General features: G+C 43.1%; 3 protein-coding genes and 1 pseudogene across 4 annotated transcripts; 1 reads left to right on the forward strand and 3 right to left on the reverse strand.

Annotated features, from left to right (window-relative positions):
* Nucleotides 1-1958: 1958 nt before the first annotated feature.
* Nucleotides 1959-20419, forward strand: LOC106572596 (nck-associated protein 5-like). 2 transcript variants are annotated; one of them, XM_014146921.3, is made up of 13 exons: nt 1959-2286; nt 4983-5106; nt 10786-10915; nt 11081-11188; nt 11322-11441; nt 11652-11750; nt 12065-14734; nt 14896-15308; nt 15682-15796; nt 15927-16002; nt 16173-16466; nt 19251-19399; nt 19554-20419. In XM_014146921.3, exons 3-13 carry the CDS (start codon nt 10790-10792, stop codon nt 19815-19817), a joined length of 4434 nt encoding a protein of 1477 aa, XP_014002396.3. In that variant the 5' UTR covers nt 1959-2286; nt 4983-5106; nt 10786-10789; the 3' UTR covers nt 19818-20419. The 2 variants fall into 2 exon arrangements, with proteins under 2 accessions (XP_014002396.3, XP_045552249.2); XM_045696293.2 differs by lacking the exons at nt 1959-2286; nt 4983-5106 and having other exon boundaries at nt 8823-10915.
* A 1541-nt stretch (nt 20420-21960) lies between these two features.
* On the reverse strand, nt 21961-26858 carry bi1 (Probable Bax inhibitor 1). The gene is given in 10 exon segments (NM_001140663.1): nt 21961-22243; nt 22353-22428; nt 22547-22647; nt 22793-22872; nt 23088-23185; nt 23314-23362; nt 23642-23762; nt 25762-25870; nt 26471-26557; nt 26731-26858. Coding segments are annotated over 9 exon segments (714 nt in total). The 5' UTR covers nt 26527-26557; nt 26731-26858; the 3' UTR covers nt 21961-22219.
* A 1097-nt stretch (nt 26859-27955) lies between these two features.
* Nucleotides 27956-43890, reverse strand: LOC106572594 (carboxy-terminal domain RNA polymerase II polypeptide A small phosphatase 2). The gene is made up of 7 exons (XM_014146916.3): nt 43496-43890; nt 32834-32988; nt 30923-31027; nt 30603-30659; nt 29849-29941; nt 29295-29480; nt 27956-29061 (listed from the first exon to the last, which is right to left on the reverse strand). The coding sequence occupies exons 1-7, from the start codon at nt 43554-43556 to the stop codon at nt 28936-28938; spliced, it is 783 nt and encodes a 260-aa protein (XP_014002391.1). The 5' UTR covers nt 43557-43890; the 3' UTR covers nt 27956-28935.
* Nucleotides 43891-52092: 8202 nt separating this feature from the next.
* LOC106572643 (natural resistance-associated macrophage protein 2-like) lies at nt 52093-67187 on the reverse strand (annotated as a pseudogene).
* Nucleotides 67188-72089: the final 4902 nt, after the last annotated feature.

Genomic DNA, 72089 nt, shown 5'->3' on the forward strand with positions numbered 1-72089 from the left:
CAGGCCATTAAACTGTCTGCCTCTCAATAGGGTTTTTTACCTCAGGAGTCTAATTTAAAACGCTAATCCCCTTTGACAGCGATGAGGCTCGCTTTGCAAACCAACCAACTGCTCAACGAGGAAGAATGTGTCAGTCAGATGGACCATCTGTCAATGTATAGCTGTATTTCTTTATTGTGTTAGGGATATATTGATTTGAACGTTGGATGCAGTGTATTTTTGGGGCTTTTTAGTCATACAGGTGCAGGGCAGATAGAACCTTGAGGATTTAGTATTTTTATGGAGAAAGACAGTCTTATAGAATGGACTTGGTTTTCATACTGTTTGTATTGTGCTTAATAAGTCAAATGTCTTGCTATGTCTTCGCACATCTGTAAGCTGCCATGTTGAACAGTGCTCTGTGGTGGTCGGGTCTGTCAGCATGTCACTAGTGACTCAATCTGAACGTCACAATGTACTGTTACTGCAGTTTACGAGTAAGCACTGATAAATAAAACTATGTTTGAAATGTGAGATTTTTAGGTACTCTGATTTTACTCTACCTCGATCATAAATCCATTACCTATAGCTTACAGTCGCTAACTCCTATCAGTAACATAACATTAGTATTGTGGGTCATGATCCTTGAAAAAGGGGATATTTTAAGGGTGACTATGGGCCTTTTTATGTGGAAGATGTTGTCATTCCCTCCCAGGGTACCATGTGACCTGCTCTCAGTCATTCAGGCCATGGCAGCCTATCTGACCTTCTTTGAGGGGACTGGTTCTGTGAATGTTCCATTCATTACATCCATCCCATAGAGATAGATGCCCATGTGGATTAATGACTGACAGAGCAGAGGCATTGACTGAGTCCCAAATGGCATCCTATTCCCTATATAAGGAACTAAAGTAGTTCACAATATAGGGAATAGGGTGCCATTTGGGATGCATAAATGGTCTCCAGCCAGATTCATCCACAATTTAAATGACTTTGGATGGAGATGGAAACAGTTTATTCTCACTTCCAACCACTAGGTGGACAGACAGCAGTGTCTCTATTGTTGCCCTGCATTGATTCTGTCTCTTTGATAGCAGGAAGGATGATACACCTCAACCTAGTGCCATTTCAGATGTAGGTATGGCTGAATTGTTCTCAATACAATATGTGGCAATACAATGATTTTTATCCAATGCCACGGTTGAATCGGCATAGGTTTAAAAGCTTTTGTCGGAATGTGGCACCACTGGCAAGCTGCTTAGGTTAAATCTAAATTCCAAGAGTGAGAGAGCCTACAAACACTGACATTCAGGAAAGAACCAAAAGGCTTTTTATTTTGCGTTCTGGAAGTCTGAAGTACAGTACATTCAGCTCAGGCCTCTATGTCAAGTCAATTAGGGTCAATGAAGAAAGGATACACCCAACTTTCTATTAGTAATAATATGGGATATTTACTAGAAATACTAAACAATTAGGCCTACTGGTGTAAGGCATTTATTAAAGCTGTTATTCGAAAGAATCATTAGCTGCTTAATCAATTCACAAATGAATAATGCTATTACAAATCAAACAGAATATTCTAGCTATTAGCTTATGTATTGGTTGTTCATGTATGGTTATTAATTCACTCTTTGTCTTTCCCTCTGTTGCATATTAATAATAGTCATTAATGGTCTGATTCAGGATAAAGTCCTCTTAGCACAGAACTCATGTTCTTTATACAAGCAGTTGAATAGCCCTGGCTGGATAACTCCATTACTAAACAAACCAACTAGCCAGACTGTTGGATATCCTCTCTGGGTCCACGCTTTTGTCTGTTACATAGTGGGGTTTCTTTGGAAACATAACACCCTTTCTTTTCCTTCTTTCTCGCTCCTTTATGGCCTTGCCTGACCAGCAGCTGCAGGGTTAATGTTCAGCAGAAGCAGTAGTTGGAGGAGGGGAGAGGAGGAGGAGAGAAGTGGGGGCAAGTCTACAGTTATTGTAGTAGGCAGGGTCTATTGGGGCAGGAAGCCTGCCTCCTCACTCGCCCTGGAACAATGGGAGATATGGCAGCCACTGCAGGCAGACGGCACAGCACAGGGCAGCCAGAGAGAGATGCACACAATTCACATGCTCGAGGACGGGCCTTTTTCTATCAGTAGTTTAGAGGAAACAGTTGCTTATTAGAGGAGAGGGCATCACCTTGTGGATAAATCCTTTCGTCAACTGGAAAAGATTTACATTGTGGGGCTTTTTTAACGACTGATTTTCTTTAGACTGGGGCTCTCTTGGATGCTTTGAGCGGATGCTAGGATATGAAGCAAGGTGAGACTGGGTGTGCATTTTAGGACAAGCAGATCTGAACATATAGTGAACCGTTTTTATTGTTAGGACTGACAATGTAGTCTAGACTATTTGTCCCTTTTGTGCCGTTATGGCTGTGTTTAGATTTCATTGATTGTGTAGATATGAGATGTAGAGTTGATGTGACAGGTGAGGTGACAGAACCACACCATATGACGTATTAGCTGTGGAGACTGAGAGGACAGATGAACCTGGGAAGCAGAGATCAGATGCCCACAGGCATATGTAACCTCTATGTTATTATGAAACACATTTGACACTGTTGTTGTAGCATCAGTGGACAATTTTTGGAGCAACGCTAAGCACTCAGAACCATGTTTAGTAATTTCATTGTTCAACCCAACATGGATGCATTTGATTGGGGTTGATTTAGTTTGTTTTATAGATCATAGGAGAGGGGCATGTGTGCACATGTGGTTTGCTGTTTAATGTGCCCAATTATGACAAAGCCTCCCCAGTCTCGCTGTATCGGGACTGGCAGTCTGATAATGCAGTTCCTGTAGGGAGGACGGAGGGTGGGGTTGCCTGGCAAATATTTGGAAATATCCCCGCGAGGCCTGCACCACTCAGGTTGATTAGTCTCAGACATGGCATTGATCCAACCTCTGGGTTCTTTTGGGAATCGACCCTCCGCCCCTCCCCCGATCAGTTATTCCCTCTCTCTCCCCTGTACTTTCGGTCAAAATCTTGTTATTGGATGATTAGTCTCACTGTTATTTTGTCTGAACATCAGAAGCCACAGTAACAAATGAATCCAATAGTCTGAATATGTGACATACTGTAGTTTAGGCTACTGACGGTGTTGATAGTCATGTTTATTCTGATTTATTCCTACTGGTCGTGATTTCTCTTTTTAAGATCCTGTTCAATTTGTCTGTCTGAGTCTTCAATGTTGTTTACATCACCTGTTGACACACTTTGATTGTTCACACCGAGAGAACTTCAATCTGTGCCATCCCAGATTGGCAGATGGGGAAGGGTACTGTTTGATATAACCTGAGACAGCCTCCGCCCGGCAGCAGCCAAATCCCCAAGTGTGTGACTGACTGACAAGATTTAAGGAGCTTGAAGGATTTGGCTCTGCTGAGTTGTCTTTGATTTATACTGTAGCCTTGCCCTCATTCCATAAATATAGAGTGTAGTCTGCAAGTCAGCTCATTCCTTGTGGCATCACACCAGATCGAGCCACTTTGAACTCTGAGCTCCATTCAGATTACCTCACACACACAGCATGATATAAATATCAATGTTACCAACCTCCACAGGGAAAACACATTCTCAAGAAAATCATTGCTCAAGAAGTGCCATTTTTCACAGTTTCTTGGATGTGATCAGGTGTGTGTGCACCCAATAACACTATTTGTCTACGGCATGTGGATCGTAAGAATAATCTCTAACACCAGTTGTTGTTTTTGTCGCACAACAACAGATCACAGGTCAGGAGTTTCACAAATGGAGCAGGTGTGTTCTGACTGAGACAGGTATGCAGAATGCTCTGCTCTGTTTGATCTGCAGCTGGAAACCCAAAGTGAGAAAGGCTGATGCTAATCACATTGGAAGTTGACAAGATCTAAAGGATCAGCTCTGGTTTCCCTGTGGGCTGCTTGAGAGTGAAGAGCTAATACTGTAGCTCTTTATCTAAACTCATCTTGTCTGAAGGAACACAGCCAGACTAGACTGACACTGAATCTGAAGCCTATGGCAGTGACTAAGCATGCTCCTATTTAGCTAGCTACAGTATGAGGACAAGGTAACCTCCCAAATGACACCCTCTTCCCTATATAATGCCTATGGGCCCTGGTCAAAAGTAGTGCACTACATAGGGTGCCACATGGGACTCAACCTATGAATAGGGAATAGGATGCCACATGGGACTCAACCTATGACAGAGAGCATCGGAGTGTGTTCCCATTTAGCTATGAGGGTAAGTCTTGTGGAAACGGAACATAACTACCGATGACAGTACAGTGATGGGGAATCCCAGATTGCAGACTGGTTACATGGAGGTTCAATACAGTGATTTTAATACTGCATGTCTGCAGCCTGCATGACATGGCATTATCACTGGAACATGAAAGGGGATTTCTTAAAGGCTACTGGGTCTCTCTGCTAAATTACTCATCCATCTTTTTTTCATCACACTTTACAATGACTCAGATGAAAAGAAGGAAAAATGAGAGCGAGAGGCAGATTGTGGTCTTGGACTGTCTGGGAGGACAGGAAGTCCATACCAGGCCCAGTCCTGATGGTGACATGACATTGCTCTGGGTCCGTATTCACAAAGCGCCTTGAAGTGCTGATCTAGGATCTCGCTGACCATATAATCTTATTTTAATCCAAAAGGCTAAACTGATCCTAGATCAACAGTCTGAGACACTTTATGAATAATGACAGACATGCTATTTCTCTAAGGTCCACACATGCTAAAACCACTTTGAAGCCCCTCTCTGGAGATGTTTTTTCTGAGTGTGCATCTGGGAAATCAAGATGGAGCAAGATGGCCTTGATGTCATAGACTATATAAAAATAATGTTTGATGTCAGCAAATCTGACTGAATACTGTGAGTGGTGGAAAAGGAGGGATGAGAGAACAGTTGAGAGGATGACAGAAAGGAAGAATAGAGAGGATGATAACATGTAATTTTGTTTTTCCTCAGCTTTTTGGCTCTGACATTGGGAGAAGACTAGAGCGAGCGAGCGAGCGAGCGAGAGAGAGAGAGGTGGTTTACACACCAAGGAGTAGGACTGAGTGCTCTGCTCTAAGGAGAGCTGACATCACAGGTGACTGTCTGTTCCAGAAGACTCTATTCTAGTCGACAGTTCTTTTCTATGTTCTTTGTCTTGTATGTTTCACCCATGAAAACTGACCCCCCTTGCAATAGCTTCTGGCTGGATAATACCTTTGGGGAGACCCCCTGCTTGGCTATTTATTTCTGGTACATGACTTATTTGTTTTCTTATGGTGTAATGTTACAGATTTTTGTCTCCTTATAAAAGCACATCACATGTCCTCAAGCATACTTTTTTTTTATAGCAGGTATCCATTTTACAACCGTTTTAGAGAAAACAGGTGTTGTGTTCCAGCCCAGAGATTACGTGATATATCTTGTTCTCTACATTTAAACTGGGAAACTGTGTGTCATTGCACTTCATGACCTCTTTGTTTTCTGTGGAAGTATTATGGGGAAAGCGCAGTGGAGGTGGGAACATCATTGAAAACGAGCAGTGCTGCTGAAATAGCAATGTCTACCTTATGGTGTTCAGGGTTACCCTTTTGTTATCTGTGTATTTCACTCTCTGCTTTCTCTTCATGTCCTTTTAGCCATTGTCAGATTCTCAGCATCCTCGCTTTAGTTTTGTGCCATTTGAATAGGAAACAGAGGGAGATACTGTGTTTAGATATTTTATTGATGGTGGTGTAAAATACAATTTGCTATTTAGAAGTTTTCTCTTTATAGATCCTCCTGTATGTCAGTCAAATATCAGGGTTAATAGTGATCAGGCACTAAAGGGATGAGGGGTGACTGTTCCGTTCTATGCATCTCACAGGCAGACACCTATTATCTACAGTAGCTAGTAAACATTGGAATCACAGTCAGGGTTCTCTTTATCTCACAATGCAGAGAGAAGTGGGAGATGAAGGAAGTATATATGATTCATAAATATCACAGACTGCAGATGGTAATAAAGCATGTATTTTTATCCGGGGATATCGTAAACTGTTTGGGTGACGTACATTTCCCCTGAGTATCATTCTAGAATGAGGAAAATAGGGAAGCGGCAATATGGCCGTCCTCCTTGTACACAAACTCCCTTTTTGTATGCAGTGCTTCTCTATGGCTCTCTCATATCAGCCCATTTCTGTAGCAGGGAATCTCTCTCCTCCATATCACTCACTCGCTGGCTCCCTCGCCCCCCCTTCCCACCCCCTGCTAGGATGGGGGGGATGGGGATGAGGGTGGGGGGAAAGGGGATGAGGGTGGGGGGGAAGGGGAGGGTGGGGTGATGGGTGGGGTGGGGTGGGGGTGGGGGGGAAGGATGGGGGGAAGGGGATGAGGGTGGGGGGAATGTGGATGAGGGTGGGGGGTGGATGAGGATGGAGGGTGGAGGAAAGAGGAGGGTGGGGTGATGGGTGGGGGAAAGAGGAGGGTGGGGGGAGGGGATAAGGGTGGAGGTTGGGGAAAGAGGGAGGTGGGAACGGATGAGGGTGGGGGTGGGGTGGAGGGTGGGGGTAGAGGATGAGGATGAGGGTGGGGTTGGAGGATGAGGGTGAGGGGAGAAGATGAGGGTGGGGAAAGAGGGTGTGGGTGGAGGATAGAGGGTGGGGGAATGAGGATGAGGGTGGGGGAATGAGGATGAGGGTGGAGGAATGAGGATGAGGGTGGAGGAGAGGATGGGGGAAAGAGGAGGGTGGGGAAAGAGGATGAGGGTGGAGGAGAGAGTGGGGGAAAGAGGATGAGGGTGGGGGAAAAAGGATGAGGGTGGGGGGACAGGATGAGGGTGGGTGAAAGAGGAGGTGGGGGGAGTGGATGAGTGTGGGGGGATAGAGGATGAGGGTGGGGGATGCGGATGAGGATGGGGGAGAGGATGAGGGTGGGGGAGTGGTGGGGAAGGGAGGTTGAGAGGTGGGGGAGGGAGGATAAGGGTGGGGTGGGAGGTGTAAGGGAGGATGAGGTGAGAGGTGGGGTGAGAGGTGGGGAAGGGAGGATGAGAGAAGATGAGGGTGGAGAAGTGAGGTTGAGGGTGAGAGGATGAGGGTAGGGAGGGGAGGATGAGGGTGGAGGAGAGAGGTGGGGGAGGGGGAGGGTGGGGTGAGAGGATGAGGGTGGGGGAGGGTGGGGTGAGAGGATGCAGGTGGGGAAGGGGAAGGGAGGATGAGAGAGGATGAGGGTGGAGGAAAGAGGTGGGGGAGGGGTGAGAGGATGAGGGTGGGGAAGGGAAGGGAGGATGAGGGTGGAGGAGAAAGGATGAGGGTGGAGGATAGAGGATGAGGGTGGAAGAGAGAGGTGGGGAAGGGAGGATCAGGGTGAGGTGGAGGAGAGAGAATGAGGGTGGGGAGAGAGGGTGGAGGAAGGGAGGGAGGATGGAGGGTGGTGGGGTGAGAGGTGGGGTGGGGAAGGGAAGGGAAGGGAGGATGAGGGTGGAAGAGAGAGGTGAGGGAGGGAGGGAGGGTGGGGTGAGAGGTGGGGGTGAGAGGATGAGGGTGGGGAAGGGAGGATGAGGATGGAGGAGAGGGGTTGGGGGAGGGTGGGGTGAGAGGTTGAGGGTGGGGATGGGAGAATGATACAGGATCAGGGTGGAGGAGAGAGGTGGGGTGAAAGGATGAGGGTGGAGAAGGGAGAATGAGGGTGGAGGAGAGAGGTGGGGGAGGGAGGGAGGATGGGGTGAGAGCATGAGGGTGGGGAAAGAAGAATGAGAGAGGTTGAGGGTGGAGGACAGAGGTGGAGGAGGGAGGGAGGGTGGGGTGAGAGGATGAGGTTGGGGAAGGGAGAATGAGAGAGGATGAGGGTGGAGGAGAGAGGTGGGTGGGGGAGGGTGGGGTGAGAGTTGGGGGAAGGGAGGGGGATGGTGGGGTGAGAGGTGGGGGAAGGGAGGGTGAGAGGTGGGGGAAGGGAGGATGAGGGTGGGGTGAGAGGATGAGTGTGGGGAAGGGAGAATGAGGGTGGAGGAGAGAGGTGGGTGGGGAGGGAAAGTGGGGTGAGAGGATGAGGTTGGGGAAGGGAGAATGAGAGAGGATGAGGGTGGAGGAAAGAGGTTGTGGGTGGATGAGAGAGGTGGGGGAGGGAGGGCGGGGTGAGAGGTGGGGGAAGGGAGGGTGAGAGGTGGCGGAAGGGAGGATGAGGGTGGGGTGAGAGGTGGGGGAAGGGTGAGAGGTGGGGGAAGGGAGGATGAGGGTTGGGGAGGGCGGGTGAGAGGTGGGGAGGTAGGGTGAGAGGTGCGGGGGAGGATGAGGAAGGGAGGTTGAGAGGGGATGAGGGTGAGGAAGGGAGGATGAGAGAAGATGAGGGTGGAGAAGTGAGGTTGAGGGTGAGAGGATGATGGTGGGGAAGGGAGGATGAGGGTGGAGGAAAGAGGTGGGGGAGGGAGGGGGAGGGTGGGGTGAGGATGAGGGTGGGGGAGGGTGGGGTGAGAGGATGCGGGTGGGGGAGGGAGGATAAGAGAGGATGAGGGTGAAGGAAAGAGGTGGGGGAGGGGTGAGAGGATGAGGGTGGGGAAGGGAGGATGAGGGTGGAGGAGAAAGGATGAGGGTGGAGGATAGAGGATGAGGGTGGAGGGAAGAGGTGGGGAAGGGAGGATCAGGGTGAGGTGGAGGAGAGAGGATGAGGGTGGGGCGAGAGGTGGGGGAGGGAGGGAGGGAGGGGGAAGGGAGGATGAGGATGGGGTGAGAGGTGGGGGAGGGTGGGGTGAGAGGTGGGGGAAGGGAGGATGAGGGTTGGGGAGGTGGGGTGAGAGGTGGGGGAGGATGAGGGTGAGAGGATGAGGAAGGGAGGATGAGGGTGGAGGAGAGAGGTGGGGAAGGGAGGATCAGGGTGAAGTGGAGGAGAGAGGATGAGGGTGAGGTGAGAGGTGGGGAAGGGAGGATGAGAGAAAGAATCTAGAATAGACTCATCCCGACAGCAGGTTCTAGAATGGACTCTTCCTGTGACAGCATGTTTGTTGTAGAATGGACTCATCCTGACAGTATGTTTGTAGTACAATGGACTCATCCCGACAGTATGTTCTAGAATGGAATAATTCCGACAGTATGTTTGTGTTTGTTACCTACTGTATGGTTTACTTTACGTGACCTGTCTAGCAGGTCTGTTTAGGTCTCGTTGGAGGGGGTGATTTCAGTACCTTCCCTCTACTTACAGCTGTCCCTGAACCCTAACACTAGCAGTGGCCATATGTTCTGCTCCTATAGGCTTTGACAAAAGAATCGCAGTGTGCTATAGATTACTATAGATTCCTCAGTTATCTAGCTAAAGCCAGCAAACAGATGGATACACCAGTTAAACATTTATCTGATCCAACACATCCAGTCTAACATGGCAGAATAGTGTTACATCTATATGCCTTTTTAAAGCTTGGTCGCAAATGGGTCTTCCAAATGGACAAGCATACTTCCAAAGTTGTGGCAAAATGGCTTAAGGACAACAAAGTCAAGGTATTGGAGTGGCCATCACAAAGCCCTGACCTCAATCCTATAGAATATTTGTGGGCAGAACTGAAAAAGCGTTGTCCATTTGGAAGACCCATTTGCGACCAAGCTTTAACTTCCTGACTGATGCATTGTCCATTTGGAAGACCCATTTGCGACCAAGCTTTAACTTCCTGACTGATGTCTTGAGATGTTGCTTCAATATATCCACATAATTTTCCTTCTCATGATGCCATCTATTTTGTGAAGTGCACCAGTCCCTGCTGCAGCAAACCACCCCCACAACATGATGCTGCCACCCCCGTGCTTCACGTGTGGGATGGTGTTCTTCGGCTTGCAAGCCTCCCCCTTTTTCCTCCAAACATAACGATGGTCATTATGGCCAAAGAGTTCTATTTTTGTTTCATCAGACCAGAGGACATTTCTCCAAAATGTACAATCTTTGTCCCCATGTGCAGTTGCAAACCGTAGTCTGGCTTTTTTTATGGCGGTTTTGGAGCAGTGGCTTCTTCCTTGCTGAGCGGCCTTTCAGGTTATGTCGATATAAGACTCATTTTACTGTGGATATAGATACTTTTATACCCATTTACTCCAGCATTTTCACAAGGTCCTTTGCTGCTGTTCTGGGATTGATTTGCACTTCTAGACCATTTCAACTGGGGGGCCAAGCTGGGGCCAGTTGTACTGTTAGAGGGGCCAGTTACATTAGACGTTATTGTTGTCATATAGTTTCCTTCACTGCATTGCAGGCATTAGCAGGCAAAAGACCATGTTCATAATCATCATCGTTGCGACTGTCTAATAACGGATGTAAAAAAAGAACGATAGCAAAAATTAGTTATGTAAAAATTATTTCATCCACATTTAGGGGGGCCACAAGGCCCCCCCCCACCCCCACCCCACAGTCAACTTAGTGTATGTAAACTTCTGACCCACTGGAATTGTTATACAGTGAATTATAAGTGAAATTAACTGTCTTTAAACAATTGTTGGAAAAATTACTTGTGTCATGCACAAAGTAGATATCCTAACCGACTTGCCAAAACTATAGTTACAAGAAATTTGTGGAGTGGTTGAAAAACAAGTTTTAATGACTCCAACCTAAGTGTATGTAAACTTCCGACTTCAACTGTAGATTATTGCCCTGAGAGGAGGCTGTTATGTCTCCTATGGTCTAGCTGTTAGATGCCATTGGAGTCTACAGCCATGTCTCAAGGCAAGGGTAGACTTATGCTTGTGGTTACGTAGTGCATTGTGGTTTTGTGAGTAAAGTGAGACGATTGTAACATTAGGAACCGCCTTCTTGTGTTCATGATGAGAACCATGTCTGATGAGACAGAACCGAGGATGTGTGATGAAAACCTGGAGTCAGACGAGGGAGACGTTGAGGACTACCTGGAGGAAGAGGAGAACAGCGGAGAACTGATGGACCGACTCAGAGAGCTAGAGGTGAGCCAACCACCATCACAATTAAATTAATACAAGACATCTCAAATTATATCATGTTTTAAATATTATATAATAATTTTACCACATTCAGCACTTTTATTTCTGTTTTAACATATAAAAAATATCTTAACATTTATGAATAATCTATTGTCTTCCTGTTGCCAGGCAGAAAACTCAGCTCTTTTGTTGGCCAATGAGAGTCAAAGAGAAGCATATGAGAGATGTCTGGATGAGGTGGCCAACCATGTGGTCCAAGCCCTCCTCAACCAAAAGGTAATTTGCAACAAACAACCCACCATTGACAAAACACAATTTTGAACCACAAGCAGTAAGGCATGGGTTGTCATCGTGGTTAACTTATAGTTGTGCTATACATTGTGTGTGTGTGTTCTGTGTGTCTTTGCAGGATTTGCGAGAGGAGTGCATCAAGCTGAAGATGCATGTGTTTGACCTGGAGAGACAGAACAGAGTGTTGTGTGAGCTCTTCCAACAGAAGCTACCCAACCAGTCAAGCTCTCACGACCAGGTATAAAGCAACGTCACAATTTGCCCTGAGACATGGCTGCAGACTCCTATGGCATTGGAGGCTCTACATCTACACCAATGTCTGCTGAGTATTTGAAATGAATCTCTCAGCTGTTATACCTCTTGCTTCATGTTGTTGTAATGTATAGATTCCCATAACAATGCTGTGCTTAAAGTGGTGTACATGATTGCATTGAATCTCATGTTACAGGTGCAGCCAGGACCCCTCCCAGTATACAATACACAGCTGCTGCACAATGTCTCTGACAAGCAGGTGGGGTCACAGACACAGAGCAACGCACAAGCCAAGGTGAGGACAGAGCACTGTTAGCACTTAATCCTAAAACATGGCTGTAGTCTCCAGCATTCCTCCAACATTAGCTGTCATGACATACTCTGTGGGTTCCAAGGTTTCTCAGATGAAATGGCATTTTCTTTCTATTTCACTATTGTATTCAAGAGACCTTGACTTTGTAATCTCTGTTAAACATTGAGGCTGCAGTCTGGGAAGTGTTATTGAAATCACTTAATTCAATCTTGTTTATTACCTTGTATTTTACCAGTAAGGTTATTGAGAACACACTCACTTCTATAATAACAACCTGACAATCTTTCTCTCCACAGGGAAATGGGTTTCACCACACACTGCCACAGGCCCCAGCAACTCCCCCCAGAGGCCCAGCCGCATCCATGGATGCCCTGTCCCCATTCTTCAAGAAGAAAGCACACATTCTGGAGGTCCTTCGAAAGATGGAGGAGACAGACCCCCTCAAGTTCCACCCCTCTGCAGGCAGCATCACCTTCTGTGACTACAGCCAGGTCCTGATGTCCACAGAGGCTGTCCTGGCTGCTGGAGACCTATGTAAGAAGCACCAGACACTCTGCTCCTGCTCAGACTCCGACATGCAACAACAGCAGCACATGAATGGTGAAGGGCAGTTATGTCCTACGCACCTCAAAAAGAGCACAGACAGTCCAGTCAAATGTAACTATGTTTGTGGTAGTACTGCAAAGCTCAACTCGACCCCGAACCATGTCAAAGGCACATCCACCACAGCTGCTATCAGTGAATGCCACATCAAGAGCACATCAGTGGAGAAACAACAGACAATGAATGACCACCAGCAACCAGCAGGTCCTAACTCTTACTTGTCAATCACAGTTGTAGATCAGACTAGTCCAGCCAATCAGGGCCCAGAGGCTGGATTAAAGACTGGGCAGGTCCAGGACACAGAGAAGGAGAGCTGTCTTAAAGGGAAGTCTGATGAGGATGGTAGTTTGTTTACCTCCCAGCTGCCTGTCCCTGGAGTGAAGAACAACCCTCAGCTAGCATACTGTGAGCTGGAAACCAATGGGTTTCTCTTCTCTTCCAATGACAGTGATAACGTGTTGAGTGATGTAGTTATTCCAGAGAAAGACGGTGGCCCAATAGAAGAGGGGGATTTCTCTGGGAGAGCCAACGTGGCCCTCAGCCCCATCCCTTCATCATGTCTCAGCGACGTCAAAGCCGCTGCCATCAATTCCCCGTCCAGGGTCCTCAAGTTCCTAAAGATCCCTACAATGGCAGAGAGGACCCAGGCAGGGGCCAGCCCTGTCCGTCTGAGCCCCCAGCTCACCCGCACGTCGAAGATCCCCTGTCGCACTAACAACTATGAGGTGTACCACTCCCCTGTCCCCTCACGCAGAGCCACCACCACAGAAAGGACCAGGCAGCCTCCTCCTCCACCCGCCAGGTCCGAGTCCTACCCAGCCACTACGCACTCAGCCTCAGCCCCCACCTCCCCGCCTCAGCCTGAGGACGCCTGCTCCCCTCCAGCCAAGGAGCTTTGCTACAGCAGCCTCTTGGCCCCCAAGACCAGCAATGGTGTCCCCGATCCACTGGCCCCTGGCACTTCGCACACACCCAGGGCCTCTTCGCAGAAGGTCCCGTACTACGAGAACATGTTGGAACTTTCCACCTCGGCTCAGGTAGAAGAATCCAAGGTCCCAGAGAACATAAACATATCATCTTTCTCTCATACCATAACAGAAAGTGACAGGAAGCCAATTAATTCACTACTACAGAAAGACAATGTCCTGAGTCTCCAGCAGCAGCATTTGTCCCCTGCTTCGGACTCCTCATCCTCTTCCTCATCCTCCTCATCTTCGTCCGATCAGGATGGCAACATAGAGAGCCCAGTCTGGCACGGCCACCACAGTCTGCCCAACCCCTCTGCCCTCAGAGCAGCTCAGTATCAGAGCAGCCCAGCTCACTACGCCAGCATGAAAGACAGAGGATCACAGGACCAGGATACTAGAGAGGCCACAATACAGAACTCTGATCTCTCCCAGTCCCAGCCTCCAGTTCTCCCAGCCAAGAGACATGATCCCTCGTCCATTCCCAAGAGGCCTTCTGGGGTAGCAGGGCCAGGGAGGCAGCCAGCCGAGTCTAGTCACACATTCAAAGACAGGCTGGCTGCACTTGGCAAGCTGAGGAGCTCAGAGGATTTACAAGTCAATGTGCTCCTGCCAGTAGACAAGCCAGAGCCTCAGAGTGAGGAGAGTATAGTCTATTTTAACGATGACAGGAATAAGACAGAGGAGAGCCCTGTGGATGGTAATTTAGAGGAGCAAAGACACTCGAAATATACAGACTCTCTGGATGGTAAGCTTAAAGGTATTCCTGGTAGTGTTGCTTTGAAGTTCCCAGGTGGCTGTCAGTCTTACGATCCAGCAGCTAAGTCTCTCTTTGGCTCTTCAGTCGCCAAGGCAGAGCTGGAGACGCTCTCATCCAGAGTGGGTGTGGCTAAGACGGACAGCCCCAAAGGTAAACTGGGCCTCCCGTCGCCAAACACTGACACTCCCATAGTTTTACGCAACAACATGAAATGCCCGGCTTCTCTGAACCTGTCTTACCATGGTAAACAACCTGCACCCAGCATCCCTTACAGCACCAGCAGCCCCAGCAAGGCCCCTCCTAAGTCCCCGTCTAAAACGTGCCAGGGCCTGGCTCCCTCAGCTGGAACTGGGAAGCCCACCCTGGAGGCCCCAGCCCTGGTCCCCCGGTACTCCTCCAAGTCAGAGGACAGGAGCAAACTCAACGCAAACAAGAGAAACACCACAGTGTACGGTGACAGCCTTCCTCCCCCGCTCCCAATGCCAATGTCAGAACCGCAGCAGCAGGAGGAGGAGAAGAGACACCTTGTCCCTATTGTCTCCAGCCCCACACTTGGCCCCACGTCAGCCATTGAGGAGAAGGTGATGAAGGGTATCGAGGAGAACATGCTGAAGCTGGCAGAACAGGACAGAGGACAGGTATAAATGTTTGTTTTTTCTGTGATATATTGTTTTATGCGTTACTTATTAGTGACATGTCAAAATTTTTCTGGAGCTGGAATTTGTTTGTGTTAATATCAAGTATAAAGTATTTCACAGTGTTTGCTGTCAGCAATTTGATAAATAAAGACTTTTAACAGGTTACTGAGGTCAAACTGAAGGCCTCTAACGGGATCGCCAGCTGGTTTGGCCTGAAGAAGAGCAAACTCCCAGCTCTCAGCCGCAAACCAGACATACCACCTAAGGTCAAAGACGAGAAGAAAGGTGGAGAGTGGAGGCTGAATATCCCTTCCAAAATGGCGGGGTCTAAGTCTAAAGGAGAGGGGGTGGGGGTGGAGAGCCTAAATATCTCGATGCTGATGGAGAAGGCGGAGGGTCTGAGGAGAGCTCTGGAGGAGGAGAGGGCCTACGTGAACGGGGTTGGGGGGGTCGCGATGGACCGCTCTGGGAGGGGCCACTCCTGTGAGGTGGTGATGGACCAGTCACAGGGCCAGCTGGCTGTGATGTATAGGGGAGCGCGCTCAGACAACTTCATGCAGCAGCTACTGAACAGGTGAGGAATATATATAAGCTATGGGATTCTATGTTTAGTCAGTTAGGATTGTTTTCTATTGCTTTTGTTTGAAGTAAAACAACTTTTAAGTTGATATCTTTTTAATTAACTATCGCCAAGCACTATCTGAAGGGGGGGCTGTTCCTCTTTTGTTCTCTATTGTGCCTCAAGCAAGGGGGAGGCCGATGACATCAGAGGGCATCATCAGACTAACTCCTTGAATGGCTTACTCTGTGAAGTTTGCAGTTTTTGTATCGCTGGAGTATGTCTTTAATCAAGCTTAATCTAAAATGTGAATTTTGTGCAAAGATAAAGTCAAATGTTTGTTGCCTTTTCCTCTTTTGAACAACATCTTACCGCTGTGTGACTAAAGGGTGGATGGGAAGGACTTCAGTGGCATCAGTGTGGCTCAGAGACGCCTCTCCTTTGACTGTAAGACCTCCAGACCATTCAGCAGACACACCACCAGCGGGGAGGACATGCAGAAGGTAAACTACAGATTAATTGCGATTTAATCTTTTTCTTTATTCTGTGTGTGAATGGAGAAGGTGAGTATTTCCACTTTATTCTGTGTATGTGTAAATGTGTGTTTTGAGAAATGTTTTTTTATTTACTCAGGGTTCAGAACATCTGATCAGCAACGTCCCCTCAGATGAGAATTTAGCTGACCCAGTTCACTCTCATCACTTCGCAGGTAAGAAAACTGAGCAGATTAATCATTTTTCATGGAGGCGTTGAGTATCTCAGATTGTGTTAATCCTTACCAAATCTAATCAATAATCAAATTAGAGAAGGTTTTGAATTGAATCAGTCTGTGAGGCATGAAGGGACATACACTGATTGTCCCTGTTCTCTCTCTCCTAGCTTCTGGTGCCTCCACCTACACCCTGGACAGTGGCATTGGCACCTTCCCTCTGCCTAACTACTGTAGTGGTACACCTGGGAGAAGCCTGTCTAAGGTGAGGGGGGCTGGAGCTGAGCATGGCTCCTCTGGTTCTCCTGGCCGAGCAGGGAGGAGAGCTAGGACCCTGGACAGAGAGCCCTCATCCATGGAGCAGTGCTATCAATCTCACAGAGAGATGACGGCCCCGGTAATGTACGGGTCTGTACTGGAGGGGAAAGGCATGCCCAGGCAAACAGCTGGGGTCATTCATGAAGGTACAATACTGAGAAATACTGTATACATAAGTTCATAACATCAAATACTGTACATCACAATTCTCTAAATCAAACATATACCCGTAATACGTATAGCAATCCGATGATTTGGTATAATGAAGATAAACTGGAGCTTTTATACAACCAAATCTCTATTTTTGATGTAAATGGCATGTTTTAGAAGGGCCCAAAACCTTTTTTTTTATATGACTTCACTTGTTTTTGAGAAACACACTCCAAACAGCGATTCGCTTTCCTCATCCTCGTTGTGCAGTACGGGAGCTCTGAAAAAACATGAACGTAGGCTCCAAAAATACCCAAATACATCCTTTAAGAAACTGAAGAGCTCTCATTATAGTGATGCAGGTCTTTAGATGTTGTACACATCAAATTGTGTTATTCTGAATTTTATCCTCAACGTTATATTCAATTTTGTTGTGACTCGAGCAATACATCTCTGTCCATTCTAGCAGCAGGCTACACAAAGAATTAAAAATAAAAAGGAAAACGCTGCACACTGCTGTTCGTGCTCCCAGGTGATATTGTTCTGTTTCGACCCTTAGGTCTTCATCAGGCATCCATATCCCATGTGGAAGGTCCTATATATAGGGGCAGTGCTGAGTGACATCACTTCCTGAAACAGGAGGTAAAAATATATAATATCAGTTCAAACTATCAACATTCAATATATAAAAAAATGTACAGTACTAGTCAAAATTTGGACACACCTACTCATTCCAAGGTTTTTCTTTATTTTTACTATTTTCTACATTGTAGAATAATAGTGAAGACATCAACTATGAAATAACCCATATGGAATCATAGTAACCAAAAAAAGTGTTAAATCAAAAATATATTATATTTGAGATACTTCAAAGTAGCCACCCTTTGCCTTGATGACAGCTTTGCACACTTGGCATTCAGAGAACCTTCTAGAAGGACAACCATCTCTGCAGCACTCCACCAATCAGGCCTTTATGGTAGAATGGCCAGACGGAAGCCACTCTTCAGTAAAAGGCACCTACAGGACTCTCAGACCATGAGAAACAAGTCTCTGGTCTGATGAAGCCAAGATTGAACTCTTTGGCCTGAATGCCAAGAATCAAGTCTGGAGGAAACCCGGCACCATCCCTACGGTGAAGCATGGTGGTGGCAGAATCATGCTGTGGGGATGATTTTCAGCAGCAGGGACTGGGAGACTAGTCAGGATTGAGGGAAAGATGAATGTAGCAAAGTACAGAGAGATCCTTGATGAAAACCTGCTCCAGAGCACTCAGGACCTCAGACTGGGGCGAAGGTTCACCTTCTAACAGGACAACGACCCTTAGCACACAGCCAAGACAACGCAGGAGTGGCTTCGGGACAAGTTTCTGAATGTCCTTGAGACCTGAAAATAGCTGTGCAGTGACGCTCCCCATCCAACCTGACAGAGCTTGAGAGGATCTGCAGAGAATGGGGAAAACTATCCAAATACAGGTGTGCCAAGCTTGTAGCGTCATACCCAAGAAGACTCGAGGCTGTAATCGCTGCCAAAGGTGATTCAACAAAGTAGAGTAAAGGGTCTGAATACTTACATAAATGTGATATTTGTAAAATAATAATAATAATCTAAAAACCTGTTTTTGCTTTGTCATTATGGTTTATTGTGTGTAAATTGATGAGGGGAAAAAACTATTTAATTCGAATAAGGCTGTAACGTAACAAAATGTGGAAAAAGTCAAGGGGTCTGAATACTTTCGGAATGCATTGTAGGTTAGTATAATTAGGAGCCACAGTGCTCCCTATCGCTGTTACTTTGGTCTGTAAGAAAAAGTATCTTCTGAAGAGAAAATAGTTGGAGGTTAGTACCAGTTCAGCTAAGTCCACAATACAGTTGGTGCTGGGGAAGTTCACTGAGGTAGAACTTGAGGGCCTCTAGGCCGCCCTGGTGGGGGATGTTAGTATATAGACTGGTAACATCAAAAGTACACAGAATATAATTTTCTGGTATGTGGTCCAGAGATGTATAAAATCAATAGTCTCTGGTGTAGGTGGGGAGAGAGGTCACCCAGGGTTTCATGAAATGTTCTCTGTCAGAGATCTGTTACTACTCACAATGGACCAGCCTGGTATAGGTGGCGTCATGCTCTTGTGAATTTTGGGGAGAGTGTAGATGACAGGTGTGGTTTGGCAGTCAACTTGCATGTACTCATTCTGTCTTTGTAATTTCCCCTTCATTCAAAAACTTTGACAGTTTATCATGGATCAGAGACTTTAATTGATTAGTAGGATCCCTGGGGAGTCTTGTAAAATTCATAATCACGGAGTTCTTCGAATTTCATTTTCATAGTCTGCATCACTATTGCACCTCCCTTGTAGGCATGTTTTATAATAATAGTGGAGTCATTTTTGAGGTGGAACAGCTGGATAGGGGAAATGGCTTGAGTCGCACAAAATGGAATTTAATGTTGCGGATAAAGTTCGGAATGACACAATTTAATGTGTACAACATCTAAAGATCGGCATCACTATACTGAGAGCATTTCTGTTTCTAAAAGGACATATTTGGGTGATTTTGCAGCATTTGTTAATGGTTTTTTTCAGAGACCCATACTGCACAACGAGGATGAGGAAGTTAATCGCTGGTTGGGCTAAGTTTCTCAAAACATTTTTACATCAAAAATAGATTTGGTTTAAAAAAGCAAATTTCTCCTTGAAATTACTTTTATACATGAACAATGTATTTTATGTATGGACTTTCATTGAGAATAATCCTGAATAAAATATATTTTGTAACCTTTGCAGACACAGAAGCCTATGGAGCTCACATGCTGTCCCCCCGCTCCAAGACCTGGACCTTCCCCAACCTGAAGACCCCTGCAGGGCCCACTGAGATGTACCTGGCCGTGGAAGAAGAGGTGGAGACGGCCCCCTATGGATCCCCATTCAGAGGGGTGGGTTGAAAGCATGATCATTTCAGACTAACCATTTTGCATTTGTAATATGTAATTAATTTATAATAGGATTATAAAAATTGTATTGTGGATTTGTGACGTTTTACTATTGAGTCTCTCTTCTCCCTCCTCCTTCCCTCTCTCTACCTTATAGAAGGCCTGTGGTTCCTCTGGATCTCGTAACATAGACCCCAGCAGTCTGCCGGTGCCGGCCCAGACAGGGCTGAGCCGACGGGGGAAGATCCGCAGTACGCCCAGTGCCCCAGAGATGGGCCTTGGCCGGGAGGCGGGCCTGGAGCTGGTGAGGGAGAGGCCTGAGGAGACCCTCTCCCCCAGCCGCCCCCAGGTCCTAGTGACCCCCGAGTCACTCAGTGACTCTCTCTACGACAGCCTCTCTTCCTGTGGCAGCCAGGGATGACTTGCAGATCTTACTATGGTGCCGACTGACCCACCTTAGTGGAATATGGACTGTGCTAAGATATACCCATTTCACACTATCGTACCAACCTGAACCATATTGGGCTGGCTCCAATTCCAAAATGTTCTTTTAACATTGTTCTTTCCAGAATGGTTCTAGCTACTATGGCGGATGCGTAACCAGGCCAGCCGGATATAGCTTGGTCCGACCAAGCTTAGTTTGTCTCAGTAGTGTAAAAAGGGTACAAGTGATGCTGACCATCCTTAGAGGAATATGGACTGTGATAAGATGGTGTCCCCTTAAAACTTTCATGTTTGCTTTCTCACCAGCTACTGTATGTTTCAAGGTTAACTGGAAAGACAAACCTCTCCTCAGGATAACTGCAACCCAAAGGATAGACTATTCACATTAACACTGTTTTATGACAGGAGAGAATTGGACAAACTGAACACACTGCTAACCAAAATAGCTATTTATATAATTGTAGGATTATGGAAATAGTGTGCTGAGCGATTAGGGCTTTGAGGTCTTTTCGGTTCAATTTTGATTATTTATTTTGCTAATTAAATGCTGTAACACAGAATAAAACAATTAAAGTCCAATGATGTCAGTGACTGCCCATTACTGCACCATTTATTCACATTAATTTGATAAAATATTTCAGTTGTGTATATTACGTTTGATTACTTTATTATTCCATTCCAAGTCATCCCATCTCTATTGAGCTGCTGCCTATGCTCTGACAAAATCCCTATTTTAGAAGTTCTTCAAAATAAATAAGGCATATTTTTATGATAGCTGAATACCAACTATCAATCACTTAATGTATTGTTGTATTGATAATGTATTGTTGGGTACAGACACCTCACGAAGCAAGTGCTCTCTATCCCTATCGCGCATTCTTCTGTCTGCCTCACACTAACCTAAGGTAGCATGCCTAAAATAAGCCGACCGGACAAGTAGCTGCGCAATGGATTATGGTCATTACCACGGGTTCTCCGCGAAATGATGTCGTTTCCAACAGGTCAATATTCTACAACATCGCAGTTCGGGCTTGATCTGATGTATCGCATAGTACTAGGTAATACACATGATGACAATATCGAACATTCCCACCAAAAAATATATTTTATGTTGAAATTGAATATGTCTTGTTAAGTCTTACTCCAACCTTCACCTACAGAGCGCTGGAACACTGAACATGCAAAGACTCATTACCAATAATACAAATAAATCCTTCTCTTTATCAGTACGCCCAATGTACCGAATCCTTCATCTTGAGCTTAATTTTCCACTATTGAATACATGTAATTTTATGTAAAATTATTTGTTGATGGTGTTAAGATTTTCTCTAACTGCCAAGAAAGCATTTAGTTCATCTTGAACAGCTAAGATGTCAACATTCTTTTAAAAAGGTTTTTGATTATTTCTTGTTCATGTGTTCACACTGAAGCACAAATAAAATAAAATGACACCTTATACCTTGATCTTGAAATGTATATCTGCAATGAAAACTGCATTTAGTTAACCTAATTTGATAAATGTATTCAAAGTTATCACTGGTAAAGTATGTTTTTCACAGTAGGCCTTTACAGATAACAAAAATCTAACAAGAACGCATCGGTCCATCTATTCTACAGCCTTGACCAGTCCTTTTTGTGGCGCACAAGCTGACCATAAAGTGCAATTGTACATCTTCATCAAAGGTCAGCCGAATTACCAATACTATTTCACTACGTTGAAGAAGAACGTAAGTGAAATAGTAAATAAGAGGAAAATTATAAGTTGTGACTCGGGACCGGTACCCCCCTGTATATAGCCTCGTTATTGTTATTTTCTTGTTACTTTTTATTTTATTTAGTAAATATTTTCTTAACTATTTATTGAACTGCATTGTTGGTTAAGGGCTTGTAAGTAAGCATTTCACGGTAAGGTCTACACCTGTTGTATTCGGCGCATGTGACAAATAAAATGTCATTTGATAAAGACATAACAGGCCAGGATGTCTGTCACATCCCTTCCATAAACGAAACTAAAGATGTTGGAGGAATAGCATTAACAAATCAAAAAATTAGAACATAAAACTATGATTAATCTCCAAAAGCTCAAACAGCCTTCTGAAAATCTTTTTTTTTTTTTTAATGGCACAAAGAGTTCAGTTCTGTTATGTACACCTTCATAGAACAACCACTCCCCCTACAGGACAAGCATTCTCACTGCAGCAGTAGCCTAAAATACAACCGTATCATAACCACTTGCAAGCTCAAATCAAAGGACAAAAAGTAACCAAGAACGACAAATAGTAAAAGCACCAACAGCACTGCAGACAGAGGCTTTGTTGCTGGTTCTGTTCCTTGTCACAGATCGTTTTTCATTTGAAACTTCAACTGGATTTATTTAATCTACTTCTTTTCTTTCTTCTTGTCCTGAAAATATAAAATATTACCATTTGCATAGTGACATTTTCTAGTATGAGAAAAAGTAAACATTACATGAGATTAATATTCTGTCTTGGGGGAAAATAAAACAAATTACCTTCTCATTCATGGCAAGGAGAATCATGAGTTTTCTGAAAATGGTCACAAAGTCGAGGAACAGGTCCACGCAATGCCTTTCAAGAGAAAAACAATGACTTAATTGAATTGACTTTATATTATATTTCATTCTAATACATTAGCAAGTAAAACGTTTTACAACTGCTTATTTGGTGAAATGTTATAAAGTTTTACCAGATGTAGTCCTTGTCTCCGTTCTCTGCTTTCTCAATGATGAGCTGAGTGTCGAACAGAACAAAGCCACACATAATGACCAGCCCCAGGTACATGTGAGCCTGTTAGTGAAGAGAAGAGCCATGTTAAGTCTGAGTCACCTTGCTGAGACCTCCTCACACAATTATATTACACACTTCCAAATTTATGAGTGGAATCACTTCACCTCCAAGTCGTAAGAGATGGCTCTATAAATATTTAGGCTACCTTGAAGAGTATCGCTGATCCTAAGAACATGTTCACCACAGACACCAGGAACAAGACAGACAAGCCAGACATCAGAGTACCTGAGAAGACAACAAACATGTCAAAGAGGACAAATCACACATTGTTTCAAGATTTTGGGGGGGTTATATCTTGACTAAATTAACACAAATTCTGTGAAATGTGTGAATGACTTGTGCTTCTCAATGAGCAAAAGGGTTTTTTCAAGTAAGTTAAGATATTATGACCAGAACAGATAAATAACTATGCTACTGAATAGCGCATTACATCTTTGTACCTCCTAGGAAGAGGAAGCTCCTGCGCTTGGCATACAGGGCACTGAGAGTGAAGCAGACAAAGATGATTGAGGTTCCAAGGAAGGCTGTCACAATGATGCTAGAGAGAGACCAGATAGATAGACACACAATTTAAGGACACAGTCTTCTTGACTCAATTGAATAACAAATATTCCTAAGAAATTATTTCCAACAATATTTAATAGCACATACGCTTAAATGTTCTACCTTGGGTTAATGATGATGACAAAGTCCATTGCTGGTCCAAGACCAACACCTGGTGAGAAAGAAAAAGTCAATTTGACTGCAGGGAAGACAAAGTTTATGAATTGCCTGGCTGTGCCATGGGACAGTGGATGCGCATTGATCATTTCAAATTGAACTGTTAACAGGCATTACCTGGGGATTGTGGTGAATAACTAACTCCCTGCTATCAACCAATCAGCATCCAGGATTCAAACAACCTGTTTTATAATGAGTTTTTTTTTTTCTCCAATGACTGACAAATGAACAGTCAATAAGAGCCAAAATTGGCTGTCTAAAGCCCTGAGTTTACCTGTGAAGAAAGCAAACCCTGCAAGGATAGCCAGTCTCTTCTTCTCGGTCTCTGGGCTGTGTGGTGTCATGGACAACCAAACCACCATGCCCAGGGAACCCAGAAGAGTCAGCAAACCACCCTAGAGGAATAGGATAAAGCCAGTAGTATTTTTAGTAGTTATAGCTTCACCATTGCCTAAAATCTATCTGAACGTTACTGTATTTACTAGGGGTGAAACGGTTCACAAAACTCACGGTTCGGTACGATACGGTACAGTGGTGTCACGGTTCGATACGGTTTTGATACATCGCCAAAATAAATGCCTGAGAAATATGTAATTTTATTTAGATTTTCCATTTATTATAATAGTAAACAGGGTAGCTTGAATTCCCAGGAGCATATGGAAACAAAGGGACAATAAAAAACAGCAGTGCCTGCCTTATAACATGAAATAATACAGTCATTTAAAATAGAACTTCAACAAGAGTGCATAGCCCAGCAGCATATATCAGCATTAAGTCACATAGCTGTGCCTTAAACAAAATAGGACCACTTGAGACATTACTTGAGAAAAAAAAACATTTTTATCAGATTTTCAAGTTTTTCTTTAAGATTAGTCTATCCACATTATCTGCAGTGAGCACAGATCGACTTACTGTGAAAATGTCAGCCACTGTGGAGAATACACTCTCGCTAGGGACAGAGGTCCAGGCACAGCCAGGTAGCGCCTTGCTAACATGGCAACATGAGGGTATATTAACTCATTGGTCTTCCACCATGTAAGTGGATCAGCATCCAGGGGAATACAGTCCACTTCCCTGTATGAGGTCACCTCCTCCTCTATGACCTTGACCTTTGACTTGGTTCCCTGCTCCTGGGTCGTGAACAACTCCCCAAAAAGCTCAGCCACGGCAGACTTCTTTTCTGGAGGAGAACCCCTGTCGTCTGACATCTCTGGAGAGGGGTTGGCTCCTGTGGTATCTGTGGCTTAGCCCTGCAGAATTAAATTAGATTAAAATTACTCTCTTTGAAGTGGCTTTAAAAATATGATTTGTTGTTCGAAATATATATATATATCAGACACTATGACAATTACAATTATTACTTTATAATTAATTGATATATCACTAATTAATAAAATAATAAATGTCACATTAACAAAATAAATACAATACCTGTTGTATATTGGTCACAATCTCTGCTGTGAGTTCATTGTAGACTCTCAGACGAGCAGCAGCATCCAGATGCAGCAGGGACTTGAACCAGGCTCCAAAGCGGTGCTCTTGTGTAAGAAGTCTTGGACATCAGGGTCAGCATATCTAGGCTCCAGGTTAACTCTGATAGAAGTCTTGACATCCCTTACTGCGGGTTCATCTTCATCAGATGCCACCATTGATTTCAGGATCATTGTTTTCATAGACCGGAAACTGATGGAATGCTCTCAGTGCATATAAGTGTTGTGACTGTTTTGAGAGGTTTGCACACTTTGATAACTTCCTCTGCTAGTCTTAGGTAATTTTCAGACAAAGTCACAATATCTTTGACATTCTTCCTCACAGCTTGATCAGTCAGTGTAGAATACACTGTGACTTTCTGCTCAAGGTATCTCTCAACCATGTCATGGCTTGAATTCCGTCAAGTAGTGACATCTTGGATTAGTTTGTAGTTTGGCAGCTCCAGCATCTCCTGTTTTGTCTTGAAAACAGGAGGTGACATTGCTTTTTGAGATGCTAGATTAATAATGTGAGGAAAGCATCCTATCTGTGGCCCCAATCCAGCTAGTGCAACTGCATTTACAATATTTCTAGCCTTGTCAGTGGTCACAGGAATCGTTACATTATCCCTCTCCAACGTCAACTTCAATAACTAATGAGCTGAGCTGCAGACAACTACAACTTTATTACTATGTGGATATTTTTCCCACATTAATTTATACACCATTGGTTTATGCAATAATATATTTTTTACAATTATATATATTTTCCTAGCTATAATATATGATTCATGTATTGTTCGGTTCGCAGTGCGTACCGAACCGTGCACTCTGTACCGAACGGTTCAATACGAATACACATACCGTTTCACCTCTAGTATTTACCTATGTGTGTCTATTATCGGGTAGTGTGCTTACTGTTTACCTGAAAGAGCCGTGTGACAACATGGACGTAGGAGCCTGCTGCAGCCACGAACATGCAAACTGCCAAACTGGAGTAGACATTCTTCAGGTGTAACTGGGTAGATTGGGAACTGGGAAAAACATTGTGTTAACCATGTCATGTTAGTCATTTAGCTAGCGACCATAAGTATGGACAGATAGAACAAAGTGTCAGATGTTTCACCAGATGTATAAATCTGAAGCATCCAGTTGGAATTTCCATTTCCCACCAAATTTGGTGAGGAGAGGAAGCCCAGTCAGTGTCTGGCAGTTTGAGAGTATGGAGCGAGATGGAACTGGGCCGGCATTCAGCTGATTTTCTCATGAAAGTAAAGCCAGACCTCAATATAGTTATTTTGCCAAAACTAAAAAGTGCCCTAAGTTTTGTAGACGTGACCCTTTGTCAAAGTTTCAAAAAATGTGCGTTCTTTAGGAGTGTATGGGCGAATTGAGTTATTACACACGCACTTCACAGAATGATTTTTTGCTAAAGGAAATATGAAAATACATGCTAGAACGCGCCAATACGACATCGCTAGCTCGTGCTTGGCTCTGCCCAGCTCCTTACTTGTTCTATCCACTATGTTTCATTTATTCCCATTGAAAACGACAGATTAATTTATTGGTATGGCTCTGCATTATACAGAGCATTATTATCTGCATTAGAAATTTGACAGAAGAGTTCTGCTTACATTTGGGAGAACTTGAGGAGAACATCCAATTTGATGCTGCGGTCAAACACGTTCATATTAAAACAGGTTTCTGAGATCTTGGCAGATCTAAAAACAAGGAAATTACAAAGATTAATTTTAACGTAACCAACGATTATTGACTGTCCGTTAGTTAACTAGCTACACTAGCTAACTAACGTTACTTAGCCAGAATTGTAACTCAAAGAGTTACGTTAGCTAAAACAGCATAAAACGTTAACAAAGAAAATAGTAATACATACCATAAACGTACTTGGCACAGTAGTTAGCCAGCTAGCTTTATCCCTTGTCTTTTATTTCCTTCGACAACAACTTTCTATCTATCCTTGTTTACTAACTGTACGTGTCATTCGATCGAGCGTCGCAACGTAGTGACATCATCACATTGCAAAAAAATGTGGAAATCTCATTTACATTTATTCATTCTATTGTCGGTGCCATCCGGAATCCTTGGGACGTCCATACCCACATCGAAGTTGACATTTAAAATGGTTAAAGTTAGGGTTTAGGGTATGGACGTCCTAAGGATGCCAGATAGCCCAAATTATGAAAATATTACAGGATCATTGTAATGGACGAATACAAAACAATTGACTATTCCACAAAAACACACACCGACAAGGAAATATAATCAAACTTTTATTTGGCAACGTTTGAATTTAAAAACATAGGATCATTGTATTGGACGAATACAAAACAATTGACTATTCCACAAAAACACACACCGACAAGGAAATATAATCAAACTTTTATTTGGCAACGTTTGGCTCCAAAATACATGTATTTCTTTAAAAATTGTCCAATATTATTGAAAGTAGCAACATTGTATCTCAAACTCGGTCCTGGGGACCCCAAGGGGTGCACGTTTTGGTTTTTACCCTAGCACTAAAAACAATGTATTGGCCTAATATGTGTTACTGATTTAAAACGTACATTTTGTACACTTTATTTTGTTTGATTATAACAATATCAACGAAGACAACTTAATCTACACAATATCAACAACTAGATAGCTTTGGCTATTCATTAGGATTGGACATTTCTTTAGTGGTCAACATGTAGCTACACATTAAAAACGAATATTTAACATTATAAAAACAAACTTGATTGTACCTACATAAAATAATCCAGATTTTGCTAGTTATTTGTCATTGATCTACACCCTGAACTTGGTTATTGCTTTTTGGATAAGCCAATGTCGTTGGTATCACCTATGATGATATGAGGAGGCATTGGAAGGTTAAGAGTTATGTTTGAAAGGCACTCTTGGGAGGAAAATAATCTGTGGTGTTTGATTAACTTGTTTACACAATCCAAAAACTCTAGGCACAAATTATAATTTGGCAGATGTTTTGAATATTGTTGTTTCTATACCCCATCTTGTAGTGGGCAAAAAAATACACAAACGAATGCACAAAATGTATAAGAAAAAAAGGCATATCATTTCAGAATTAAGAGTACCACAACTACATATCCTTTTTTTAATACAGTATTTGACCACATTCAGCATGGCATTAGGGTGCATATATCTGCACAGGCAGTGCATGATGTCTCTGACTGAATTTGAAAGGTAGTCTTACTTATAAAACAACAAGTGCAATTTTGTCATTTAGTATTCCAAGAAAAACAGAAAAACATGTTAGACTAGACCAAATATTCTAAGAGCGACAATATAATACACTTTTGCTGAGTAGCCATGCATCCAGTATGTCTGCATTCAAGTGACCATAAAGGAATTAATCTTTAAAAAATGTGGTCCCAAATGATCAACTCAAGAAGCTTTTTAAAGATTTATAACGTCACTGTATGCATGCCATTAATGGTATTCAGAAAAATACATTGATATAATGTATATAAAGTCTCCAAAACTTTATGAAGACATTATTTATTCTAATATATTCAGTACTTAAATGGAGTGGCATTTTGCTTTGTTGGCCATTTTACAGTAAATAATACAAATATTTACATACGTATCACTTAAACATCTAGTACGTGAGCATATACTAACTGGTCATATATCTAGGAACATGTAAGGTTACATTCTGTTGGCATTCTGGATTTGACTGTGTGAACCGTATAACAAGTAGCACTGTAGTTCATCATGATTACAGAAGAGGATTGCATAGCGAGATTGGAAGATTCTTTTTTTTCTCTTCTTTTTTTTAAACAAAATACTAATAAAAACAGTTTGAGCTGCTTGCTTTTTGTGTTTGTTTAGGAAAAAGGCACAAAGATACAAGTGTCCTGAGTCAGATCAGGCCATGCAGGCTTCTGGTTTGGAAAAAATAACCACTTTATTCATATTCATTTGGAATGACTGTAGTACTCTACAGTATTTTGGCAGTTCTCGCTCAGAACTATCAGACAGTGGTTGACAGAGAGAGATACTCAGAGCCAGAGAAAAGGCATTAGAATGTCATGAAGTGCTCATCAGCAGGGTCCCTCCATCATGGTGCTCGTAGCTCCCCCAGTCTGGTGTAGACATCCTCTGCCTGACTCAGGTCCTCAAACACAGGCAGCAGGTGGAGCAGCTCAGCATCCTCCACATCATCAAACCAGGACACCACAGGAACCTGAGGGAGCATCAGAGAAACCATTCACTCACTTACTAACGCTTTCTTTGCAGTATTGATAACTGTATATTCTTGTCATATATAACTACCAAATCCAACAGTTAAGTGGAATATCAGGTTAGAATAGAATCAGAATGCAGTAGAATCAGAACTAGTATCCTATTAGTAATCACTTTGAATCCTGAAAGAGGTCACATTTGAGTTGACAGAAGTTGAATGAAACTCAAACTCACAGCATTCTCTGGGTGGAAGATGTAGGAGGCAGGAGAGTTGTCTAGGATGAGGGTCTTATGGAGCTCTCGGCCCAGCAGGCTGAGATCTTTGACGTAGCATCCCTGGTGGAACACACAGGACTCCCGGAACAACCGTGCCCGGAATACCCCGCACTGATCCAACAGGTCAGTCACTGGATCTGCATACTGGGGGCAGGCAAAGAAGAGGGGGAAAAGGAGAAAGACCGGGATCAGGGAAGGGAGGAAATGGCAAGAGGAAGAAGGAAAGGGAGTTTGGTCAGGACTAACAAAGTGTCATCAAGGCACCAAAGCTACTAATAATGTAACTATGGGTTACATTATGGAATGTATGCTAGCTCATAATATGCAAATGTACAAAGCAGTCTTTGGTACTACAAAGGTCACCTAGTGCATGGGGAAAAGGCTATGGAGGATTGTGAAAGACAAAGTATTAAGACTTTCTAAACTAAAATACAACAGGTTTTTTCATGAAGAACAACAAATAGGGCAAATGTCAAGACAAGATAAGGTTTCGTTAGGTCTTTTCAGCTTACCTTGGCAAGACTGGCAGTGAACAGAATACACTCAAACAGCTCTCCCATTCGTTGTAGAAACTCATCCACATATGGCCTCTTCAGCACGTATACCTGAAAACAAACACCTGGCATGAAGCTTTGGTAGCTCTTTTACCTGTATAGTAACATACATTTCTGCTTGTTACAAAGTATTTTAGCAATTGCTTTATAATTGAACAGTAATAAAGTATCTGGAAGAAAATATTTGGAAGGTAACTTTAACTCTTCTTCCTCTGCTGTGTCCATTTTGTTCCCATCTCAGTTGCTGGTGGCCGGTTCCTGAAACAAGTAATCAAGAATAGGCCGTACAGGTGTTAACCAGCCTATCCTGGATTACTTGAACCAGGCAGAGGCCCATGGAGAAGAATCCCAAACACCACAACAGTTCTCATGTTAACCTGAAGTGCAAGTTTTGCATGTAGTTTTGCCTGTACAGCAGACTCCAGTACATTTCAATATATAGAGTTTAAATATTACCTCTGGTGCATTGCATTGGTGAGCAAAATCTTCTGAAAGGTGAACTGACTAAGCTGAATTGAACTGTTTACTTCCTTTCCCATTCAACTTTTGTCCAGTAGAGGGCTCATACAGCGCCCATAACAAACATCTGTCCCGAGACCCATCCTATTTTAACCTCGGCAAACACTGACCATAACACACACACACACACAATACCAACCCACCCACCCACCTCTACAAGCACACAGATAACATATTCAGATGAAGATTTTACCTGGTGTGTGGTCCCCTCAATCTCCACAGGCACTATGAAATCTGCATTACTGATAGGCTGAGGAGAGAAGGAACACCGTGGAAGATTGTTGTTATGATGCTCCTGGGCTTTACAGTTATACTGTATGTAATTACATAGGATCAAATCGCTAAATTAGATGCTAAACTATAAATCACATAAATCAAACAATTCACTTTTTTTTTATGTAATTCAAAATTCTAATTAATTTCATGAAATGTCCTCTTTTACCTTTGCATTGGATACAAACACCCCTTACAAAACCACATGTAACAGTGAGTGGGTGGAAAAGCGGTAGCTACCTTGAATGAGCTATGCACCAGTGTCTCATCCAGGTCTATGACCACACATATCTTCCCCTGGTCCTGGGGTGTCATCTCAGGCAGCAGGCTGGGCCCTGATGACAGCTGTGGTGGAGGAGAAAACAGGGGACATACAGGGTCACAATCTATAGCCAGTACTACAGAGTACAGTACAGGACTGTGCAGAGAACACCACATCTTACCCTTTTTACTAGGCTTTTCTTATGCTTAATAAACATATTGCCTCACTCTACAAGCACAGGGAATAACTGCAGTTGAAATTAAATCAAATGTTATGTCACATGCGCGGATTGCAACAGGTGTAGACTTTAATGTGAAACGCTTACTTACGAGCCCTTTACCAACAATGCAGAGTTAAAAAGTAAGAAAAATGTGCTAAATTAAAAAAGGAAATACTAACACTAAATTAACAACCGGTACCATGTTAATCTGCAGGGTTACGCGGTAGTTGAGGTAATATGTACATGTAGGTAGGGGTAAAAGAGCTCTAACTGTGTAATAATACTGTAATAATAGAATATCAGATTAAATTCAGAGACCCAAACAATACCCATGCTTCACAACAGCTACAGCTTCCTCATTGCTCCAGTGCTGCCTGGAGGACACTAGACAATGTGAAAAAAAAAAAAACGGCAATTGTACTGTTTGTCCCTCTTGAGATGCTGAAGCCATTTCTTCAATATAGTCCGAATTAAGATAACTCCAGATATATGTAATTCATTTTTACGTTTTTTTGCCGAGGCGGTCTTAGTCACGCAATTTTACATCTAACTAAGATGTTTGGTGCTGTATTTCTCAAGCGGAAATATTTGCATGAAAACCGAGTCGTTTCTCGTTGAATGACAACAAAACAATTCATTGAAGAATTCCTACTGTTGACCAATTCCCGACGAAGGGGTGTATACTTTGGCTACTGAGCTTCGGCTTGCGTCAGGAAAACTTTTTGTGTGCACGAACAGCCGAAAAACCCTTGCCGAAAACCAAAACATCACAAAATGTTGTTTTAATATATGCAGGAACTGTTTGGGATGGGAAGCATGCGGACGCCTTTACATGGCGCTAGCGCCCCTACACTGACAGCCTCACTAGTGGCTTGTGGGCAACACACACCTTGTCATTCTTCTGTACACTTCGGTTATGACGCACCAGGTACAAAATACTGTACATATCTAATGTCTCCAACATGAACTGACATGCACATCACATTATCCACTCTTTGTAGGCCCACTGCACCACTGTTTAGCCTTAGTGGATTGCAAGGCACTCAGCTGTCTTATCATCATAGGAGATCAATATGAACAGACCTAAACTACTCTCTATCCGCCAACAGTCATGGTTATAGTGTTCAACAAGTTCACAACAGGTGCAGCAGCCATTTTATATTGCATCATGCTGTTATAACATCAACGGGCAATAATCCCACAAATTCTCACAGGGTATTGCTCAAGATAGGAAAGCAATCACTTGTGTAGTTATTGTCTGCTTATATAAAATATATTATTTTCCTGTAATAACCATGGCAGAGTTGTTAAACTCTTGATGAGGAAGTTGACAGTTGTAAAATAAAAAGAAAGCTGAGCTAAGCCTGACAGTTGTTTGGGTTTAAAAATATGTAGCTAAACTGTACACACAAGATTCATGTCCTATAAAAAAGTCTAAGACTGGCCAAATTACAATGTGTGAAACTTTGTGGTTAAAACTATTCATTTGTAATCTGCTTTAGCGGTCCAAACAAGCTTTGCAAACATAACAAAATGCAAAAGGACACTTTTTAGGCTACATAATAGTGCCACACTTGGTTAAAATACAGTAAACTACAGCCCATACACTCTATATGGATAATTACAACAACAATTCTGCCGAGATGTTGAGAATAATATATTCTGTTACCTTGACAACGTCCCCATTGTCCTGTGGCTCCAGCAAGGCATCTTGTGAAGGTGATGGTGGATTTCGGGCATCCTGTGCTCCTCTGAGGCAACAGAAGAGTGCTTTGAAGATGTTACAGCTCCTAGGCTTCTTCAGAGAAGATCTGCTCACCTCGCCTGTCACAAGACCAAAAAGAAGAATGCTGTAGGTCTACGACACAAAAAGCTTTTGATCAAAACTCTTCAGTGATATATGGATTTGTCCCAAATGAAAATGCTATTCACCAACACATTATGGTGATTCCACCTGCAATGAAGGTTCTTTTAATCCAGGTACAGATGTAGGAGTTTTATTTGATCCCCCTGTTGCAGGAGAACTTTAAAACTTGGAGAATATTTGAGGTTTAAAAAGGCTTTTGAAGTTTGTAATTTCCACTTTGACATTTCAGACTTGATTTTCCCGTAGAAAAATGTATCAACCCTTCCATAAACGTCCATGAATTTCATCCACATTTCTTTTTGTTGCAGGATTATTTTCCTGCTGTAGCAAACTGGCTCAAGTTAAGACCCTACATCTGTAGATGTTAGGGAAATGTATGATGTGAATTTCTCAAGATTTTCCCATAAAGTAGTAAGGAGGATTTCCTCCATTTTGAGAAACATAGTTACTGCACACATGTAGAATGAACTCTGTGCTCCCTACACGAAAGGCTTCCCTCTACACTACAGAGATGCCAGCCAGCCTGCACACGCACGCACGGACACAAGCACAGTTGGACACACACACACACAAATAAAAATCTGCCTTTAATGAGGTTGCTGCTGCTGCTGGAAGAGGTTGGTACATGTTATATAATCATTGAGAGTGCGGGAAAACCCACACTCTTCACCAGGCAGTGACTGAGTCTCAAATGGCACCCTAATCCCCACAGGGCCCTTGTCAAAAGTAGTGCACTATATAGGGAGTAGTGTGTCATTTAGGATACCGTCAGTAACTTCTGCTGTATAAAAAAAAAGACAGACAGAAAACATTCCAACCATTTCACTGACTCTCCTGGAACAAGATCTCTGGTTGGAGTGGAGCAAGCTGAAGCCAGTCACACCTCAATGCTCCAAGCCCCTTTGATCAGTCAATGTAAAAATGTGTCATGGTTCACAAAGGTTACACCAGAGGAGGCAAATAGCATCTATTCTTTGGTTGGATATGCATAGCACCACTGGTAATAGTATGAGAGTTCATATAAAAATCGAATGTATGGATGGCTCTGATATACAGAACACAGATGGCTGTACTGACTAAAGCTATCGAAGGGATTAGTAAAAAACGGATTCAAAAAGAAAAAGTGTGATTCACACATCTGAACACTGTCATGACTCTCCTGTGAGGATCCAAAGATCCGGTTACACTGGATCAGCTCTACAGAGCAGAGGGGGGATTGATGTGTGGTTTTTATGACACCTCACCTCGATCGTAAATTGTAATGCAGCAGACCAACTGCTTTCTGGTCTCTAGTTTGGGAGAATGGAATGTCTTTGTGTTACAGAAGAGTGGCCACCCAAAACTTCAACATCAAACAATGAACACTGGGACAATATATTTCAACATCCGAATGATGGGAATGATGAGAGATGGAATATGGAAAATTAATGTCCATTTTGTGATGTCATTCAAATGGATAGAAAAACGTTATAAAGGAAACATTGTAACTTGAAGAGCTTGTACACTGTGTATATCAGGTTAACATCTAAACGTTGTAAAAAAATGATGATTAAATATGAGAATACTTTTGTGAAGAAAGCAATGTGATTTTAGCATTCTAAATGAGAATTGTTTTTCCATGCAAAATTATGCTGTCAGTAGCCACGCCCAAGTGAGCTCAGAGTTCGTGTCAGTGTGATGGAGCCGCCTTTCCGACCAGAGTGCTTAAAAGGACTCGCTAACGAAATTTACATCAGACCAGCGTGACAGACAGCGTGAGCTGAACATTTCGAAATGGTTGAAACCTATGAAAACTAGACTAGAGAACGTGAGGCTGCGGTCCACACGTTGAAATGGTTAGAAACTTTGGAAACCAGACCAAAACGTGCCGGGTCGCTGCTGGCGTGTAAAGTGGTCGAGAGCTGAACCCTTAATAATCAACTAGGGACCAAGCAGATGGACGGTGTAAACCGGGCGTCACGAATGGTTAAAACTACAAGACCAGACAGCGTGGAGCGTTGGCTACACATTACGAAATGGTTAGAAGCTCTGAAACCCTCAACGCGAGTGAAGAAGGTAAAGACTAGACCAGAACATTCACAGTCTGCAGCTGTACATGTAAAATTGGTTGTAGGACATTTAACTCTCAACACGAGGGGGAAGGACAGATCCCTCTGACCACCGTAGATACGTCTGAAGTATCTATCCTAACAAACACTCCAAGACCAAAGAAGCATAAGGAGATTGTTACCTCTGGTGGACAACCAGAGACTTACACCGAACCACACCCCATAGACGGACTGAGTGGTTTCAACAGAGACGACAAAGACATCTACGCGTAAATATATACATTGCCTTTCTTATCCGAATGAGCGGTCGTTCATGTGCAAAGTATTCATATTTCTGCGAGTGTAGTTTCCAAATGTATGTACGATATGTTCACTCTCTTTATCTTTCCCCACCCCCTTTCCATTGTGTAACAAGCAGTCATACCATGTCAATCCACTAGGGACTTTTATCTCATGTAAGTGTGTATGGTATTCTGTGTTATTATTTAGTTAGTTAACTTACATCTAGACGTTCCCTCACCAATATCCAATGGTATAGCGTGGCGCGAATTACAAATACCTCAAAAATGCAAAAACGTAAATTTTTCAAACATATGACTATTTTACATCATTTTAAAAGACAAGACTCCTTTATCTAACCACATTGTCTGATTTCAAAAAGGCTTTACAACGAAAGCAAAACATTAGATTATGTCAGGAGAGTACCCAGCCAGAAATAATCACACACCCATTTTTCAAGCTAGCATATATGTCACAAAAACCAAAACCACAGCTAAATGCAGCACTAACCTTTGATGATCTTCATCAGATGACACTCCTAGGACATTATGTTATACAATACATGCATGTTTTGTTCAATCAAGTTCATATTTATATCAAAAAACAGCTTTTTACATTAGCATGTTTTGTTCAGAACTAGCATACCCACCGAAAACTTCCGGTGAATTTACTAAATTACTCATGATAAACATTCACAAAAAACATAATTATTTTAAGAATTATAGATACAGAACTCCTTTATGCAATCGCGGTGTCCGATTTTAAAATAGCTTTTCGGTGAAAGCACATTTTGCAATATTCTGAGTAGATAGCCCGGCCATCACGGCTAGCTATTTTGACACCCACCAAGTTTGGCACTCACCAAACTCAGATTTACTATAAGAAAAATTGGATTACCTTTGCTGTTCTTCGTCAGAATGCACTCCCAGGACTTCTACTTCAACACCCAATGTTGTTTTGGTTCCAAATAATCCATAGTTATATCCAAATAGCTGCGTTTTGTTCTTGCGTTCAAGACACTATCCGAAGGGTGACGCGCCGGCTCGTATTGTGACAAAAAAAAATCAAAATATTCCATTACCGTACTTCGAAGCATGTCAAACGCTATTTAAAATCAATTTTTATGCGATTTTTCTCGTAAAATAGCAATAATATTCTAACCGGGAGACGTATCCGTTCAAACACTGAAATAAGAAAATGGAGTCTTCACATGCATGCACACCAGTGTCATTGTTCTCAGAAGGAGCACTCTCCAAAACCCTTGCTGTTTTTCGCCCAGAGACTGCAGAGTTATCATTCCACATTCTGGCGCCTTCTGAGAGCCTATGGGAGCCTTAGAAAATGTCACGTTACAGCAGAGATCCTGTATTTTCGATAAAGAGGCTACAGAAGGCCAAGAAATGGTCAGACAGGGCACTTCCCATATAGAATCTTCTCAGGTTTTGGCCTGCCATATGAGTTCTGTTATACTCACAGACACCATTCAAACAGTTTTAGAAACTTTAGGGTGTTTTCTATCCAAATCTACTAATTATGTGCATATTCTAGTTTCTGGGCAGGAGTAATAACCAGATTAAATCGGGTACATTTTTTATCCGGCCGTGAAAATACTGCCCCCTATCCATAACAGGTTAACCTCTCTGGGCTAGGCGGGACGAATTCGTCCCACCTACATAACAGCCACTTGCAGCCTGTGGCGCGATTTTCAAAACCTTAAAAATCCTATTACTTCAATTTCTCAAACATATGACTATTTTACAGCTATTTAAAGACAAGACTCTCGTTAATCTAACCACACTGTCCGATTTCAAAAAGGCTTTACAACGAAAGCAAAACATTAGATTATGTCAGCAGAGTACCAAGCCAGAAATAATCAGACACCCATTTTTCAAGCCAGCATATAATGTCACCAAAACCCAGAAGACAGCTAAATGCAGCACTCACCTTTGATGATCTTCATCAGATGACAACCCTAGGACATTATGTTATACAATACATGCATGTTTTGTTCAATCAAGTTCATATTTATATCAAAAACCAGCTTTTTACATTAGCATGTGACGTTCAGAACTAGCATACCCCCCGCAAACTTCCGGGGAATTCGCTAACATTTTACTAAATTACTCACGATAAACGTTCACAAAAAGCATAACAATTATTTTAAGAATTATAGATACAGACCTCCTCTATGCACTCGATATGTCCGATTTTAAAATAGCTTTTTGGTGAAAGCACATTTTGCAATATTCTAAGTACATAGCCCAGGCATCACGGGCTCGCTATTTAGACACCCGGCAAGTTTAGCACTCACCATAATCATATTTACTATTATAAAAGTTTCATTACCTTTTGTTGTCTTCGTCAGAATGCACACCCAGGACTGCTACTTCAATAACAAATGTTGGTTTGGTCCAAAATAATCCATCGTTATATCCGAATAGCGGCGTTTTGTTCGTGCGTTCCAGACACTATCCGAAATGGTAAAGAAGTGTCGCGCGCATGGCGCAATTCGTGACAATAAAATTCTAAATATTCCATTACCGTACTTCGAAGCATGTCAACCGCTGTTTAAAATCCATTTTTACGCCATTTTTCTCGTAGAAAAGCGATAATATTCCGACAGGGAATCTCCTTTTCGGCAAACAGAGGAAAAAAAAAAATCACAAAGGCGGGGGCGGTCGGGTCACGCGCATAAGCCCAGAGTCCCTTGATCGGCCACTTGAGAAAGGCGATAATGTGTTTCAGCCTGGGGCTGGAATGACGACATTCTGATTTTTCCCGGGCTCTGAGCGCCTATGGACGACGTGGGAAGTGTCACGTTAGAGCAGAGATCCTTAGTAAAAGATAGAGATGGAAAAGAAGTTCAAGAAATGGTCAGACAGGCCACTTCCCGTAAAGGAATCTCTCAGGTTTTGACCTGCCATTTGAGTTCTGTTATACTCACAGACACCATTCAAACAGTTTTAGAAACTTTAGGGTGTTTTCTATCCATATGTAATAAGTATATGCATATTCTAGTTACTGGGTAGGAGTGGTAACCAGATTAAAATCGGGTATGTTTTTTATCCAGCCGTGTCAATACTGCCCCCTAGCCCTAACAGGTTAATAAATAAAATGATTAAATCAATTTGTGTAGTACTGAATATTCAAAGGGATAGGGTTCTTGCGGATCCAGGGATATTGCGACATTCAGAATGAGACTGATGAGGTAATAGAATAGTAACTCGTTAAATAACTTTTCCTGTGGTGCCCCAAATTCCTAATGAGTTAATTGTTACATGATTCATTTAATAGAATATCAATTAAACAGTTTGATAAAATAAATAACAGTCATCAGATTAATGATAGTCACATCACGACAACACTCAACATGCTTGTCATATTTTGTGAAATAGTGTTTGTTATGAGACTCTCTCCTGATTCTTAACCTCAAGCTTTGATACTAACTTTTAATTTCCCACCTTCTATCATTCTCTTCCTTTCATCTTTGGGGGGCGTTTGCAGCAATTGGAATGATGATACACTACAAAAGTATGTGGACACCTGCTCGTCAAACATCTCATTCCAAAATCATGGTCATCAAATATGGAGTGGGTCCCCCTTTGCTGCTATAACAGCCTCCACTCTTCTGGGAAGGCTTTCAACTAGATGTAGGAACATTGCTGAGGGGACTTGCTTTCATTCAGCCGCAAGAGCATTAGTGAGGTCAGGCACTGATGTTGGGCGATTAGGCCTGGCTCGCAGTCGGCGTTCCAATTCATCCCAAAGTTGTTCGATGGGGTTGAGGTCAGGGCCTGGCCTGTGCAGGCCAGTCAAGATCTCCCACACCGATCTCGACAAACCATTTCTGTATGGACCTTGGTTTGTGTACGGGGTCATTGTCATGCTGAAACAGGATAGGGCATTCCCCAAACCGATGCCACAAAGTTGGAAGCACAGAATTGTCTAGAATGGCATTGTATGCTGTAGGGTTAAGATTTCCCTTCACTGGAATTAAGGGGCCTAGCACGAACCATGAAAAACAGCCCCAGACCATTATTCCTCCACCATCAAACATTACAGTTGGCACTATGCATTTGGGCAGGTAGCCTTCTCCTGGCATCCGTCAAACCCAGATTTGTCCGTCGGACTGCCAGATGGTGAAGCATGATCCATCCCTCCAGAGAACACGTTTCCACTGCTCCAGAGTCCAATGTCGGCAAGCTTTACACCATTACAACTGACGCTAGGCATTGCGCATGGTGATCTTAGGCTTGTGTGCTGCTGCTCGGCCATGGAAACCCATTTCATGAAGCTCCCGACGAACAGTTCTTGTGCTGACGTTTGCTTCCAGAGGCAGTTTAGAACTCGGTAGCAAGTGTTGCAAACGAGGACAGTTGATTTTTACGCACGACACGCCTAAGCACTCTGTAATCCCGTTCTGTGAGCTTGTATGGCCTACCACTTCACGGCTGAGCCATTGTTGCTCCTAGACATTTCCACTTCACAATAACAAAACTTACAGTTGACTGGGGCAGCTCTAGCAGGGCAGAAATTTGATGAACTGACTTGTCAGAAAGGTGGCATCCTATGACGGTGCCATGTTGAAAGTCACTGAGCTCTTCAATAAGGCCATTCTACTGCCAATGTTTGTGAGATTGCATGGCGGTGTGCTTGATTTTATACACCTGTCAGCAACGGGTGTGGCTGAAATTGCCAAATACTTTTATACATTTAGTGTACATAACCAAGGAATTGAGGAAGAGTGTATGGGAACTCAAGATAAATAATTTTTAATATATTATGTAACTTAAAGCACTTGGGGTAACACTATTTGAAGGGTACCTACATAAGGACTTCACAAAGGCACTTACAGATGGGCCAATGTAAACGGAAATTGAACCGGGAGAAAATCTGCCTACAGTGTGTAGAGACCAGCGGTCCTGGTCAGCTCAAATGTTGTCATTAAAACAATGGTTGACAAGATGAACTCTGCTCATTGGTCAACCATGTGCATCGGCCGCTCAAGACTTCAGCTAATTTCATCTTTTGGTGCCTCAAGAGCAGGGCCAGCGGCGCCGCTCATGGGAGCGAGCACCAGGAACCACACTGCTTGCAAAACTGCTTGTGTTTTGCCACTCCGCCACGCCCTACTCCCATTGAAGTCTATGATGGCCCGTCTGTAAGCATCTTAACATATTCATAAAGAAGCTCTTTAGCATTTCAGTAATGTCATTGTCAACAACCACAAGTTGAAATCTGCAGTATTCATGTTAGAGATGACATAAGTACTTGAACGGACGTCAAAGCTTGATCTTTAACCAGAGATCAATTTTCTTCAAATAATATAAAACTATTTGGTGGACTGTGCTTTGTGGCTGCCCAAACAGGCAAGTAAAATTGTCCCGAAAAATGTTGACATTTTGTCTTGAAGCCAACGTTAATTTGCTTTGACTCTGGTGTTCCAATTGCACATCAGCATTTGCGGGGCACAACAAAAAAAGAAACCAACCCAAGCATCACACAGTTCTTCTCCCTAAATTCCCTTTCCCCTCCTTGTCTCAGTCCCTCGATTGCCTTCCGACCGCTCCCTACACACATGCGTGCTGAGTGTGCACACAAGCTCCTATAGAAATAACTGTCTATAAAATGGTATCTAACTGATGGGATACACAAGCTATATTCCTTGCCAAATGATGACAGTTTTATCACAAATTCAAAATGGACTGCTTGATTGATGTAGGAAAATATGCATTCCAACAATGAGCTGCAGATTAGGAATAATTGTGTCCCATCTAGTTTCCACTTAGGCTACTTTGCAAACTGCTAGTGCCATTTAGAATTAGTTAGTCTAGGCTATAACCCCCCTAAACATAGACAGGTTCCACACTGAAAATATGCAAAAACATTAGTTTGATAAAGACAAAGAGCATATTTTCACCAGAATCATTAAGCATTCATTACCATGCAGTGTTCAATCTGGAATTGATAAGCCATTTAGAAAATTACAAAGAAGCGGCAGAATAAACTAAATTGAACATCTGTCGAAAAGAAGACAGATTTTGATTTCTAACTGGCCAAATTGATCCCCGTTTCAAATGATCACGACTTGAGAATAACTTTCCCAGACTCGAGATGCGCATCACTTGCACTGGCAACTTTTTTCATTTGGAAAAATATTCGGATATATTTTATTCTGTTATATAACATCATGTTTTTTTACAATAAAATGTGTGTCTTTTTAAAAAGATTGTGTTCCACAATATAATATAACCAGTTGATAGTATGGTTTCAATAAATTAATCTTCAATGGCACTTGCTTTTTTATTGACTGAATATGGCAATTTAGCAATTAGGATTTGTTATCTGTAACTGTTATGATAAATGAAGCATTGTTGCACACTGTTGGCATAGACTTATAGATAAATGTGCACATATGTTTTTCCAGTGCAGGCCTTGTGTTCTAAAAATATACTTTTTTCCATTGGAGTACTCGGGAAAAAAATAATAATGCGAGTACTTGAACAGTCAAAAAAAGTAAAATGCCCATCCCTAATTCATGTGGTTGTTGGCATATGCATCTATGAAATGCGCATGTATTGTTTATGAAAGCATTATGAATGTGTTATGAAGTCTCCCTTATGTAGGTACCCTTCAAATAAAGTGTTACCAAAATCGTTTAGGGCTGACGTGTATAGGCATATTACCCAGCAGTTTACTTGTAAAAATGATTGTTTATAAAGGAAATCCACGACAACACAAACATAACATGCTAGTGCCAAAAAGCCATTTTAAAGTGTAGGATAGCCTATTCCTGAATATATCCAAAACAAATATGATAAATGAGAAAAAAAACGATCTATAATAATCAAATAATCTATTAGATTTGTATCTGTTGAGCATACATAGGATAACCCTGCTGCTCCCATCACACATAATCTGGTATTGTAAAACAACTATAACCATACAGCAGTACCCTACCCTCCAATTCAAACCGGACTGCCTGAAGCATGAAAACAAAGATTCTTTGAAACCGCGCTTTACAATGGGCGGCGGAGGGCGTGTGCTGAGGGGTGTGCTTGTGCATTCCACTGTCAATACCGACCGCGGCACCTGGCATTTTTACGGTTATGTTTCTCATCCGCAACCGTTGTTGGTTTAATTTCCAACAGCAAATTGTATATCATACACCTGACAATCTTTGTATTGTATAGGCCTGTGATGTGATATTTTTATAATAACATTAGGACAGCGTGCCACACTGGCGCGCATTGATCTGCCTTGATGTGTCTCCAGCCTGAGCCTGCGAACAAAAACAAGACATGGCTGTGCTGTGTGTATGGCTGCTTAGAGACATATGTGACAAAGTAATATATGGAACGGCGACATACAACAGCTGGAGAGATATATCCTAAATGAAAAACACAGGGTAGGCTAAATTTGTGGTGGTTTGGTTGAACATTTTACATGCAAAATTATTCGTCTGTCAATTAATGAAATTATAATTATTGGCTAATAATAATTTGATATTGGATGTTGTAGCCTTGTTTTGATCGATAGAAATACTGTAGCATCAACAACTGAATCATTTGATTGGTCTTGAAAGTCCAATCATGTAAAATGGGAAATAAATATTGATTTGAATTGTTTACAGTAAGCAACAAACAGTGACTGAATATTATTGGCAACCTTGAATTTGTGATGACAAAAGACATGTAATGCGATACAGTTTTTCAAATAGCCTTTGCTCTTACATTGTCAAAAATGTGTTTGTACCAGAGGGGTTTTCCCTTTCCAATTATGCAGGTGTTCCATAATACCTTTGAAAACCAATCCATGTTCAGCATCAGTTGAATGTGGCGGCTTGAATCATCATGAAATAATATTGATATTCAACGTAGTCTATTTATATGCAAAATGAATCCAATGTGTACATTTCCGACCGTTAAGAAAAACAGTGAGCTCTAGAATGTCGCGCGCAATATCCGCGACGTTGGAACTGTCAAATGGACGCGCTGGGAACATGTTTGCATCAACGTTAGAGTGCTTGTATTTGATTACTTAACGAAGCTCCTCCAAATCAAACTAACCTTTACCGTTCTAGTTAAACCCATGTTTAATCAGAACAAACAAAAACTGGAGCATATCATATTCTTACCTGTTTTCGGTGACAATTGAATGTCTTCTTTTTGCACTTGAGTGATGATAGAACTTTCCATCTGACAAGCACAGAGCCCTCAAAATCCAATCCGTTCCCCAAACAGAGATAAGCAGCCTTCATTAGGTTATATTGACAAGTTACTAAATGATTGCCCTGATAACTGTCATCCGTGGCTTTGTTGGATATGGAAGACGCTACAATTCATCACCAACAATGCTTCTTTATTTCTTGCTTCTTCTGGGAGGGGCAGGGCGCTTGGATATGTTTTCGTCTTTGCGTTTTCCTCGGCTGCGCGTCTCGGTTTACTTTATCGCTAGTATATTTCGGAACCGAACGGCCCCTTCCTGTCTCTGCGAAGACCTCACTTTTCGCTCCAACAACATGGAGAATACAGGCGAAAGAAGAAAAACAACCGAGGAAATGGGGCAAGGGGCGGTTTCAAGTTCCCCTTACTACAGATAAACAACACCGTCAAATTGATATTACCGAGAGGAGGAAAAGAAAGCAGATTACATCGGCGGACATATTTCTCAAAAAGAGAATTGGTTATGAATATAATTCGATTTTAAATGTGAGATGTATTTATTTTTTCGGGGCTTTGTTTTTCTTCGAATGGGACACCAAGGGCGCCTTGAAACCGTTGGTCGTTTCGGATTGGATCTTTGGAAAGTGGGAGTTGCAAAGGCATTCCTCTCCATTCTGCACACTCCACACCAAAATATGTTCCAGCGCTGGTTTTGTTCCGACTGAGTGTGCATTTATGATTGTAATAATTGTATTAGTAAATTAAGCAATTTTTTTCTTCAATCATTATAATAATATTGTTTTTATTGATATTGTCATTGATAATATTATACATCTTTAGTTAATTGAGACACAGGACTTCAGTAATTGCAGTAATGACTAAGAAAAAAACAGCACTTCGAACTTAAGCATTCAAGTTTATCCACCGTATATGATTGTTTCCTTACAATTAAATATACATTTTTTGCTAAATATAATGTTTATGTCCATCATAACTAATGGTAATCTGTTTACTTGATTTGTTGTAATTTTCCAGCACTCCAACATGACAACACTTCATCATATACAGATGAAGGAAGTGGTAGCTAGCTAAGTATTTTTTGTAAAATGCAGTGCTGCACACATCACATACAGTGCATTCAAAAAGTGTTCAGACCCCTTCACTTTTTCCACATTTACACCTGGATCTTGCAGCAAGCTAGCTGCAATCCGAGTGACTATTGGCTAACGTCGGTCCCGGGGGTTAACATCAACTATTCCGGAGCTAGCCAGCTGAAGAGTTCCATCAGCCACTCCTGGGCTACAATCACCTATCCGGACCCGTTTTACTGCCGATGCGGAGTCCCATTGGGCCTTCATGACTGGACCACCGACGTTATCTGCCCGAGGGAGTTATCCAACTGGCCCCTCCGTCGTGACGTAACCTGAACGCCCATCTGAGGCCAGCTAATCGTTAGCTGTCTTATCGGCTGCTATCTGAATTGGTCTATCGGCCAATTTTCTTGGGCCACTATAACTATAACTATTTTTGCCAATTGGATTGGTCCCCTCTACCACACGGAACCCCACTAATCTATCGACTGAAATGCACGAGGTGGCTAAAAACAGAGCATCTTCTGCCAGCTTGCTACCCATGGCCCGGCTAGCTGTCTGAATCGACGTGACCGCAACCGACCTCACTACTCACTGGACCCTTTTGATCACTTGGCTAAGCATGCCTCTCCTTAATGTCAATATGCCTTGTCCATTGCTGTTCTGGTTAGTGTTTATTGGCTTATTTCACTGTAGAGCATCTAGCCTTGCTCATTATACCTTATCCAACCTCTCAGTTCCACCACCCACACATGCGATGACGTCACCTGGTTTCAATGATGTTTCTAGAGGCAATATCTCTCTCATCATCACTCAATGCCTAGGTTTACCTCCACTGTATTCACATCCCACCATACCTTTGTCTGTACATTATACCTTGAAGCTATTTTATCGCCCCCAGAAACCTGCTCCTTTTACTCTCTGTTCCGGACGTCCTAGACAACCAATTCTCATAGCTTTTAGCCGTACCCTTATCCTACTCCTCCTCTGTTCCTCTGGCGATATAGAGGTGAATCCAGGCCCTGCAGTGCCTAGCTCCACTCCTATTCCCCAGAAGCTCTCTTTTGATGACTTCTGTAACCGTAATAGCCTTGGTTTCATGCATGTTAACATTAGAAGCCTCCTCCCTAAGTTTGTTTTATTCACTGCTTTAGCACACTCTGCCAACCCGGATGTCCTAGCCGTGTCTGAATCCTGGCTTTGGAAGACCACCAAAAACTCTGAAATCTCCATCCCTAACTACAACATTTTCAGACAAGATAGAACTGCCAAAGGGGGCGGTGTTGCAATCTACTGCAGAGATAGCCTGCAGAGTTCTGTCCTACTATCCAGGTCTGTACCCAAACAATTTGAACTTCTACTTTTAAAAATCCACCTCTCTAAAAACAACCCTCTGCCCCCAGCTGTGCTCTGGACACCATATGTGAACTGATTGCCCCCCCCATCTGCCTTCCCTGTGGCTCAGTTGGTAGAGCATGGTGTGTGCAACGCCAGGGTTGTGGGTTCGATTCCCACGGGGGGCAAGTACAAAATAAATAAATAAATAACAAAATGCATGAAATGTATGCATTCACTACTGTAAGTCGCTCTGGATAAGAGCGTCTGCTAACTGACTAAAATGTAAATCTATCGTCAGAGCTGGTGCTGCTAGGTGACCTAAACTGGGACATGCTTATCACCCCAGCCATCCTACAATCTAAGCTTGATGCCCTCAATCTCACACAAATGATCAATGAACCTACCAGGTACCACCCCAAAGCCGAAAACACGGGCACCCTCATAGATATCATCCTAACCAACTTGCCCTCTAAATACACCTCCGCTGTTTTCAACCAAGATCTCAGCGATCACTGCCTCATTGCCTGCATCTGTAATGGGTCAGAGGTCAAACGACCTCCACTCATCACTGTCAAACACTCCCTGAAACACTTCAGCGAGCAGGCCTTTCTAATCGACCTGGCCTGGGTATCCTGGAAGGATATTAACCTCATCCCTTCAGTAGAGGATGCCTGGTTATTTTTTTTAAATGCCTTCCTCACCATCTTAAATAAGCATGCCCCATTCAAGAAATTTAGAACCAGGAACAGATATAGCCCTTGGTTCTCTCCAGACCTGACTGCCCTTAACCAACACAAAAACATCCTGTGGCGTTCTGCATTAGCATCGTACAGCCCCCGTGATATGCAACTTTTCAGGGAAGTTAGAAACCAATCTACACAGGCAGTTAGAAAAGCCAAGGCTAGCTTTTTCAAGCAGAAATTTACTTCCTGCAACACAAACTCAAAAATGTTCTGGGACACTGTAAACTCCTTGGAGAATAAGAGCACCTCCTCCCAGCTGCCCACTGCACTGAGGATAGGAAACTCTGTCACCACTGACAAATCCACTATTATCCACAATAAGCATTTTTCAACGGCTGGCCATGCTTTCCACCTGGCTACCTCTACCCCGGTCAACAGCACTGCACCCCCCACAGCAACTCGCCCAAGCCTTCCCCATTTCTCCTTCTCCCAAATCCAGTCAGCTGATGTTCTGAAAGAGCTGCAAAATCTGGACCCCTATAAATCAGCCGGGCTAGACAATCTGGACCCTTTTTTCTAAAATTATCTGCAGAAATTGTTGCAACCCCTATCACTAGCCTGTTCAACCTCTCTTTCGTGTCATCTGAGATTCCCAAAGATTGGAAAGCAGCTGCGGTCAACCCCCTCTTCAAAGGGGGGGACACTCTTGACCCAAACTGCTACAGACCTATATCTATCCTGCCCTGCCTTTCTAAAGTCTTCGAAAGCCAAGTCAACAAACAGATTTCGAATCCCACCGCACCTTCTCCGCAATGCAATCTGGTTTCAGAACTGGTCATGGATGCACCTCAGCCACGCTCAAGGTCCTAAACGATATCTTAACCGCCATCGATAAGAAACAATACTGTGCAGCTGTATTCATTGACCTGGCCAAGGCTTTTGACTCTGTCAATCACCACATCCTCATCGGCAGACTCAATAGCCTTGGTCTCTCAAATGATTGCCTCGCCTGGTTTACCAACTACTTCTCTGATAGAGTTCAGTGTGTCAAATCGGAGGGCCTGTTGTCCGGGCCTCTGGCAGTCTCTATGGGGGTGCCACAGGGTTCAATTCTTGGGCCGACTGTTTTCTCTGTATGAATCTGAATCTCTGATCCACCTCTACGCAGACGACACCATTCTGAATACTTCTGGCCCTTCTTTGGACACTGTGTTAACTGCCCTCCAGACGAGCTTCAATGCCATACAACTCTCCTTCCGTTGCCTCCAACAGCTCTTAAATACAAGTAAAACTAAATGCATGCTCTTCAACCGATCGCTGCCTACACCTGCCCGCCCGTCCAGCATCACTACTCTGGACGGTTCTGACTTAGAATATGTGGACAACTACAAATACCTAGGTGTCTGGTTAGACTGTAAACTCTCCTTCCAGACTCACATCAAACATCTCAAATCCAAAGTTAAATCTAGAATTGGCTTCCTTTTTCGCAACAAAGCATCTTTCACTCATGCTGCCAAACATACCCTCGTAAAACTGACCATCCTACCGATCCTCGACTTTGGCGATGTAATTTACAAAATATCCTCCAATACTCTACTCAATAAATTGGATGCAATCTATCACAGAGCCATCCGTTTTGTCACCAAAGCCCCATATACTATCCACCACTGCGACCTGTACGCTCTCGTTGGCTGGCCCTCGCTTCATACTCGTCGCCAAACCCACTGGCTCCAGGTCATCTACAAGACCCTGCTAGGTAAAGTTCCCCCTTACCTCAGCTCGCTGGTCACCATAGCAGCAACCACCTGTAGCACGCCCTCCAGCAGGTATAGCTCTCTGGTCACCCCCAAAGCCAATTCCTCCTTGGCCGCCTCTCCTTCCAGTTCTCTGCTGCCAATGACTGGAACGAACTACAAAAATCTCTAAAACTGGAAACACTTATCTCCCTCACTAGCTTTAAGCACCAGCTGTCAGAGCAGCTCACAGATTACTGCGCCTGTACTTGCTATATTGTATTTATTTGCCACCATGGCCTTTTTTGCCTTTACCTCCCTTATCTCACCTCATTTGCTCACTTTGTATTTAGACTTATTTTTCTACTATATCATTGACTGTATGTTTGCTTTACTCCATGTGTAACTCTGTGTTGTTGTATGTGTCAAACTGCTTTGCTTTATCTTGGCCAGGTCGCAATTGTAAATGAGAACTTGTTCTCAACTTGCCTACCTGGTTAAATAAAGGTGAAATAAAGAAATAAAGAAAATATTAAAAAAATTGTTACTTTACAACCTTATTCTAAAATGAATATAATGTTTGTTTTCCTCACCAATCTATACACAATACCCCATTATGACAAAGCAAAAACTGAAATATCACATTTACATAAGTATTCAGACCCTTTACTCAGTGCTTTGTTGAAGCTCCTTTGGCAGCGATTACAGCCTCAAGTCATGTTGGGTATGACGCTACAAGCTTGGCACACATGTATTTGGGGAGTTTCTCCCATTCTTCTCTGCAGATCCTCTCATGCTCTGTCAGGTTGGATGTGGAGCGTCGCTGCACAGCTATTTTCAGGTCTCTCCAGAGATGTTAGATCGGGTTCAAGTCTGGGCTCTGGCAGAGCAACTTAACGACATTCAGAGACTTGTCCCGAAGCCACTCCTGCGTTGTCTTGGCTGTGTGCTTAGGGTCGTTGTCCTGTTGGAAGGTGAACCTTCGCCCCAGTCTGAGGCCCTGAGTGCTCTGGAGCAAGTTTTCATCAAGGATCTCTATGTACTTTGCTTTGTTCATCTTTCCCTCGATCTTGAGTAGTCTCCCAGTCCCTACCGCTGAAAAAAATCCCTGCAGCATAATGCTTCACCTTAGAGATGGTATTAGCCAGATGATGAATGGTGCTTGGTATCCTCCAGATGTGACGCTTGGCATTCAGGCCATGTTGGTTTCATCGGAACAGAAAATCTTGTTTCTCATGGTCTGAGAGTCCTTTAGGTGGCAAACTCCAAGTGGGCTGTCATGTGCCTTTTACTGAGGAGTGGCTTCCGTGTGGCCACTCTACCATAATGGGCTGATTGGTGGAGTGCTGCAGAGATGGTTGTCCTTCTGGAAGGTTCTCCCATCTCCACAGAGGAACTCTGGAGCTCTGTCAGATTGACCATCGAGTTCTTGGTCACCTCCCTGACCAAGGCCCTTCTCCCCCGATTGCTCAGTTTGGCTGGGTGGCCAGCTCTAGGAAGAGTCTTGGTGGTACCAAACTTCTTCAATTTAAGAATGATGGAAGCCACTGTGTACTTGGGGACCTTCAATGCTGCAGACATTTGTTGGTAACCTTCCCCAGATCTGTGCCTCGACACAATCTTGTTTCAAAGCTCTATGGACAATTCCTTTGACTTCATGGCTTGGTTTTTGCTCTGACATGCACTGTCAGCTGTGGGACCTTATATAGACAGGTGTGTGCCTTTCCAAGTCATGTCCAATCAATTGAATTTACCACAGGTGGACTCCAATCAAGTTGTAGAAACATCTCAAGGATGATCAATGCAAACAGGATGCACCTGAGCTCATAGCAAAGTGTCTGAATATTTATGTAAATAAAGTATTTCTGTTTTTTTATTTTTAAAACATTTGCAAAAAACAAACTTTTTTCACTTTGTCATTATGGGGTATTGTGTGTGGATTGATGAGGGAATAAATAATTACATTCATTTTAAAATAAGACTGTAACGTAACAAAATGTGAAAAAAGGGAAGGGTCTGAATACTTTCCAAATGCACTGTACCTCCTGAGATGCAGTTTCTATTTTTGATTGTTGTCTAAAAATACATTTCACCAGCTCCACAGAACACACTGAAATGGATGAACAAATGTGTTTCTTATCATTTTTAAATGCTTTTGATGCTGAAATAATGTGTAACAATAACACCTTCAACAGCAACAGAGGTTGAATTTCAGAACACACCTGTAGTGCAGTAAGAACTGAGCGCTCTGACTGACTCTGTGTGATGTGAGGCAGGTGTATACTGTGACCGGAAATCAATGGAAATAAGATAACACATTGATGAAATGCTTATGGACATGCACATAGAGAGAGGGACATACATCAGGGAATTCTGCATTTCTTTTGGTTGGGAATTTGGAAATTCTGCATCTCTTTTGGGTGCGGCATGTTTTGGAAGCCTGTGTATTCTAACAGGAGCACTGAGCAGAGGACGCAAAAGACGGAAGATGTTGTTTCTTTATGACTAACCCAACTAACACTGGAGCAGAGAGAGAGAAACTTTGGGGCCCTACTGACAGAATCATGGATCCGGATCAAAATGCCAACCACAAAACTAAAGCATAAACAAGAATGGCACAGCTGTTTGCATTCCTGCTTTCAGACTGTTTTTACACAGCAACACAGATGCATTGTGAATGTATGTCAAATTAGCATCAACTGGATGACCTGGAAAATGTCATGAGGCTCAAAGTAAAAAATGAGGCCACTGATGACACAAATTAATCTTGAAATTGTTTCTCTGTGCTTGTTTTCTGGTGGTGCTTCTTGTCTGACTGTCTTTAAAGTGTCTCTCTCCTGGTCATGTTGTCTTTGCATTCCTCCGAGCTATAAGAGCTGAGAGAGAGAAAGGGACTGAGAAAGAGAGAGAGAGACAGAGAGGGAGTGAGTGAGAAAGAGAGAGACAGAGAGAGACATAGAAAGGGACTGAGAAAGAGAGAGACTCAGAGAGAGGGACTGAGAAAGAGAGTCAGAGAGGGGCTGAGAAAGAGAGAGACAGAGAGAGGGACTGAGAGAGAACTAGAAAGATGGAGAAAGAGAGAGAAGGGCAGCTGATGCTGAGGCCCTGTTTTGACTATGAATTGCAAAGTGACACACAAGGGCGCAACAGGTATAAGTTACTGTTCGGTGTCCAGTAATGGAAGAGCTCAGGTTCAAACACTCACATTACATGCTATCGTTTCCATTTTTAGCAGCAGTAGTGTATCTATCAATTTGGCATCTTCATTTCAAAAGATGAAATCCAATTGTTAACTAGTGAAAGAGAGTAGTGTTCTACCTGTGGGAAACAAACTACACAACTTGGTGAGACCTGACAAAAATTCACCAAACAAACATTAGAAGTGGAGTAGGGAGAGAGGATTAAGGACAATGAAAAAAAAGCGAAGAGTAATTCAAATCATCATGCGACATTGCTTTAAATCATGTGTTTTTATTATTAATATTAAGTCAAATTATGTAGATTACAAATTAACCATTATGGTGTCACACTTATACTGAAACTAATGTACAAGTAGCCTACATGATATTGCAGTACAGCAGCAATTGATTTTCCAAATAATCACTGAAAGATAATTGAGTTGAGCATTTTATGTTATAAAATTGTGTTTTAAACATGATGAGAAGTTTCAAGCAAAGCTTTTTTTAAATAAATAATTAGGCAAAGTAATTTCAAATGTCCTATCTTATTCTTTAGTTCCAATCTTAGTTATCTGAAAAGAGCAAGGTCAGAGAATCCAGATCCATCAATCTTTGTACAAAACAATACAAATGTGCAGATAATTATCTATTCACCATCAAACTTCATCTTATTAAATTATGTTTTTTTTAATTTATTTATATAACACAATAATAACAAAATATTAATTTGAGAATACACTGTTTAAATTAAACATTAACCTAAAAATGTAATTAACCATATTACATTCAGTTGAAGTCGGAAGTTTACATACACTTAAGTTGGAGTCATTAAAACACGTTTTTCAACCACCACAAATTTCTTGTTAACAAACTATAGTTTTGGCAAGTCAGTTAGGACATCTACGTTGCACATGACACAAGTAATATTTCCAACAATTGTTTACAGACAGATGGTTTAACTTATAATTCACTGTATCACAATTCCAGTGGGTCAGAAGTGTACATACACTAAGTTGACTGTGCTTTTAAACTGCTTGGAAAATTCCAGAAAATGATGTTATGGCTTTAGAAGCTTCTGATAGGCTAATTGACATCATTTGAGTCAATTGGAGGTGTACCTGTGGATGTATTTCAAGGCCTACCCTCAAACTCAGTGCTTCTTTGCTTGACATCATGGGAAAATCAAAAGAAATCAGCCAAGACCTCAGAAAAAAAATTGTAGACCTCCACAAGTCTGGTTCATCCTTGGGAGCAATTTCCAAATGCCTGAAGGCACCACGATCATCTGTACAAACAATAGTACGCAAGTATAAACACCATGGGACCACGCAGCCGTTTTACCGTTCAGGAAGGAGACACGTTCTGTCTCCTAGAGATTAACGTATTTTGGTGCAAAAGGTGCAAATCAATCCCAGAACAACAGCAAAGGACCTTGTGAAGACGCTGGAGGAAACAGGTACAAAAGTATCTATATCCACAGTAAAACGAGTCCTATATCAACATAACCTGAAAGGCCGCTCAGCAAGGAAGAAGCCACTGCTTCAAAACCGCCATAAAAAAGCCAGACTACGGTTTGCAACTGCACATGGGGACAAAGATCGTACTTTTTGGAGAAATGTGCTCTGGTTTGATGAAACAAAAATAGAACTGTTTGGCCATAATAACCATTGTTATGTTTGGAGGAGAAAGGGGGAGGCTTGCAAGCCGAAGAACACCATCCCAACCGTGAAGCACAGGGGTGGCAGCATCATGTTGTGGGGGTGGTTTGCTGCAGGAGGGACTGGTGCAATTCACAAAATAGATGGCATCATGAGGGAGGAAAATTATGTGGATATATTGAAGCAACATCTCAAGACATCAGTCAGAAAGTTAAAGCTTGGTCGCAAATGTGTCTTCCAAATGGACAATGACCCCAAGCATACTTCCAAAGTTGTGGCAAAATGGCTTAAGGACAACAAAGTCAAGGTATTGGAGTGGCCATCACAAAGCCCTGACCTCAATCCTATGGAAAATCTGTGGGCAGAACTGAAAAAGCGTGTGCTAGCAAGGAGGCATACAAACCTGACTCAGTTACACCAGATCTGTCAGGAGGAATGGGCCAAGATTCACCCAACTTATTGTGGGAAGCTTGTAGAAGGCTACCCGAAACGTTTGACCCAAGTTAAACAATTTAAAGGCAATGCTACCAAATATTAATTGAGTGTATGTAAACTTCTGACCCAGCGGGAATGTGATGATAGAAATAAAAGCTTTAATAAATCATACTCTCTACTATTATTCTGACATTTTACATTCTTAAAATAAAGTGGTGATCCTAACTGTCCTAAGACAGATAATTTTTACTAGGATTAAATGTCAGAAATTGTGAAAAACTGAGTTTAAATGTATTTGGCTAAGGTGTATGTAAACTTCTGACTTCAACTGTATCTCCAATCAGACTCTGTAAATCTAGCATACATGTTCAATGTCTGCCCCCTCCATTCTTGGCTATGGCGACTATGGAGATCACATCTGAGCTTTATGTAGGACTTGGACTTTAGGTCTAGGATCATGTGATTTGCTGGAAGCTCACCTCCCCTCCCCTCCCTCCTCCCTCCCCTGCCCCTTAGTGGCCTCTGCTGGGCTATGTTTCCAGGAAAGGGGCCTGCTGGACAGGCTGTGAGAGAGGCCTATGCAGGGAAAGATTGGCTCATACAGAAAAACAAAAACTCCCTCCTCCTTACATAAGGCTGCTGCCTCAATGACAGGAAAACGTTCCCAGCCACCACAATGCAAAGAAAACCTGTTTGGCGCTCTATTTCACAGTCACAGCACGGCACTTGAGGACTGAAATATGCTAAACTCTTATAACAATGTAGTCTTCTACAGGAAATGTAATGGCATAATTGTGCATACCAGCATAAGAATTCCAATCAACAACATTAGCTATACATGGTAGCAATTGCACCCAGAAGCAATCAAGACTTATATTTGAGGTGAAATAAGATGAACATGGTGGATCTACAAATAAAAAATAAAGTGATACACTTTCACAATATGTCAAAACTCATGGCATTGAATGTTTGTTGTTCAGACTACAGTACTGGTAGTCTGGTACTTTTAAACATTACAATGAGTTGTAGTCAACAGTGCCTCCCTCTGGCAGAGTGGAGTAGGCTTCTGTCAAGCACCTGCGTTATGAAACCTGTGCTGTGAGGCTATGCAGTGAGCCTTGAAGGTGATATTTGGAAAGGGAGATATCTTGTCACTTGTACAACTGAATGCATTCAACTGAAATATGTCTTCTGCATTTAACGCAACACCTCTGAATTAGAGAGGTGCGGGGGGCTGCCTTAATCGACAACCACGTCATCGGTGCCCGGGGAACAGTGGGTTAACTGCCTTGCTCAGGGGCAGAACAACAGATTGTCAGCTCTGGGATTCGTTCCAGCAACCTTTCGGTTACTGGCCCAACGCTCCTACCAGGCTAACTGAAGGTGCTCCTGTACAGACTGTACGATACAAAAATGTAATCAAGGTTTTTCATTTGATATTTTTAAGATTTTTAGATCTCATTGACCACCACAGACAAAAAAATAAGAGAATCTATTTGAGTTAACCATTTCAAGATGTAATTCAGTCACTAAGTGAATAAATAATATATTGACATTTACATTAACGTTTCACAATCATTTTCTAGATTCATCACAAAGCAAGTCCTATTACCATTAATATGTCAGTTAACTTAAAAATATCCCAAGGATCCACGCATAGCCACGCATAGCCACACACACACACACACACACACACACACACATGGTGTCGTTCCTGACCCTGCCGGTGACATCCAGACAGGACACCCCTAATGCTATCAGACTAAACGACACCTAGAGAGATGGAGAGAGGGACGGAGAGACAGAGGGGAGAAAGGGGTGTGAGAGATTCAGTACAATGTATAATCATTCTACTGCCAGGTGGGCATTCCTACACCAGGAGGGCCTTCCTACACATATAACTGTCCTCATGCAAAGTTTGTCAAATGGTTAATAACTGACTCAGTGGTTGAAGATTAAAGTGGTCCTCTATATTACCATTTTAGTTTGGTATGCTTCGCACGACATAGAAATCAAAGAGTGAAAAACCTTTAAAAATGACCACACAAAGCTATCAGTAATAAATAAAACAGCCTAAACTAAAATAAATACTTACCAGGTAACCTACAAATCCCAAATATCCTATGCAAAGAAAAGCAGCCAGCATGTATAGCCACACGCTGTCCAAAACGGTCACATAGATGACCACAAATTACATGTTGATGCAACACACCAGCAGGACCACAACTCCTCCCCCAATCTTCCAAAATCTGAAAAAATGGCGACAGCAACAGAAATCATCAGTATCAAACAAATTGTACGTTAAATCTTCTCATATTATCATATGATGTTCTTTAAAATATACCATTTAATGTAGCTAACATTTTATCGTTTTCAGCATATTCACAGTATACTTACAATCCATTGGCAAATTCAGTCATGAGGGATGACAAACTGGTGAAAGTGAGGATGGGAATCAAAGTAAATGGCAGCTGAGTGACAGAAACAGAAAGCATTAACCAACTACTCTGTTGGAATGGCAGCTGAGTGAGAGAAACAGAAAGCATTAACCAACTACTCTGTTGGAATGGCAGCTGAGTGACAGAAACAGAAAGCATTAACCAACTACTCTGTTGGAATGGCAGCTGAGTGAGAGAAACAGAAAGCATTAACCAACTACTCTGTTGGAATGGCAGCTGAGTGACAGAAACAGAAAGCATTAACCAACTACTCTGTTGGAATGGCAGCTGAGTGAGAGAAACAGAAAGCATTAACCAACTACTCTGTTGGAATGGCAGCTGAGTGACAGAAACAGAAAGCATTAACCAACTACTCTGTTGGAATGGCAGCTGAGTGAGAGAAACAGAAAGCATTAACCAACTACTCTGTTGGAATGGCAGCTGAGTGACAGAAACAGAAAGCATTAACCAACTACTCTGTTGGAATGGCAGCTGAGTGACAGAAACAGAAAGCATTAACCAACTACTCTGTTGGAATGGCAGCTGAGTGAGAGAAACAGAAAGCAGCCATGAGAAATGGTTCTACTTACCAATCATCAACCAACTACTCTGTTGGAATGCAACAGCTTGCCTGGGGTTAGGGTTAGGGTTGAGCCGGGGTGTGGAGCTGAAGCTAGAGCTAGGTTTGTGGTTGAGACAGGGGTTAGGGTTGGACCGGGTTGTGGACATGAAGCTAGGGTTAGGGTTAGGGTAAAGGCTAGGGTTGAACCAGGTTGTGGAGATAAAACTAGGGTTAGGGTTATGGTTAGGGTTGAGGCTAGAGTTATAGGGTGGAACCGGGTTGTGGACATGAAGGTAGGGTTAGGGTTGAGGCTAGGGTTAGGATTGAGCTTGGGTGTGGTCTAGGGTGACCACGCTTAAAATACCCAAAATGCGGGACAATAGGAGGATTTTGCAAGATATTGTAGCCTACACGGGCTCTCGAGTGGCGCAGAGGTCTAAGGCACTGCATCTCAGTGCTAGTAGGCGTCACTACAGACTCCCTTGTCGAATCCAGGCTGTATCACAACCGGCTGTGATTGGGAGTTCCATAGGGTGGCGCACATCGTCCAGGTTTGGCCGCTGTGGGCCGTCATTGTAAATAAGAATTTGTTCTTAACTGACTTGGCTAATTAAATAAAGGTTACATTTAAAAATGTAAAACATGAACAAAAATAGTCAGCACCAATGTTCCTGAGCGCAAACTTCAAAGTTGAGAAAATTCTGTAAACACTGAGGATGAACCCACTTTAAAGTACAGTTTCAACCATGGCCAAGTGGGCTACTGTGGCTATTTGATCATAATGTAGGTGTCCCATAAAGAAATTATGGAGAAAATGCATCCCATAACATTTTAACATGGAAATAGCTGTTACATTAGCAGCCAATGTGTGGTGTTCAATGTAGGCCTACAGTCGTGGCCAGAATTTTTGAGAATGACACAAATATTAATTTCCACAAAGTTTGCTGTTTCAGTGTCTTTAGATATTTTTGTCAGATGTTACTATGGAATACTGAAGTATAATTACAAGCATTTCATAAGTGTTAAAGGCTTTTATTGACAATTACATGAAGTTGATACAAAGAGTCAATATTTGCCGTGTTGACCCTTCTTTTTCAAGGCATCTGCAATCCGCCCTGGCATGCTGTCAATTAACTTCTGGGCCACATCCTGACTGATGGCAGCCCATTCTTGCATAATCAATGCTTGGAGTTTGTCAGAATTTGTGGGTTTTTGTTTGTCCACCCGCCTCTTGAGGATTGACCACAAGTTCTCAATGGGATTAAGGTCTGGGGAGTTTCCTGGCCATGGACCCAGAATATCGATGTTTTGTTCCCCAAGCCACTTAGTTATCACTTTTGCCTTATGGCAAGGTGCTCCAACATGCTGGAAAAGGTATTGCTCGTCACCAAACTGTTCCTGGATGGTTGGGAGAGGTTGCTCTCGGAGGATGTGTTGGTACCATTCTTTATTCATGGTTGTGTTCTTTGGCAAAATTGTGAGTGAGCCCACTCCCTTGGCTGAGAAGCAACCCCACACATGAATGGTCTCAGGATGCTTTACTGTTGGCATGACACAGGACTGATGGTAGCGCTCACCTTGTCTTCTCCGGACAAGCTTTTTTCCGGATGCCCCAAACAATTGGAAAGGGGATTCATCAGAGAAAATGACTTTACCCCAGTCCTCAGCAGTCCAATCCCTGTACCTTTTGCAGAATATCAGTCTGTCCCTGTTGTTTTTCCTGGAGAGAAGTGGGTTCTTTGCTGCCCTTCTTGACACCAGGCCATCCTCCAAAAGTCTTCGCCTCACTGTACGTGCAGATGCACTCACACCTGCCTGCTGCCATTCCTGAGCAAGCTCTGTACTGGTGGTGCCCCGATCCCACAGCTGAATCAACTTTAGGAGACGGTCCTGGCGCTTGCTGGACTTTCTTGGGCGCCCTGAAGCCTTCTTCACAACAATTGAACCCCTCTCCTTGAAGTTATTAATGATCCGATAAACGGTTGATTTAGGTGCAATCTTACTGGCAGCAATATCCTTGCCTGTGAAGCCCTTTTTGTTCAAAGCAATGATGACTGCACGTATTTCCTTGCAGGTAACCATGATTGACAGAGGAAGAACAATGATTCCAAGCACCACCCTCCTTTTGAAGCTTCCAGTCTGTTATTCGAACTCAATCAGCATGACAGAGTGATCTCCAGCCTTGTCCTCGTCAACACTCAAACCTGTGTTAACGAGAGAATTACTGACATGATGTCAGCTGGTCCTTTTGTGGCAGGGCTGAAATGCAGTGGAAATAATTTTGGGGGATTCAGTTCATTTGTATGGCAAAGAGGGACTTTGCAATTAATTGCAATTCATCTGATCACTCTTCATAACATTCTGGAGTATATGCAAATTGCCATCATACAAACTGAGGCAGCAGACTTTGTGAAAATTAATATTTGTGTCATTCTCAAAACTTTTGGCCACGACTGTACATTCCATGAGACTTTTGAAAAAAACCTACATGGCTTGACATTAACTTGTTTATCCTACAGACAAGGTGGTGACTGAAAATGTTTTTGTGTTGTGTAATGCAAGAAATCACTTTACAAAATAAAATGCATTATTATTTCCATATCATTATTACATAGAATCCGACAAATGATGCTACCCTCTTCCTATTGGCTACTTAGCTTATTCAAGTCTGTCTCAAAATACAACACTGCCCCTTTAAGACAAAAAAAGCTCTCTCTACTTGACTCACTTTTCAAAGATGTCTAGAAATGTACGTACACGTTTTGTGCTCTTGTAGGAAGCAATCATTGCCCTATTACTGACTACAAATGATCTATAACTGGGCTAATAACTCACTAACTAGCAAAGGATATGAAGAAAATGTGGACGTGGCTACATGCAGCTCTTGCTTTGATTTCAAAACAAGCACATCTACTCAGGACCACAGCTGTAAACATAGTCCAGTTCAAAGTAAATGGCAAAGCTCTATACAGTGGGGGGAAAAAGTATTTGATCCCCTGCTGGTTTTGTACGTTTGCCCACTTACAAAGAAATTATCAGTCTATAATTTTAATGGTAGGTTTATATGAACAGTGAGAGACAGAATAACAACAAAAAAATCCAGAAAAACGCATGTCAAAAATGTTATACAATTATTTCCATTTTAATGAGGGAAATAAGTATTTGACCTCTCTGCAAAACATGACTTAGTACTTGGTGGCAAAACCCTTGTTGGCAATCACAGAGGTCAGACGTTTCTTGTAGTTGGCCACCAGGTTTGCACACATCTCAGGAGGGATTTTGTCTCACTCCTCTTTGCAGATCTTCTCCAAGTCATTAAGGTTTCAAAGCTGACGTTTGGCAACTCGAACCTTCAGCTCCCTCCACAGATTTTCTATGGGATTAAGGTCTGGAGACTGGCTAGGCCACTCCAGGACCTTAATGTGCTTCTTCTTGAGCTAATCCTTTGTTGCTTTGGCCGTGTGTTTTGGGTCATTGTCATGCTGGAATACCCATCCACGACCCATTTTCAATGCCCTGGCTGAGTGAAGGAGGTTCTCATCCAAGATTTGACAGTACATGGCCCCGTCAAATGATGTGGTGAAGTTGTCCTGTCCCCTTAGCAGAAAAACACCCCCAAAGCATAATGTTTCCACCTCCATGTTTGACGGTGGAGATGTTTTTTCTTGGGGTCATAGGCAGCATTCCTCCTCCTCCAAACACAGCGAGTTGAGTTGATGCCAAAGAGCTCCATTTTGGTCTCATCTAACCACAACACTTTCACCAGTTGTCCTCTGAATCATTTAGATGTTCATTGGCAAACTTCAGACGGGCATGTATATGTATTCTTGAGCAGGGGGACCTTGCGGGCGCTGCAGGATTTCAGTCCTTCACGGCGGAGTGTGTTACCAATTGTTTTCTTGGTGACAATGGTCCCAGCTGCCTTGAGATCATTGACAAGATCCTCCCGTGTAGTTCTGGGCTGATTCCTCACCGTTCTCATGATCATTGCAACCCCACGAGGTGAGATCTTGCATGGAGCCCCAGGCCGAGGGATATTGACAGTTCTTTTGTGTTTCTTCCATTTGCGATTAATCACACCAATTGTTGTCACCTTCTCACCAAGCTGCTTGGCGATGGTCTTGTAGCCCATTCCAGCCTTGTGTAGGTCTACAATCTTGTCCCTGACATCCTTGGAGAGCTCTTTGGTCTTGGCCATGGTGGAAAGTTTGGAATCTGATTGATTGATTGCTTCTGTGGACATGTCTTTTTTACAGGTAACAAGCTGCAGTTAGAAGCACTCCCTTAAAGAGTGTGCTCCTAATCTCAGCTCGTTACCTGTATAAAAGACACCTGGGAGCCAGAAATCTTTCTGATTGAGAGGGGGTCAAATACTTATTTCCCTCATTAAAATGCAAATCAAATTATAACATTTTTGACATGCGTTTTTCTGGATATTTTTGTTGTTATTCTGTCTTTCACTGTTCAAATAAACCAACCATTAAAATTATAGACTGATCCTTTCTTTATCAGTGGGCAAACGTACAAAATCAGCAGGGGATCAAATACTTTTTTCCCCCACTGTATATGGCAATGACCTATTTGCATATAGGCCTAGTGCAGCTCTGATTGGTTATGCTGCACAGGTCTATGTAGAGTATGGGCGCAATAGAATCCTACTCAGACACGTTCTGCCTACAGTAAAATCTCTTGCATATTTCATTTTGGTATGAAAGTGGCCAGTATTAGTTGATTCGATCACAACTGTCACAGTAAAGGAAAACATTGATAGTGTTAATGAACAGGGAAAACTCAGCAGTCAAGGAGGAGCTGCGTGGCATAGAGGCAACATTGCTCAGAACCCCCCCCCCCCCCCACACACACACACACACACACACACACACACACACACACACACACACACACACACACACACACACACACACACACACACACACACACACACACACACACACACACACACACACACACGATAAAATGTAAATTATGTCATCATTTCTCAAAGTTTGTACTGACAGATGTAGCCTATTGACATTTTAGTCATTTAGCAGACGCTCTTATCCAGAGCAACTTACAGTAGTGAATGCATACATTTCATGCATTTTTGTACTGGCCCCCCATGGGAATCAAACCCACAACCCTGGCGTTGCACACACCATGCTCTACCAACTGAGCCACAGGAACATTATAAAATGCATCCTTCAATAGCAATGTCTGCCTATGCCCATACATATCGTCTCAAGAAAATGTTCGATTTTTAACACCCTCAAACACCAAGTTAGGCATATCTAATTTCAAAATAGGCCATCACTGTAAATTGTCACAATTATTCACATTTACCGGTGAAGCGTCCAAACTGCAACTGCATGCCAATCATTTGATCTCAATCAGTTTCATGGGAATATGCATTTAGCTCTTCTTGAATTACTGTTTCGTGAGGAAATTAGAGCAGATGGTGTTAACTAACTGTAGTCTTCCTGTATTTTGTTTCAATCAAAGCACATTCTGCGTAGTGGCGCGCGCTTCTGCATTTTTGCTACATGAGATTTTTTTCTGACTATTCAGCTAACCATCCTAAAGTGTCAAAAGAAATGAGGTGGTGTTTCTTGTGTAACAGTAACGTTATACTATGCTATTATACTTGGATATGTTATGTCGAACACTAATGAATCATTATGTGATCTTCCAAGACATTGATTCAGCTTTGATCTAACTTCACTAAAAGAGCACCATTGTGAGAAGTGGCGGAGCTCTGGTGTGAGAAGTGGCTGAGCTCTGGTGTGAGAAGTAGCTGAGCTCCGGTCTGAGAAGTGGCTGAGCTCCGGTGTGTGAAGTGGTGGAACTCCAGTGTGAGAAGTAGCTGAGCTCCGGTCTGAGAAGTGGCGGAGCTCTGGTGTGAGAAGTGGCTGAGCTCCAGTGTGAGAAGTAGCTGAGCTCCGGTCTGAGAAGTGGCGGAGCTCCAGTGTGAGAAGTAGCTGAGCTCCGGTCTGAGAAGTGGTTGAGCTCCGGTGTGAATGGTGGTGGAACTCCAGTGTGCTCCAGCAGCACCTACACCTCTGATCCTGCACTTAGTCTACTCTTTTGCCTTGCACAAAATTTGTTGATGCAGAAACGAGAGGCCACATGTGTGGCTGTTTTATGAAAATCTGGGAAGATTTGGCAAAGGAAACATTTCTGGTTGGTCTCAGAGAATGTTAAACAGCAGGAAGGGTACGGGATACTTTTAAAAGGGGATTGAGTGTAGCAGCAGCCAATATGTTGAATGAGTAACTAATGAGCATGGAGACTGGAGAGCCTCACAAATTTGACTAAATCACCTATCTTTCAGTCTAATCCTACTATTTACTTACTTTTCTAGCTCCTCGTCAGAAGCATGTTTTTTTAGTAGTTATGCATAACTGTCCTCTCCAAGTTTAGCTGGAATTTATCCCGAAAGGATTTGAGAAACGTGATTGGTTGATGATAGGTCTATGACATTGGCCGCCTATAACTCGTCTTGCGCTGCGAAGAATGTCAGATCTCAACAATGATTGGAGAAGTGTTTAACATCACCAGTACCACATCCTTATGATATATATCCTTTCATAAAGCCAAACATGACTGCAAGAGACTGGTTGGAATGTCTGACTGAAATACGGGACAAATCAACCTTTTTTTCTAAATTAGTGGTGTTTGAATTTGTTGATCACGCAGCTCCTCCTTGACTGCTGATATGATTGTTTGGTTGCAGGACACAAGACAAAGGGACAAAATGCAGGACTTCCCCACACAATCCGGGACATGTGGTCACCCTAGTGTGGGCATGAAGCTAGGGTTAGGATTAGGGTTAGGGTTGAGGGTTAGGGTTGAGGATAGAGTAAGGGTTGAGCTGGGGTGTGGACATGAAACTAGATAAAGGGGATGTGCTGTCAGACCTGACTCATCTGGTTAAAGATGTGTATTTATTTTTACACAAAAAAAACAGCATGCTCTGCAACACGTTGAGGAAGTCGTTCATGGGTGTCGTCCTTGAAGATGGCTACCAGAAGGGTGGGTGTGATGGCGATGGAGCGGGTCAGCAACACCCGAGAGAAACAGGACAAGTGTAGGTTCAGAAAGCTCTGTAGGGACGAGACTGGGTTCAAGATCTGTAACTCTGATTTTAATTTAGCTACTGTAAGGTTTTATATGATGTTAGTGGTGAGAGAGCTGAGCCACTGTCATTTTATCTTCTTACCATCACAAACGCACCACCGCCTGATACCTGGTATCATTTAGTCATCGACAGACAGTTAAAGCAATTAACAGATCAATACATCTAATTGATCCAGGGTTTGACTTGTAAATAGGGCAGAGTTATAGGTGAGTCTAAGAGGATCTCATCTCTCAATTCAATTGACCTTGAATTAATAAATGAATGAGTTATTGCACAAACCTTCCTGACAAACTGTCCTGAGTAGGTCCCGGTCATGGTTGAACTCTGACCTGCTTCCAGGATTCCCACGGCCCAGACGTAGAGTGCTGCAGGGCCGAAAAAACAGACCAGAACCACTCCCTGTAATGATAGGGCTAACATTCACTGTCGGGTCAGGAAAACACCTAGCTTGGTCCCAAAACTGTGTGTGCTGTCCTGTCAACTCTTGCCTCAATCCCAGGCTTTCTGCATGTTCGTTCTCAACAGCCAAGTGATTAACGAGACTTGGGAGTATGGTAATGCATGACTATGCCAACTCCAATGGCCATTGTCATGCTAAACATGTTAAAGCACTAACAGATCTGGGCCCAGGCAAGAACACACCTAGCCTACACCCATTGTCTTACATCAGATCGTGTCACTCCTACGCGACGCTCATCCCTCAAACGATCAGTGCAGGTGGAATCAACACACACTCTGACTTAAGACAATGTGCCTACACCAGAAAAAACTTGAATGTTGGCATTCAGCCTGAGGGTGAAAGGGCAGCCTTAACCCTTTGTAGATGTTCACCTGCAGTGTCTAATTGTTCAACAGGAACAGATCTAGATGAGGACTGTGTGTTGCATTACAGACGTCATGCTGAAATAAAGAACCACAAGACATGTTAGTAACGACAACAACAACGTCTAGAGGCAACACATCATTGAAATAAAATAAACTCAGCAAAAAAAGAAACGTCCTCTCACTGTCAAATGCGTTTATTTTCAGCAAACTTAACATGTGTAAATATTTATATGAACATAACAAGATTCAACAACTGAGACGTAAACTGAACAAGTTCCACAGACATGTGACTAAACAGAAATGGAATAATGTGTCCCTGAACAAAGGGGGGGCACTACAATTTGTCCCTGAACAAACAGAGGGCACTACAATGTTTATCCATGTCACGCCCTGACCTGAGAGAGATGGTTTATTTCTCTATGTGGTTAGGTCAGGGTGTGGGGTGGGCATTCTATGGTGTCTATTTCTTTGTGTTGAGCCGAGTATGGTTCCTAATCAGAGGCAGCTGTCTATCGTTGTCTCTGATTAGGAATCATACTTAGGCAGCCTTTCCCCACCTGTAGTTGTGGGATGTTATTTTTGTACTGCTTGTTAAGCCTGCAAGACGTGACGGTCGTTATCATTGTTTCTTATTTTGTGTTTAGTGTTCTGATTTAAAATAAATACAAGGATGAACACTTACCACGCTGCACCTTGGTCTACTCCTTTTGACGATTGTGACAATCCACTCAGAGAGCACATATAGACTCAGCAAAAAAAGAAACATCCCTTTTTCAGGACCCTGTCTTTCAAAAATAATTCATAAAAATCAAAATAACTTCACAGATCTTCATTGTAAAGGGTTTAAAGACTGTTTCCCATGCTTGTTCAATTAACCATAAACAATTAATGAACATGCACCTTTGGAACGGTTGTTAAGACACAAATAGCTTACAGACGGTAGGCAATTAAAGTCACAGTTATGAAAACTTGGACACTAAAGAGGCCTATCTACTTACTCTAAAAAACACCAAAAGAAAGATGCCCAGGGTCCCTGTGTGAACGTGCCTTAGGCATGCTGCAAGGAGGCATGAGGACTGCAGATGTGGCCAGGGCAATAAATTGCAATGTCCGTACTGTGAGACGCCTAAGACAGCGCTGCAGGGAGACAGGACGGACAGGTGACCATCCTTGCAGTGGCAGACCACGTGTAACAACACCTGCACAGGATCGGTACATCCGAACATCACACCTGCGGGACAGGTACAGGATGGCAACAACAACTGCCCGAGTAATACCAGGAATGCACAATCCCTCCATCAGTGCTCAGACTGTCCACAATAGGCTGAGAGAGGCTGGACTGAGGGCTTGATGGCCTGTTGTAAGGCAGGTCCTCACCAGACATCACCGGCAACAATGTTGCCTATGGGCACAAACCCACCGTCGCTGGACCAGACAGGACTAGCAAAAAGTGCTCTTCACTGACAAGTCACGGTTTTGTCTCACCAAGGGTGATGGTCCGAGGCCTGTACTCTGGAACGGGATCGATTTGGAGGTGGAGGGTCCGTCATGGTCTGGGGCAGTGTGTCACAGCATCATCGGACTGAGCATGTTGTCATTGTAGGCAATCTCAACGCTGTGCGTTACAGGGAATACATCCTCCTATCTCATGTGGTGCCCTTCCTGCAGGCTCATCCTGACATGACCCTCCAGCATGACAATGCCACCAGCCATACTGCTCATTCTGTGCGTGATTTCCTGCAAGACAGGAATGTCAGTGTTCTACCATGGCCAGCGAAGACCCGGGATCTCAATCCCATTGAGCACGTCTGGGACCTGTTGGATCGGAGGGTGAGGGCTGGTGTGGGAGCAACAATCCGCCGTCTGCATCAGTCTGGAGGTATTTGTGGCGGAGGTGAGAAGTTTGAGGCTCTGGGGTCCGGGAGAGAGGCTGCCCAGAAGTTACTCCAGCTTCGGCAGGGCTTCCTCAATGTGGCAGACTATGCGGTGGAGCTGGCAGCGGAGGGTACCTGGAACCCAGAAGCGCTGTTCGACACGTTCCTGCACGGATTATCAGCAGGGGTAAAGGACGAGCTTGCAGCCCGGGAACTACAGATGGATCTCAACTCACTCATCCCCTTAACCTTCCGGATCGATGGAGGTTACGGGAATGTAGGAGGGAGAAGAGGTCTGATCACGGTCCCCAATCGCTCACTCAAGGATCCCACCTTGCATCTGATAAACACCTGAATTCCCCGAGAGGATTCGAGCTCCGACTCCGAAGACCGCCGAGTTGCCTCTTCCTGATGCAGCTCGGCAGGGCTAGGCTGCCTCTAGCCGAATGCGTATGCAGACTGAACACCCAGAGTTGTCTGCATTGCGGTACTGTCAGTCATTATGTGTCTACCTGTCCCTTCAAGAGACCCAGCTCATTCATTGGAGTGAGTGCTCTGGTGGGTCTTAAAGATAATTATTCTTCTCCCCTTAATCGCCCAGCTCTCCATGCCACCCTGCTGTGGGGCGACCATTCCAAGTCTCTCCAGGTACTCATCGACTCGGGGGCCGATGTGAGTCTCATGGACGTTACCCTGGTGTCCGAGCTGGGCATCCCTACTCAACCCCTCTCCATTCCCATGGGTGTTAGAGCGCTGGATGGGCGCTCTATAGGCCGGGTCACCCACCAGACCACCCCCGTAAACCTACGAGTGTCAGGGAACCACAGCGAGATGATCCAATTCCTGCTGGTTGAGTCTCCGCAGGTTCCCATGGTATTGGGATTCTCTTGGCTCCAGCGACACAATCCCTCCATTGACTGGGCTACTGGTGCCCACATGGGCTGAAGCCTGTCCTGCCACTCTCATTGCCTGAAGTCAGCTCTTCCTGCCCCAGGACATCTTCCTGGGGGATGGAAATGGCCCCGGGAGGGGTTCAGTAAGGCCCGGGCCACTTCTCTTCCGCAGCGCCGACCGGTATCCAAGAAAGTCAAGCCTGAGGCGCTGGCACGCTGCTATAGTCCCGCGGCTACTACCCCAGAAGCCGAGACCTTTTCCCCCTGCTCCAAGATCACTAGCCCCTCTGCTGTTCGTCCTCTGTTGCCCCGTAGCCTCCGTATTCTTCCTACCTTTTCTGTGTCTAGAGTTAAAACCATATCTGACTGCCCCTTGTCTCCTGTTTCCACGCCCACCCCTCTCCCTCATCTCATCAACGGCTGACCGGCGTACATGGTGAGACGCCTCCTGAAGGTTTGACCTCTGGGCAGGGGATTCCAGTACCTGGTTGACTGGGAGGGTTATGGCCCGGAGGACAGGTGTTGGGTCTGCACTAGGGACATCCTGAACCCAGGCTTCATCTATGAGTCCCAGCGCTGGCACCCCGCTCAACCTGGTATGCGCCCAGGTAGGACACCAGGTGGCGTCCCTGGGGGGGGGGGGATACTGTCACACCCTGATCTGTTTCATCTGTCCTTGTGCTAGTCACCACCCCTCTCCAGGTGTTGCCCATCTTCCCCATTATCCCCTGTGTATTTATACCTGTGTTTTCTGTCTGTTGCCAGTTCATCTTGTCTGTTCATGCCTACCAGCATTTTGTGGGCAGTCTCTCTTTTTCTCATCCTCCTGTTGTTTTTACCTGTCCTGACCCTGTACCCGCCCGCCTGACCACTGCCTGTCTCTGAGCCTGCCTGCCGTCCTGTACCTTTGCTCCATCTCTAGATTACCGACCTCTGCCTTACCCTGACCCTGCCTGCCGTCCTGTACCTTGGCCTCTGTTCTGGATTATCGACACCTGCCTGCCTTGACCTGTCATTTGCCTGCCCCTGTGGTTACAATAAACATTGTTACTTCACACAGTCTGCACTTGGGTCTTACCTTGATTCCTGATAACTGGTTTGGTTTCTGAGATGTGTTTGTCATGCAAACCCTGACTTCTGTGTTGTCTTTTGGACTACTGTTGAAACAACCAGCCAACGTAACTGAACCTGCACCTACCATAGTACACTTTAATGTTCTATTTCTAGTGCTCCATTACCTTCTCCATGCGTTGGCCCCTGGCCTGTGGGAAGACTGGGAGATAGAGAGGAGATGTGGATGTTCTCAGGCTGGGGGTTTCTCTCTGTCACATCCTGACCAGCAGAGGGAGCAATTGGATTAGTTTTGGTCAGGATGTGGCAGGGTTTTTGTGTGTGTGAATGGTTGTGTTGGTGATTAGGACTCCCAATTGAAGGCAGGTGTGTTGAGTTGCCTTTGATTGGGAGTCCTATATAGGAGTGTGTGTTTTTCTTTGGGGTTGTGGGTAATTGTTTCTTGTTTAGTGTGGTTGCACCTGACAGGACTGTTGGCTGTCAGTTTCCTTGTTTTTGTTCTTGTATAGTGTTCGTTCTAATTAAATTGAAGGATGAATACTAACTCTGCTGCATTTTGGTCCATTTCTGAAGACAGCTGTGACACTCTCTGCAAACACAAAGTGTTATAATTTAGGGTAGGTTGTGGTGTGGTAGGCTACACAAAAGATACCATAGCTTACTGTATACACAAAACTAATCCAACCCATGTAAAGAGAACTGGGACTTTCCACAAACTGTACATTACAGGGTCTTGCTGAAAAAGGCCACACACAAGCAATTGGACTGACTGAGTCAAATAATAAGCATACACATTTTAGCTGTCAACAATTCCTTGAATTATGGTGCCAGTTTATACATATTGCCCTCAAACATGGTGACAATGGAAATATGTTTTATACTTCATGCACGTAATATGGAAATAGCATGATAATGCATTGAACACAACCTGTACAGTACACATGTTTTAATTGTCAATGTAACAAATCAAATGGTGTCGCTACAGAGGTCTGATTGGTAGTGTCACCCTCGCAGGTGTGAGTGCATTTTCCTGTAAAGCACTCAATACTACAGCCCTACTGGCACATTACCTGTCAGAAAAGAGAACATGTTTTAACTGAAGCGCTTCATCCTTGTCTTCAAAGCGAAAGGCAACCTGTCCATTTATAAGTCCTCATCGACGATCAGGTATTCAGGAAAACAGTTTGCCTTACTGTATTGAAATAGCCAACTTTGTGAATTTACACCTCGTTAATAATTCAAATCAAAGTTGCACCTTGTTGCAACTTATCTAGTCCACTCATATCTGAGCCATTGAGGGTGAGAGAGGGGGCCAGTAAGGGTGCGTTTACAAAGGCATGCACATTTTGATATTTTTTCCACTAATTGGTCTTTTGACCAATCACATCACATCTTTTTACATCAGCTCTTTTTCAGAGCTGATCTGATTGGTCATAATATCAATTAGTGAAAAAAGATCAAAAGAGAGAGGTCAAAGTCACATTTGGCAATGTTTGATATGAATGTGCAGTATTTATATCACGTGGCCGGCCTACCTGGCTGGCTTTGTCCGAGCCTTAGGACTAAGTCATGTCTAGTATGATTACAGCTTTTGTCAAATTTGAAGTCAAAAGTTTATTTATTTTAGCGTTTTAGCTAACCTTAACCCTAAGTCTTTCCTAACCTAAACCTAATTCTCCTAACTTGCTATGTTCATTCTCCTAACCTGCTGCTTAAGTTATCCTAAACCTGCTACGAAAAGTCAATTTTGACAAAAGCTGTATCCCTTCTAGACCAAACCCTAGGATGAGAGCTGTTGAGGTAGTCAACAATGAATGTATGGCATTGGGGTGCCATCTATCAGAATGATTAGGCCATACACCTGAATTAGACTACATTATGAAGAGAGAATTAGGTGGTTAGGTCTCTAGGTGGCGACAAATAGCTAAAACATAACGTCCTTTCCACAGTATGCAGAGATCATACTACAGTTTATTACATTGTAATAATGGGCCTATGACAGAGATTCTAACGTAATAATAGGCCTATGACAGAACTTCAATGTAATAATGGACTTTTGACAGACCTTCTAATGTAATAATGGGCCTTTGTCAGAACTTCTAATGTGATAATGGGCTTTTGACAGAACTTCTAATGTAATAATGGCCCTATGACAGAACTTCTAATGTCCTTAAATTACCTACCTACACTACCGTTCAAAGGTTTGGGGTCACTTCGAAATGTCTTTGTTTTTGAAAGAAAAGCATTTTTTTTTGTCGATTAAAATAACATCAAATTGATCAGAAATACAGTGTAGACATTGTTCATTTTGTAAATTAATTTTGGAGCTGGAAACGGCTGATTTTTTTAATGGAATATCTACATAGGCGTACAGAGGCCCATTATCAGCAACCATCACTCCTGTGTTCCAATGGCATGTTGTGTTAGCTAATCCAAGTTTATCATTTTTAAAGGTTAATTGATCATTTGAAAACCCTTTTGTAATTATGTTAGTACAGCTGAAAACTGTTGTTCTGATTAAAGAAGCAATAAAACTGGCCTTCTTTAGACTAGTTGAGTATCTGGAGCATCAGCATTTGTGGGTTCGATTACAGGCTCAAAATGGCCAGAAACAAAGTACTTTCTTCTGAAACTCGTCAGTCTATTCTTGTTCTGAGAAAGGAAGGCTATTCCATGCGAGAAATTGCCAAGAAACTGAAGCTCTTTTACAACGCTGTGTACTACTCCCTTCACAGAACAGCGCAAACTGGATCTAACCAGAATAGAAAGAGGAGTGTGAGGCCTCAGTGCACAACTGAGCAAGAGGACAAGTACCTTAGAGTGTCTAGTTTAGAAACAGATGCCTCACAAGTCCTCATCTGGCACCTTCATTAAATAGTACCCGCAAAACACCAGTCTCAACGTCAACAGTGAAGAGGCGACTCCGGGATGCTGGCCTTCTTGGCAGAGTTCCTCTGTCCAGTGTCTGTGTTCTTTTGCCCATCTTAATCTTTTCTTTTTATTGGCCAGTCTGAGATAGCATCCCGGAATCGCCTCTTCACAGTTGACAATGAGATTGGTGTTTTGCGGGTACTATTTAATGAAGCTGCCAGATGAGGACTTGTGATGCATCTGTTTCTCAAACTAGACAGTCTAATGTACTTGTCCTCTTGCTCAGTTGTACACCGGGGCCTCCCTCCCCTCTTTTTATTCTGGTTAGAGCCAGTTTGCGCTGTTCTGTGAAAGGAGTAGTACACAACGTTGTACGAGATCTTCAGTTTCTTGGCAATTTCTTGTTCCTTTCTCAGAACAAGAATAGACTGACGAGTTTCAGAAGAAAGATCTCTGTTTCTGGCCAATTTGAGCCTGTAATCGAACCCACAAATGCTGACGCTCGAGATACTCAACAAGTCTAAAGAAGGCCAGTTTTATTGCTTCTTTAATCAGAACAACAGTTTTCAGCTGTGCTAACATAATTGCAAAAGCGTTTTCTAATGATCAATTAGCCTTTTAAAATTATAAACTTGGATTAGCTAACACAACGTGCCATTGGAACACAGGAGTGATGGTTGCTGATAATGGGCCTCTGTACGCCTATGTACATATTCCATAAAAACAATCTGCCATTTCCAACTACAATCGTCATTTACAACATTAACAATGTCTACACTG

The sequence above is a fragment of the Salmo salar genome, chromosome 15 (assembly GCF_965601325.2).
Source record: "Salmo salar chromosome 15, fSalSal1, whole genome shotgun sequence".
Classification (NCBI taxonomy): Eukaryota; Metazoa; Chordata; class Actinopteri; order Salmoniformes; family Salmonidae; genus Salmo; species Salmo salar.

Coding starts and splice junctions, on each gene's coding strand:
- LOC106572594 (XM_014146916.3), bottom strand. CDS start 43,556: ATGGAAAGTTCTATCATCACTCAAGTGCAAAAAGAAGACATTCAATTG. Junction 29,942..30,602: donor TTGAGGGGACCACACACCAG/GTAAAATCTTCA, acceptor GTTTGTTTTCAG/GTATACGTGCTGAAGAGGCC. Junction 29,481..29,848: donor TCACTGCCAGTCTTGCCAAG/GTAAGCTGAAAA, acceptor GCCTGCCCCCAG/TATGCAGATCCAGTGACTGA.
- LOC106572596 (XM_045696293.2), top strand. CDS start 10,778: ATGATGAGAACCATGTCTGATGAGACAGAACCGAGGATGTGTGATGAA. Junction 14,735..14,895: donor CAGAACAGGACAGAGGACAG/GTATAAATGTTT, acceptor GACTTTTAACAG/GTTACTGAGGTCAAACTGAA. Junction 15,309..15,681: donor ATGCAGCAGCTACTGAACAG/GTGAGGAATATA, acceptor GTGTGACTAAAG/GGTGGATGGGAAGGACTTCA.